At 48.7% G+C, this 72,089-nt stretch overlaps 2 protein-coding genes across 3 annotated transcripts in view; one reads left to right on the top strand and one right to left on the bottom strand.

Moving 5' to 3' along the window:
* The window catches only part of LOC147115380 (uncharacterized), a 13,346-nt gene extending 4,342 nt beyond the window's left edge, over nt 1-9,004 (top strand). For both annotated transcript variants that reach the window (XM_085989645.1, XM_085989646.1), the window contains exon 2: nt 6,471-9,004. In XM_085989645.1, coding sequence (XP_085845771.1) covers nt 6,501-7,625 — 1,125 coding nt within the window. In that variant the 5' untranslated portion in view covers nt 6,471-6,500 and the 3' untranslated portion in view covers nt 7,626-9,004. The remainder of the gene's footprint in view (nt 1-6,470) is intronic.
* Nucleotides 9,005-30,418: 21,414 nt separating this feature from the next.
* Nucleotides 30,419-67,261, bottom strand: LOC147115379 (PHD finger protein 13-like; the record flags this gene model as incomplete). The annotated part of the gene is made up of 4 exons (XM_085989561.1): nt 30,419-34,659; nt 39,584-39,628; nt 53,604-54,375; nt 67,163-67,261. Coding segments are annotated over 4 exons (1,143 nt in total), but the record flags the coding sequence as incomplete, so codon positions are not given.
* Nucleotides 67,262-72,089: the final 4,828 nt, after the last annotated feature.

Here is a 72,089-nt window from a genome sequence, read left to right as displayed (position 1 = left end):
ACTTCTGACTGATTATAAGACCTCCTACTTCCACCTCCATAACATCGTCCATCTCCGCCCTTGCCTCAGCTCATTGGCTGCCGAAACCCTCATCCATACCTCAAAATGGCTGCTGTAAGGATGACTGCTCCATAGGTGAGCTCCTCATTGTTCATCTCTATCCATGGGAATCTCTGCCATCCTTTGCCCTTTATCTACCAAATCTCCTCGCTTCCACTGTTCAAGTTCCCCAGGCTCCATCAGTTGGTGCATTTTTAGCTCTAACTACAAGTTAAGTACAAATAAACTTTTAAACCACCATTACCCACCCCCCACCCCTGCTCTGCTTCTCACTCAGCTGCTGAATTCTTTTCTCAACTTGGTTTCTGAACTCCTGGACATCGAGACTACATTTCCGCTTTGGACTACACTGGGTTACACTATCAGACTCATCTGCTGTGTTTCTGATTCTGCTGCTAAAATTTAAAAAAAATAACTTTTATACTGCGTCCGTCTCTCTGCTGAACTGGTTCTACTGCTTTTTCAGCTTTGTTGGTTTCTGGCTAACAGCTGCTGCTTCGCTGCTGTCTGGTGACTCAATTTACTGGTTTTTCAGCTTTGTTGGTCACTGGCTTGTGGTTTTATTTTTTCTCCGCCGCTTTTGATCTACGGTGACCTCCAACTTGCGTCAATTTCGCCATCATCTTCTGCACCGCTCCCGACTCTCATTCCAACAGCAACAACCTCCATCCTCGAACTCGCTACCCTTCACATAGCTTCTGGACTTCACTTGCCTGCTACACCTGTCTCCGAACTTGGACAACGGTTCGTCGATGCTCCGTGCTGACTCCATCCTGCCTACATTAACTTTATCCCTCCACGGGGTCTCTGACTTTAACTCTGGTCTCCATATTGTCTCCAACCTAATCCCTGCTACTCCCAGGAAATATGTATCCCATTAATTAATTAATTACCGTATAGCCAGCCCTATGTAACCTGAGTTTTTCCCTGTTTCCATTCACGTGTGCACTGTGTCGCTCTGGACCCAAGCCATTCACTTCTATTTCCACTTTTTTCTCCCACCGTTTCCTTTTCTCTCTATCCCTCCCGGACCGCTCTCTCCTGTCGTCGTGCCTCCTTTCATCTCTCCTCTCTCGGACACTCTGCCCTCAAATCCCTACCCCGATCCTTCATTACTCTTCCACCTTCCTGCTCTCCTGCCGCTGTCCCAGGCTTGACTCCCTCTTCGATAAGCCCACAGCTTCCCTCTCTGCCTCCCTTGGCATCCTCTGAAGGGCCCATCGAGGCACTCGTCGCTGCCTCCTTACGAGCAGCAACCCCAACTGTCCCATCCTACTCTCTCGACGACCTGCGTGATGGTGGGGGCTAATCTGGCCAATCTCCTCCAAATCCAGCTCATCCCTCCCAGTGCTGACCCAGTGGATGCTGGCAGTGGATCAGCTATCACCGATCCTCTCGGCATCTCCCTCCAGAATGTCCATTTGGTTGAGGGGTGATGACACCTTACCCTTAAATGAAGCCTCCCCGCCTGGCGAGACCTTCCACCACTTGCCCCACTCAGACCGCCGTGGTGACGGTGTGGCTCTCAATCACCAAATCACACCTTGGTCTGTCCCCCGACTCCGGCACTTTCTCCTGCTTTGAACATCTCACATTGTTCCACCCCTCTCGCCTCTCATTTAAAGTTTTCGTTCTCTATCGCCCGACCAAGTACCATAAAATTATATATCAGAGCTATCTTCACTGCTCTCCTCCCTCAGCCTCTGCGCTGAGTGATTTATAAGTATATTAAGGGCAAGAGGATAACCAGGGAAAGAGTAGGGCCCATTAGGGACCAAAGTGGCAATCTGTATGTAGAACCAGAAGATGTGGGTGAGGTTTTAAATGAATATTTTGCATCTGTGTTCACTATGGAGAAGGACGATGTAGGCATAGAAATCAGGCAGGGGGATTGTGATATACTTGAACAAATTAGTATTGAGAGGGAGGAGGTACTAGCGGTTTTAGCGGGCTTAAAAGTGGATAAATCCCCAGGCCCAGACGAGATGTATCCCAGGCTGCTGTGTGAGGCAAGGGAGGAGATTGCAGGGGCTCTGACACAAATTTTCAGAACCTCTCTGGCCACAGGGGAGGTGCCAGAGGACTGGAGGACAGCTAACGTAGTACCATTATTCAAGAAGGGTAGTAGGGATAAACCAGGGAATAACAGGCCAGTGAGCCTAACATCAGAGGTAGGGAAATTATTGGAAAAAATTCTGAGGGACAGAATTAGTCTCCACTTGGAGAGGCAAGGATTAATCAGGGATAGTCAGCATGGCTTTGTCAGGGGGAGATCATGTCTGACCAATTTGATTGAATTTTTCGAGGGGGTGACTAGGTGTGTGGATGAGGGCAGTGCAGTTGATGTAGTCTACATGGACTTCAGTAAGGATTTTGACAAAGTCCCGCATGGGAGACTGGTCAAGAAGGTAAGAGCCCATGGGATCCAGGGCAATTTGGCACATTGAATCCAAAATTGGCTTAGTGGCAGGAGGCAGAGGGTGATGGTCGAAGGTTGTTTTTGTGACTGGAAGCCTGTGTCCAGTAGTGTACTGCAGGGATCGGCGCTGGGTCCCTAGCTGTTTGTAGTGTACATTAATGATTTAGATATAAATGTAGGAGGTATGATCAGTAAGTTCACAAATGACACGAAAATTGGTGGAGTGGTAAATAGCGAGCAGGGAAGCCTCAGGCTACAGGACGATATAGCTGGGTTGGTCAGATGGGCAGAACAGTGGCAAATGTAATTTAACCCTGAAAAGTGCGAGGTGCTGCATTTTGGGAGGACTAACAAGGCAAGGGAATACACAATGAATGGTAGGACCCTAGGAAGGACAGAGGATCAGAGGGACCTTGGTGTGCATGTACATAGATCCCTGAAGGCAGCAGGACAGGTAGATAAGGTGGTTAAAAAGGCATATGGGATACCTGCTTTCATTAGCCGAGGCATAGAATATAAGAGCAGGGAGGTTATGATGGAGCTGTACAAAACCCTGGTTAGGCTACAGCTGGAATACTGTGTGCAGTTCTGGTCGCCACACTATAGGAAGGATGTGATTGCATTGGAGAGGGTGCAGAGGAGATTCACCAGGATGTTACCTGGGCTGGAGCGCTTCAGCTATGAAGAGAGACTGGACAGGCTGGGGTTGTTTTCCTTGGAGCAGAGAAGGCTATGGGGGGATCTGATTGAGGTGTACAAAATTATGAGGGGCATGGATAGGATAGATAGAAAGGAACTTTTCCCCTTAGTAGAGGGGTCAATAACAAGGGGGCATAGATTAAAGGTAAGGGGCAGGACGTTTAGAGGGGATTTGAGGTAAAACTTTTTCACCCAGAGGGTGGTTGGAATCTGGAACTCACTGCCTGAAAGGGTGGTAGAGGCAGGAACCCTCACAACATTCAAGAAGCATTTAGATGAGCACTTGAAACACCATAGCATACAAGGCTACGGACCAAGTGCTGGAAAATGGGATTAGAATAGGCAGGGTTTGATGGCCGGCGTGGACACGATGGGCCGAAGGGCCTCTTTCTGTGCGGTATAACTCTGACTCGATGACGGAGTGACTTCTCATCCTCGGTGATTTCAACATCCATCTCAATTCATCACGCTGTCTCTCCTCTGAGTTTACTAGCCTCCTATCCTCCCTTAATCTCTCCCTCCGTGTAAATTCCCCAACCCATATCCACGGCCACCCCCTCGACCTTGCCCCCCCTCGTGGCCTCACTACTCCCGTCGTGCCAATCGTAGATACGGCCATTTGTGACCACTTGTATCGCTCTCCACCCTCACCACCACCTTCGATGCCCTAGTCCCTATTAAAACAATTACCCTCTCTCACCCTGGCCGTTGCCCCGGGTACGGCCGTCATCTTCGCTCCCTTAAGTCTAAGGGACAGAGGTTTAAATGGATATGGCGGACAACTGGTTTATTCATTCACCACCAGATCAGGCTGGCCAACATAAAGCATTATCGGGCCCTGCTCTCGTCTGCCAAAACTGCTCACTATTCCAGAATCATTCTGCAATGCAAAGATAAACCCCGGCTTCTATTCTCTACTGCTAACAGTCTTCTTAAACCCCTCTCCCCTGTCTCCTCCACCCTCACCTCCAGCAACAAGTGTGAGGAGCTCATGGACATCTTTGTCTCTAAGATTGAGACAATCCGTTCAGCTGCCTCTGCCACTTCCCTTCCTTCCCCTAGCCCACCGGCCCAAACTTCCTCTAAGGTTCCCCCCTGCCCTCGCCCTGAACCCATCTTTCTCCAGTTTCTCTCCGATCTCCCCTCATGACCTCTCCGCGCTCATCTTGTCCACGAGACCCGCTTCCTGCTCCCTTGACCCTATTCCCACCAAACTGCTGACCACCCAACTTCCTTTTCTGGCTCCCATGTTAACTGATATTGTTAACGGTTCTCTTTCCTTAGGTACTGTCCCCCTCTCAAATCTGCCGTCATCACCCCGCTCCTCAAAAAAACAAACCTCGATCCCTCAGTCCTTCCAAACTACCGCTCCATGCCCAACCTCCCTTTCCTCTCCAAAGTCGCCTCCCAAATCCATGCCCATCTTTCCAGCAACCCGTGTTTTAAACCCTCCAATCAGGTTTCCGCCCCTGCCACAGTACCAAAACAGCTCTCGTCAAAGTCACAAATGACATCCTTCTCCAACACCTCTCCACCGTCGTCCAGCTGGGTGGGACTGCACTCGCCTGGTTCCATTCTTATCTATCAAATCCTAGCCAGAGAATCACCTGCAACGACTTCTCTTCCCGCTCCCGCATCGTTACCTCTGGTGTTCCCCAAGGATCGATCCTTGGCCCCTCCTATTTCTCATCTACATGTTGCCCCTCGGTGACATCATCCGAAAACACAGCATCAGTTTCCACATGTACGCTGATGACACCCAGCTCTACCTCACCACTACTTCTCTCGACCCCTCCACGGTCTCTAATTGTCAGACTGCTTGTCCAACTGGATGAGCAAAAATTTTCTAAAATTAAATATTGGGAAGACTGAAGCCATTGTTTTCGGTCCCCGCCACAAACTCCGTTCCCGAGCCACTGACTCCATCCCTCTCCCTAACATCTGTCTGAGGCTGAACCACACTGTTCGCAACCTTGGGGTCATATTTGACCCTGAAATGAGCTTCCGACCACATATCCGCAGCATAACAAAGACCGCCTACTTCCACCTCCGTAACATCGCCCGTCTCCGCCCTTGCCTCAGCTCATCCGCTGCTGAAACCCTCATCCATGCCTTTGTTACCTCTAGACTTGACTATTCCAACACACTCCTGGCTGGCCTCCCACATTCCACCCTATTGAGGTCATCCAAAACTCGGCTGCCCGTGTCCTAACTTGCACCAAGTCCCGTTCACCCATCACCCCTGTGCTCATTGACCTACATTGGCTCCCGGTTAAGCAACTTCTCGATTTCAAAATTCTCATCCTTGTTTTCAAATCTCTCCATGGTCTCGCCCCTTCCTATCTCTATCGTCTCCTCCAGCCCCACAACCCCTGAGATATCTGCGCTCCTCTAATTCTGCCCTCTTGAGCATCCCTGATTATAATCGCTCAACCTTCGGTGGCCGTGCCTTCAGCTGCCGAGGCCCTAAGCTCTGGAATTCCCTGCCTAAACCTCTCCGCCTCTCTTTCCTCCTTTAAGACGCTCCTTAAAACCTACCTCTCTGACCAAGCTTTTGGTCACCTGTCCTAATATCTCCTCCTGTGGCTCGGTGTCAAATTTTGTTTGATAATCGCTCCTGTGAACCGCCTTGGGACGTGTTACTACGTTAAAGGCGCTATATAAATGGAACAGGTTGTTGTATTAGTCCAGGCCTCTGGATTACTAGTCCAGTAACATAACTAGTACACCGCCATACCACGCACCACATCCAATCTCCTCTTTACCTTCTTTGCTCTAATGAAACATGACGCTCGGACCCTCTCCAAGGTGTCACTTTTGTCTGCGCTCTTCACACTCTCTGTTTTCCATGTTTGTGAATCATTTCCAGAACCAGGGGTCACAGTCTAAGGATAAGGGGTAGGCCATTTAGGACAGAGATGAGGAGGAATTTCTTCACCCAGAGAGTGGTGAACCTGTGGAATTCTCTACCACAGAAGGCAGTGGAGGCCAATTCATTAAATATATTCAAGAAGGAGTTGGATATATTTCTTAAGGCTAAAGGGATCAAGGGATATGGGGAGAAGGCAGGGACAGGGTACTGAATTTGGATGATCAGCCATGATCTCATTGAATGGCGGAGCAGACTCGAGGGGCCGAATGGCCTACTCCTGCTCCTATCTTCTATGTTTCTATTGCTGTATCACATTCTCCTTGGTTGCTCTGATTTGCACCGTCTCACATGGTTCTTGTGACTGATACAAAATTGGTTTAATTTTTAAGTTTTTTTTTAAATTGGTGTTTTTGTTTCCAGAATCTTTAACCTGAGCCAAACATTCTCCAAATGGCAGGAAGAGCTGCGAATCGTGGGAAAAAGCAGGGAGCTAACCCGAGCCAACCTGTGCCTCAGGAGGGAGCTCGGCTTCCTGGGACTGAAGCAGCCGGTCCGCGGGCCTCGGGGTCTAAAAGCCAGGGAGCGAGGGCAAAAGGTGGTGGTCTCAGCTCAGCCAGACCGTCAAGTGCAGGAAGACCTCCAAACCCAACCACTAGATCCAGAACCGCTGAAGCCCAGAGATCCGGCAAGACGACTACCAGAGAAGCAGAGAGTAGCAGTCCTGGTGCCACACAACCCACCCTGGCTGCTGGTAACGCCAGCCCTGGGTCCAAGGCATTGGGCAAAGCGACAGGCTCCAAAAAACAGCCTGGCCAAAAGAGTCAACCCAGCATTGCCCCACACCTGGAGAAGATCAGCCAGCAGAAGGCAGCGGAGATCGAGGAAGTGACCCGCGGACAAAAGCAAAACCCGGTCTGGTTCGAACAGCGCAGAAACCGGATCACTGCTTCGAACGCGCACAAGGTTTCCCACTGCAAGTTTGTGAATGGGAAAAGCACCGAGGTCCCGCAGTCCTACCTGAAGTCCATCGTGGGCCAGGGCTCAAATGTTTCGACGCCCGCGATGAAATGGGGGGTCGATCAGGAGCCCGTTGCCATTGAAAAATATGAGTTAGCGAATTCCGGGGACTCCGGGCGAAAAATATCCGTCAAACCATGTGGATTGATCGTAGACCCGGCGAAGAGCTGGTTGGCCGCCAGTCCTGATGGGCTAGTGGTCGACAAGGCAACAGGAGATACCATCGGCCTGGTGGAGGTCAAATGCCCCTACAAGCACAGGAACCACACCATCAACAAGGCTTGTGAAGACAGGGCCTTCTGCCTGGAGCGTCACGAAGGCGATCTTCAGCTGAAGAAGGATCATGCCTACTTCACCCAGATTCAGTGCCAGCTGGCGGTCACTGGCCTCCAGAAGGCCGACCTTGTGGTCCACACCGACCGTGAGACCGTCGTGGTCCCGGTGAAATATGACGGAGAGTTCTGGGAAAAAACCGTGGATAAGCTGGAAGAGTTCCACACCAGAGCAGTCTTGCCAGCATTACAGCAACAGAACCCGGTGTTGGCAGGCGAAGAGTAGTTCCGTGAAATACTCACTGGGATACCTTGCGCCGCGTTTAATATTCCTGCTCTTCAAACGCGGGGGAACTACTCTTCAAGAAAATGCCTGAGAAAAATGTTTCAATGAAAAATTCAAAGTGGCCTTTTCGACAGATTGGTGTGAAGTGAACACATGGATTTCTCTGCTTGTTACCCAGGAACGGTTACAGATCTCCCGTGATGTAAACGGTCACATAACGTTTGGGGAATCATGTTTACACAATGTATTGTGTATGTATTATGCATGTATAACATGTTGCTTTTTTGAGAGAGGAAGCATATTGGGACAGGACGGGGAGAGGTAATTAGGGTGGGAGGAGGCTCGTGCGGAGTATAACCGCCAGCAGAGACCAGTTGGGCCGAATGGCCTGTTTCTTGGCTGTAAATTCTATAATTCTTGGTGATAAAACATGAACAGTTTTGCCTAAAGAGAAGTTGGGGGGAAATTGGTTTAAATACGGCCCCTTCCACCTCAGTTCAAATCCCACCTAGGTTTATGGGATTAAATTCTCCTGAGGACCCCCAACCTCCCTCCCCACCCCCAGCCCAAGGTTTCACGAAAGACGAATTTTCATGCCCCAAAATAAGGAAATCCCCTGCCCTGAACATGTTTATATATCTGAAAGTGTCAGTTTGGCTCAGTGGGTCGCACTCTCCCCTCTGGGTCAGAAGGTCGTGGGTTGAAGCCCCACTCCAGAAACTGAGTGCCTAATAAGAACATAGGAGCAGGAGTCGGCCATTCGGCCCCTCGAGCCTGCTCCGCCATTCAATAAGATCATGGCTGATCATCGACCTCAACTCCACTTTCCCGCCCGATCTCCATATCCCTCGATTCCCCTAGAATCCAAAAATCTATCGATCTCAGCCTTGAATATACTCAACGACTCAGCCTCCACAGCCCTCTGGGGCAGAGAATTCCAAAGATTCACAATCCTGAGTGAAGAAATTTCTCCTCATCTCTGTCTTAAATGGCCGACCCCTTATCCTGAGACTCTGCCCCCTCGTTCTGGACTCCCCAGCCAGGGGGAAACAACCTCTCAGCATCTACCCTGTCAATCCCCCTCAGAATCTTGTATGTTTCAATGAGATCACCTCTCATTCTTCTAAACTCCAGAGAGTATCGGCCCATTCTACACAATCTCTCCTCATAGGACAGCCCTCTCATCCCAGGAATCAATCTCAAATCAAAAAATCAAATCAAATCAACTTTTTATTGTCATTGTTAGTGCACAAGTGCAGTACAACGAAATGTAGGCTTGCGGCTTCCGAGAGTGTACACTTAGATTAAGACATTTAAACATTCAACATACATTTGGCTTGTAATACATTAACATAAACATAATAAAGTGCATTGGCAGATGTGCAGGCTTTAGAGTTTATTTGTGGAGTTCAGTAGGATGACAGCCCTGGGAAAGAAGCTGTTCCTAAATCTGGTCGTACGGGTGCGAATGCATCTGTAGCGTCTCCCAGATGGCAGGAGGGCAAACAGACTGTGGCTGGGGTGGGTAGGGTCTTTGATGATGGACCGTGACCTCCGTAAACAGCGTTTCTGGTATATGTGCTCTATGGTCGGTAGCCGGGTGCCGGTAATGCGTTTGGCAGTTTTGACTACCTGCTGCAGGGGCTTTCCGGTCATAGTAGCTACAGCTGCCATACCATACTGTGATACAGTTTGTCAGGATGCTCTCTATTGTGCAGCGGTAAAAGTTAGAGAGGATCAGGGGTGACAGGTTACATCCCTTCAGCCTCCTTAGGAAATATAGGCGCTGCTGGGCCTTCTTCACCAGAGAGGAGGTATTGAGGGACCAGGAGAGGTCTTCCGTGATGTGGACTCCGAGGAACTTAAAGCTGTCCACCCTTTCCACCACAGCCCCATTGATGTGGATGGGGGTGTGACTTCCGCCTTTAGACTTCCTGAAGTCCACAATGATTTCTTTGGTTTTCTTGACGTTGAGGGCCAGGTTGTTATCGGCGCACCACTTCACGAGATGCTGGACCTCCTCCCTGTAGGCTGACTCATCGTTGTTGGTGATCTGGCCTACTACCGTGGTATCATCCGCAAACTTGATGATGGTGTTGGAACCATGACCAGCCACACAGTCGTGGGTGAAGAGGGAGTAGAGGAGGGGGCTCAGCACACATCCTTGTGGGGCCCCCGTGTTCAGGGTCAGTGGGGGGGAGGTGTGGTTACCTAATTTGACAGACTAGGGTCTGTTTGTTAGGAAGTCCAGGGTCCAGTTGCAGAGGGATGTGTTCAGGCCAAGGGTTTGGAGTTTGGTGGCCAGCTTGTTGGGGACAATAGTGTTGAATGCTGAGCTGTAGTCTATGAACAGCATTCTGATGTAGGTCTCCTTACCATCTAAGTGATTCAGTGCAGAGTGTAGAGCAGTTGTGATTGCATCCTCCGTTGATCTGTTTGCACGATAGGCAAACTGGTGTTGGTCAAGAGAGGCGGGAACACTGGCTTTGATGTGAGCCAGGACCAGTCTCTCGAAACACTTCATTATGATGGGTGTGAGTGCGACAGGTCGATAGTCGTTCAGGCACGTCACAGCCGTTTGTTTTGGCACAGGAATAATGGTAGCGGTCCTGAAGCATGTAGGGACTACTGCCTGGGCCAATGACAGATTGAAGATGGCGGTGAAGACATCAGCCAGCTGATCAGCACATTCCTTGAGTACCCGTCCAGGGATGCTATCCGGTCCAGCAGCTTTACGAGTGTTCACTCCGCGTAGAACACCCCTCTAGTGAACCTTCGTTGCACCGCCTCCAAGGCAAGTATATCCTCCCTTAGATAAGGAGACCAGAACTGTGCCCAGTACTCCAGGTGTGGTCTCACCAAGGCCCTGTACAATTGGAGCAAGACTTCCTTACTCTTATACTCCAACCCCCTTGCAATAAAGGCCAACAGGCCATTTGCCTTCCTTATTGCTTGCTGTACCTGTATGCTAGCTTTCTGTGTTTCTTGCACGAGGACACCCAAATCTCTCTGAACATCAACATTTGAAAGTTTCTCACCATTTTAAAAAGATTCTGTTTTTCTCTTCTTCCTACCAAAGTGAATAACCTCACATTTCCCCACATTATACTCCATCTGCCACCTTACTGCCCACTCACTCAGTCTATCTATATCCCTTTGCAGACTGTGTTCTCCTCACAGCTTACTGTCCCACCTAGCTTTGGATCATCAGCAAACTTGGATACATTACACTCGGTCCCTTCATCTGGGTCATTAATATAGATTGTAAATAACTGAGGCCCCAACACTGATCCTTACAGCACCCACTAGTTACAGCCTGCCAACCTGAACAAGATCCGTTTATCCCTACTCTCTGTTTTCTGCCCATTAACCAATCCTCTATCCATGCTACTATATTACCCCCAACCCCATGGGCCCTAATCTTGTCCTATAACCTTTTATGTGGCACCTTATCGAATGCCTTTTGGAAATCCAAATATACTTCATCCACTGGTTCCCCTTTATCTACCCTGCTAGTTACATCCTCAAAAAACTCTAATAAATGTGTCAAACACGATTTCCCTTTCATAAACCCATGTTGACTCTGCCTAATCATGTTATGATTTTCTCAGTGCCCTGACACCACTTCCTCAACAATGGATTCCAGCATTTTCCCGACGACTGATGTCAGGCTAACTGGCCTGCAGTTCCCTATTTTTTCTCTCCCTCCTTTCTTGAATAGCGGTGTTACATTTGCGACCTTGCAATCCGTTGGGACCGTTCCAGAATCTAGGGAATTTTGGAAGCTCAAAACCAATGCATCCACTATCTCTTCAACCTCTTTCAGAACCCTAGGATGTCAGCCGTCAGGTCCAAGGGATTTGTCGACTTTTAGTCCCATTAGTTTCTCTAGCACTTTTTCTCTACTTTTATTAATTACGTTAAGTTTCTCACCCTCATTAGACCCTTGGTTCCCCACCATTTTTGGTATGCTTTTTGTGTCTTCTACTGTGAAGACAGGTACAAAATATTTGTTTAACGTTTCTGCCATTTCCTTATTCCCCATAATAATTTCACCTGTCTCAGCCTCTAAGGGACCAAAGTTTCATAATCCAGGCTCACACTCCAGCGCAGTACTGAGGGAGCGCTGCACTGTCGGAGGGGCAGTACTGAGGGAGCGCCGCACTGTCGGCGGGGCAGTACTGAGGGAGCGCTGCACTGTCGGAGGAGCAGTATTGAGGGAGCGCTGCACTGTCGGAGGGGCAGTACTGAGGGAGCGCTGCGCTGTCGGAGGGGCAGTACTGAGGGAGTGCCGCACTGTCGGAGGGGCAGTACTGAGGGAGCGCTGCACTGTCGGCGGGGCAGTACTGAGGGAGCGCTGCACTGTCGGAGGGGCAGTACTGAGGGAGTGCCGCACTGTCGGACAGTACTGAGGGAGCGCCGCGCTGTCGGAGGGGCAGTACTGAGAGAGCGCTGCACTGTTGGAGGGGCATTACTGAGGGAGTGCCGCACTGTCGGAGGGGCAGTACTGAGGGAGCGCCGCGCTGTCGGAGGGGCAGTACTGAGAGAGCGCTGCACTGTCGGAGGGGCAGTACTGAGGGAGCGCCGCACTGTCGGAGGGGCAGTACTGAGGGAGCGCCGCACTGTCGGCGGGGCAGTACTGAGGGAGCGCCGCACTGTCGGAGGGACAGTACTGAGGGAGTGCCGCACTGTCGGAGGGGCAGTACTGAGTGAGCACTGCACTGTCGGCGGGGCAGTACTGAGGGAGCGCCGCACTGTCGGAGGGGCAGTACTGAGTGAGCACTGCACTGTCGGCGGGGCAGTACTGAGGGAGCGCCGCACTGTCGGAGGGACAGTACTGAGGGAGCGCCGCACTGTCGGAGGGGCAGTACTGAGGGAGCACTGCACTGTCGGCGGGGCAGTACTGAGGGAGTGCTGCACTGTCGGAGGGGCATTACTGAGGGAGTGCCGCACTGTCGGAGGGGCAGTACTGAGGGAGCGCCGCACTGTCGGAGGGGCAGTACTGAGGGAGTGCTGCACTGTCGGAGGGGCATTACTGAGGGAGTGCCGCACTGTCAGAGGGGCAGTACTGAGGGAGCGCCGCACTGTCGGAGGGGCAGTACTGAGGGAGCGCCGCACTGTCGGAGGGACAGTACTGAGGGAGCGCCGCACTGTCGGAGGGACAGTACTGAGGGAGTGCTGCACTGTCGGAGGTGCTGTGCTTTATATGAAAGGTTTTGCCAAGATCCTGATCTGCTGATTCAGGTCAGTGTTTAAAATTCACGTGGCTCTTTATGAAGAGCATGGAGATATTGGTTATCCTACCAGAAACAGAATCCACAGTACCTCTTAAAAGGCAAATGGATAAATATTTGGAAAATAACATTTTTAAAAGGTGTGGGGAAAGAGCAGGGAAATAGGACTAATTGGACAGCACTTTCAGAGAACTGGCACAGGCAAGAGTGGCTGAATGGATTCCTTCTGTGTTGTGTCTTCCCATGATTCTCCCAATGTCATCGCCAGAAACAAATTAAATCTTCATTCATATCATTTGTTTCTGGGATCTTGCTGTTTACAAATTGGCTGCTGCTCTTGCCTGTATATCAACAACAACAACTTGTGTTTATATAGCGCCTTTAACGTGGTAAAATGTCCCAAGCGCTTCACAGGAGCTTTATAAAACAAAATTTGACACCGAGCCACATCAGGAGAAATTAGGGCAGATGACCAAACGCTTGGTCAAAGAGGTAGGTTTTAAGGAGCGACTTAGAGGAGGAGAGAGAGGCGGAGAGGTTTAGGGAGGGAATTCCGGAGCTTAGGCCTAGGCAGCTGAAGGCACGGCCACCAATAGTGGAGCGATTATAATCGAGGATCCTCAAGAGGTCAGAATTAGAGGAGCGCAGATATCTTGGGGTGGGGGGGGGGCGAATCATGGAGGGATTTGAAAACAAGGATGAGAATTTTAAAATCGAGGAGTTGCTTAACCGGGAACCAATGTATGTCAGTGTGCGGGTGAACGGGACTTGGTGCGAGTTAGGACACAGGCAGCCGAGTTTTGGAAAACCTCAAGTTTACGTAGGGTAGGATGTGGGAGGCCAGCCAGGAGTGTGTTGGAATAGTCGAGTCTAGAGGGTTTCAGTAGTGGATCAGCTGAGGAAGGGGCAGAGACGGGCAATGTGACTGCACATAGTAAATCATTGGTTGTAAAGTGCTTTGCTACATTCTAAGGACAAAGTGCTAAACGTATGTGATTGACAAAAGAACCAGAGGCGATAGGAGCAAAAAGGTTTTTACGCAGCGAGTGGTTAGAATCGGGAATGCGCTGCCTGATAGGGCGGTGGATTCAGATTCAATAGGAGCCTTCAAAAGGAAATTGGGTAAATATTTGAAGGAGAAAAAATTGTAGTGATATGGGGAAAGAGCGGGGAGTGGGACTAACTGGATTGCTCTTCGAGAGAGCCGGCGCAGACTCGATGGGCCGAATGGCCTCATAGAATGGTTACAGCACGGAAGGAGGCCATTCGGCCCGTCGAGCCCATGCCGGCTCTCTGCAAGACCACTCTCCCGCCCTTTCCCCGTAGTCCTGCAAATTTTTTTCCTTCAGGTATTTATCCAATTCCCTTTTGAAAGCCACGATTGAGTCTACCTCCACCACCCCTTCTGGCAGTGAATTCCAGATCATAACCACTCGCTGCGTAAAACAGTTTTTCCTCATGTCGCCTTCGGTTCTTCTGCCAATCACCTTAAATCTGTGTCCTCTGGTTCTCGACCCTTCCGCCAACAGGAACGGTTTCTCTCTGTCTAGACCCCTCATAATTTTGAAAAAATCCTTCTGTCTTGTACTATTCTATGATTCTATGCAAACTTTTTTTTTTATATGACTTGATAGACGGTAAGTGTGATTTCAATATTGGCTTCAGTGACAGCCAGCTTCAGCACATAAAGAATTCCTTTGTGTCAGTTTACAAAACTGTCCCATAATATCCAGTATCAAGGGTGTCTGATATCTGTTATGCCCGTATCTGATGCTGCCAACGGAATGAATTCCGGGCGGTTTCTTTAAGGGCGGTTGGTCTGAAACATCAGTTTCACACCTGTTGCAAATCTGCCCGATTACCTTTATAGACTTGCATTTATATAGCGCCTTTCACCAGCTCAGGACATCCCAAAGCGCTTTGCAGCCAATGAAGTACTTCTGAAGAGCAGACGCAATGTAGGAAACACAGCAGCCAATTTGCACACAGCAAGATCCCACAAACTGCAATGTGATAAATGACTAGATTATCTGTTTTTAGTAATGTTGTTTGAGGAATAAAAATTGGACTAGGACACCAAGGAGAACTGCCCTGCTCTTCTTAGAAATAGTGGTCGAGGGACCTCTGGCATCCACCTGAGAGAGCAGACGGGGCCTCGGTTTAGCGTTTCATCCGAAAGACAGCACCTCCGACAGTGCAGCGCTCCCTCAGTGCCGCACCTCCGACAGTGCAGCGCTCCCTCAGTACTGCACCTCCGACAGTGCAGCGCTCCCTCGGTACTGCCCCTCCGACAGTGCAGCGCTCCCTCAGTGCCGCACCTCCGACAGTGCAGCGCTCCCTCAGTGCCGCACCTCCGACAGTGCAGCGCTCCCTCAGTACTGCACCTCTGACAGTGCAGCGCTCCCTCGGTACTGCCCCTCCGACAGTGCAGCGCTCCCTCAGTGCCGCACCTCCAACAGTGCAGCGCTCCCTCAGTGCCGCACCTCCGACAGTGCAGCGCTCCCTCAGTACTGCACCTCTGACAGTGCAGCGCTCCCTCAGTACTGCACCTCCGACAGTGCAGCGCTCCCTCAGTACTGCACCTCCGACAGTGCAGCGCTCCCTCAGTACTGCACTGGGAGTGTCGGCTTAGATTATGCGCTGTGAGTATAACCGTCACTCCAGCCTCTACCTCAGAGGGAAGAGTACTAGCACCGAGCTAAGGCAGACATTGAGCAAGCTTGTTTTAAGAGGTCAGGCGTCAAAAGTGAAAGGGACAGCAGATGGTAGGAGACTGCTGCTCAGACCTTTATCTACTGAGGTATGGGGAGTGGGCTGTGTCTTCCTTGCCTGACGATTGAGACAAATTAATTAAGAATGCTTTAGCATCAAAGTACGGAGAGACTTGTAACTGAGGAACAGTGTCACTCCCAGTTGCCTGCTCTGCACTGCCTTAAGCCAGGGGAGGGAATGGACAAGGGGTTCATGTGAGGTCAGCCTAGCCGATCATTTCCTGTTAATCAGTAACTCGGAAGCTTTTGAGTATAATCAGCGGGAGGCCAGATTGAACCTTGTTTTAAAACAGATCTTGTATTGGGCAAGACATACATTGTAATTTCGTTGCTGTGGCTTTCTGCTTCTTTATAATTATTTTGCTCCAAATAAATCCTATTTTAGCCCGAATGTAACAGTCTCGCATATGTGCTGTCTATTGGAGTAGACTGAAGTTGGTGGGCTTCCCGACTGATCTCTGCAGCAAAATAATGTAGGTAAGAGGAGGCATGCCACTCATGGAGACGGCCTGAGTTCAAGTGCAAGGTCGATGGAATGAAAACCTTCTGTTCCTTCAAGCTTCCCAGTGAAACAAACATGGGGCACACTACAGAGGGTGGGACTGGGGTATGAAGGGACCGTGTAGAGGAAGCTTTACTCTGTATCTAACCTGTGCTGTACTTGCCCTGGGAGTGTTTGATGGGACAGTGTAGAGGGAGCTTTACTCTGTATCTAATCCGTTCTGTACCTGCCCTGGGAGTGTTTGATGGGACAGTGCAGAGGGAGCTTTACTCTGTATCTAACCCATGCTGTACCTGCCCTGGGAGTGTTTGATGGGACAGTGTCGAAGGAGCTTTACTCTGTATCTAACCCGTGCTGTACCTGCCCTGGGAGTGTTTGATGGGACAGTGTCGAAGTAGCTTTACTCTGTATCTAACCCGTGCTGTACCTGCCCTGGGAGTGTTTGATGGGACAGTGTCGAAGGAGCTTTACTCTGTATCTAACCCGTGCTGTACCTGCCCTGGGAGTGTTTGATGGGACAGTGTCGAAGGAGCTTTACTCTGTATCTAACCCATGCTGTACCTGCCCTGGGAGTGTTTGATAAATCTGTGTGTGCTTGAAATGCAAAGTGTTCGATTTTTTGATGAGCATTAAATAAAGTAAAAATTATTACACTGCACCTGGGCCATTTTTTTCCTGTAACATGTGCCTGGAGCTCAGAGAGAAATGGTAATGTTACACCTGGTGTCACAGCCGAGATCAGCTGATCAGGGACCGAGTGTACTGTTGCCACATTTGCTGATGATACAAAGATAGGCGGGAAAGCAAGTTGTGAGGAGGACACAAGGAGTCTGCAAAGGGATATAGATAGGTTAAGTGAGTGGGCAAAAATCTGGCAGATGGAGTATAATGTGGTAAAATGTGAGATTATCCACTTTGGTAGGAAGAATAAAAAAGCAAATTATTATTTAAATGGAGAGAGATTACAAAATGCTGCGGTACAGAGGGATCTGGTGGTCCTTGTACATGAAACACGTCAGCCGAGGTGTCGTTCGAATGGGCAAGTGAAGCCGAGTCTAACGCTGTGTAAAGCGCTTCGATCTGCTGCGTGAGTGCCGTGATATGTTCATTCAAAGTGGTGCCGGTGGTCGGAACTCAGCGGGCCAGGAACAAAGCGGCCGAAATTAAATGCAGGCGCAGCAAATAATTAGGAAGGCAAATGGAATGTTGGCCTTTATTGCAAAGGGGGATGGAGTATAAAAGTAGGGAAGTCCTGCTACAACTTTACAGGGTGCTGGTGAGACCACATCTGGAGTACTGCGTGCAGTTTTGGTCTCCTTATTTAAGGAAGGATCTACAGGAAACTTTGGTTTATCCGGAGGTTGTATGGCCGGAAACTTTGCTCTAACGGCAGAAATCAGCAGCCGTTTTAGTTATTTTTTTTTTCTTCTCCTGGCATTCTTTTAACAGGCAGGCTCTGGAAAGCGTCTTTGTAGCTTAGCAACAGTTTCAAAGACGCTTCAAGGTACGGGCCGAGTGTTTACGAGCTGTTGCTGAGCAACAGTGTTTGTTGTCAAATACAGAGATTTTCATCTCCGTATGCTTCAACGTTGACTTTGCATGTCCGGCACTTTTGATATTTCAGCAACATGCCGGTCCCGTCGGTGCCGGATATCAGAACTTTTCCTGTACTTGCATTGGAGGCAGTTCAGAGAAGGTTCACGAGGTTAATTCCAGAGATGAAGGGTTGTCTTATGAAGAAAGGTTGAGCAGGTTGGGCCTATACTCATTGGAGTTTAGAAGAATGAGAGGGGATCTTATTGAAACATATAAGATTCTGAGGGGGCTCGACAGGGTAGATGCAGAGAGGATGTTTCCCCTCGTGGGGGACTCTAGAACTCGGGGGCATAGTTTCAGGATAAGGGATCGCCCATTTAAAACTGAGATGAGGAATTTCTTCTCCGAGGGTCATGAATCTTTGGAATTCTCTACCCCAGAGAGCTGTGGAGGCTCAGTCGTTGAGTATATTCAAGGCGGAGATTGAGATATTTGAGCTACAGGGGAGTCAAGGGTTATGGGGAGCGGGCGGGAAAGTGGAGTTGAGACCAAAAACAGATCAGCCGTGATCTCATTGAATGGCGGAGCAGGCTCGAGGGGTCGAATGACCGACCCCCTGCTCCTATCTCTTATGTAAACCGGGGACGCTCCTCGTCCACCCAAGAAGTCCTTTCACAAAATCCAAATACTGTGGATTTTGGAAATCTGAAATAGAAACAGAAAATGCTGGAACCACTCAGCAGGTCGGGCAGTGTCTGTGGAGAGAGGAACAGAGTTAACTTCAGGTCGATGACCTTTCGTCAGAATTCCTTTTACCAGCCGCACCAACACAGTGCCCTCTGGTGGTGATGCCATCTCTCTCAAAAACAAGCCCCTGTAGGTATTCGTGTTGACCTCTCGGGACGAATGCCTACTAAATAATTTAGTTCGAGTTCGGATGAATAATCACTAAGTTGTTTATTAACTGGAACTGACGAAATACAACAGGTAAGCTGGCTTTACACAGGAGCAATGCGAGATAGGTCTTACCCCGAGGGGACTCCACGAGGACTGAGTCCGTAGTCCGCAGGAGAGCGTGATGACATCGTCGTGTTTTCCCGCTCTTCGGGTGTCACGTGACCGCGTCCTGATGTTAGCTCATTGGCCCGCGCTTGGGGCGGTCACGTGACCCGCGCGTGCGTTCACCCGGTGCGGAGGCTGGCCGTTGAGGCCGAAGTCGCGGCCGCGGTAGCGGGAGCTGGAGGCCGAGCGGGGGATCGCGTCGCTTATGTCTGGCGGCCGAAGTCGCGGTAGGCCGGGCTGTGCCGGCGGCCGCCCTGGAAAGCCGAGTCGGGCCGGCGGCTGCCGCACGTACGTCAGCGCGCTAGGGCGCGTCTTAAAGGGGCAACGGCCCCCACAGGTAAGTTAAAGGGGCAATGACCCAAACAGGTAAGTAATACACGTACAGTTAGGCTAAATTTGTGAGATTTACACCGAGCATCTTCAAACAAATTTTAAAAAACATTCTGGCACATACTCCTTTCAGAAAGATGATCCCTTTGGTGCTCAGGGGCTCTTGAACACAGAAGGTAACGACTCAATTTGGCCAATTGTCGCGGGCCGTCTTTCCTGTGTTTCCTATTGTTCCTCCGAAGCTTCGTATCCCCCATCTTCCACTCACCGTGTGCCGAAATCAAAACCCTTGGCGCTGTCTCCTACTGTACGCTGGAACAGGAGGAGACCGTTCAGCCCCTCCAGCCTGTTCCGCCATTCAGTCAGATCACGGCTGATCTGTAACTCAACCCCAATTACCCGCCTTTGCTCCTTATCCCTCGATACTCTTACCCAACAAAAGTCTCTCCATCTCAGTCTTGAAAGCTCCAATTGACCCCTGTCATCCACCGCCCTTTGGGGGAGAGAGTTCCAGATTTCCACCACCCTTTGTGTGAAGAAGTGATCACTGATTTCACCCCTGAACGGCCTGGCTCTAATTTTAAGGTTGTGCCCCCTTGCCTCTCTGAGTCTAGTAAAACTAGCAAAAGGAAACTTGCAGGACGGATATCAGGAGGTTCCTCACACACCGAGCGATGCCAACACTGGGAACATGTGAGCTCCGGCTGCCGTGCCAGTGTCACAACTGCCCTCATGTGGTGAGTCTAAGTAATTACATGGCAAGGTGGTTGCTTGCCTGAAAAGCAGCATTAGAGGCTTGGCCCAATAACTTTGTCCCTATTGAAAAGAAAAGAAAGACTTGCATTTATATAATAGCAAAATACTGCGGATGCTGGAAATCTGAAATAACAACAGAAAATGCTGGAAATACTCAGCAGGCCAGGCAGCATCCGTGGAGAGAGAAACAGAGTTAACGTTTCAGGTCTGGGACCCTTCATCAGAACTGGAAAAAGCTGGAGATGTAACAGATATTAAGCAGGTGCAGAGACGGTTGTGGGGGGGGGGGGGGGGGGAATTGAAAGAACATGCTGTGAAAATGTTGCAAATGGGAATGTGTGATGAAATAACTTCTGATATTTGTACTTGCACTTGTAATGTCTGGAATGTTCCACTAGGGGGAACCACTAATGCTCCTCCCTGGTCCCGCCCCTCTTCTAGTATGTTCTACCAAGGGCTCGGTCGATGATGGACTCTGTTAACTCTGCCATGATTCTTATTTAATAAAAGGCTTCAGTCTTAAGCTTTAACTTCGGATTCGGGCAGTTATTTGGCATATCAATTTTATTAAATAACAACTTTTGGAAGATGGATCGATTTTTGAAACCAGAGCGTCTGGATATCGATCCCCATTCGGCAGATGCGTCGAAGAAATTTACGCATTGGCTCCGATGTTTTGAACACTTCATCGCATCATCGACCGATCCGACGGTTAACAAGTTGGGTCTTCTAACCAACTTGGTAAGTCATCAAACTTACTCTATAATTGAAGATATTACTACATATGAAGAGGCCCTCTCAGCTCTTAAAGCCCAGTACCTTAAGTCGGTTAACGAAGTATACGCCAGGTATTTCCTGTCTACTCGCAGGCAATTACCCGAGGAATCTCTGGACGATTTCCTGCAGGACCTTAAGGCTTTGGCTAAGGGTTGCAACTACAAGGCTGTCTCTGCCATAGTGTATCAGGAAGAAGCCATCCGCGATTCTTTCATACCTGGCCTCCGATCTAATTATATTAGACAGAGACTCCTCGAGAACGACTCGTTAGTTTTAAAAACGGTTGTCGCTGCTGCTCGATCGTTAGATGTAGCCCAGAAGAATTCAGAAGTGTATGCATCAGCCCATGCATCTCTCTCAGCCTCGTGTGTTCCGAGTATGGAGGCATCCATAACACCAATGGAGCCCCCACTTAATCCTATTGTTGCGGCTGTGCCCCATGGGTCTAAGTGTTATTTTTGTGGCCAATCTAAACACCCCAGGCAAAGTTGCCCAGCCAGAGAGGCTACCTGTTTTAAATGTAAGAAACGGGGACATTTTAGTAAAGTGTGTAAGGGTAATCCTGTACCCGATGTCTTCTCTGCTGCCGCCTATCATTTTACTCTAGCCTTGGCTACGGTTGACCAGACCATACCGTGTTCCTTGTCAAAATCTATGATGGACATTAAGATTAATGGTCGTCCTACTGGGTGTTTGATAGACTGTGGCAGTACTGAAAGTTTTATACACCCCAACCTTGTTAACTCCTGTTCATTGAAGGTGTATCCTACTCGAAGTGAAATTGTGATGGCGTCCAAATCCCTTACTTCGGAGGTAACTGGATATTGTAAAGTCACATTGACCGTTAAGGATACGGAGTATAAGGATTTTAAACTCCTCATATTACCTCAGTTGTGTGTGAACTTAATATTAGGCTTGGACTTCCAGTGTCAGCATGAGAGCGTTACCCTTAAGTATGGTGGATCCCAGCCTCCGCTCAGTCTGCGGCCTTTCTACTTTAAACGTAAGCCCGCCTTCTTTGTTTGCAAACCTTGCTCCTAATTGTAGACCTATAGCGACTAAGAGTCGACGGTATAGTTCAGAAGATAAAACATTTATAAAAGAGGAAGTGGAAAGGCTTCAACGGGAGGGAATCATCGAACACAGTGGTAGCCCGTGGCGTGCCCAGGTGGTGGTGGTTAAAACTAATGAGAAGAAAAGACTTGTGGTCGATTATAGCCAGACTATAAACTTGTATACCCAATTAGACGCCTATCCTTTGCCTCGTATTTCTGAGATGGTGAACCAGATAGCTCAGTACCGCGTGTTCTCCACCATTGATTTAAAGTCTGCCTACCATCAACTCCCCATCAAAATAGAAGACCGACCTTATATGGCCTTCGAAGCTAATGGACGCCTGTTCCAATTCCTTCGGGTGCCCTTTGGAGTGACGAATGGGGTATCCGTCTTCCAACGGGAGATGGATCGTATGGTGGATGAATACGCGTTGGAAGCAACATTCCCGTACCTGGACAATGTTACCATCTGTGGGCGTGACCAACGGGAGCATGATCAAAATCTCGCGAAGTTTCTAGAGACTGCAAAGAGGTTAAACCTGACCTACAACGAAAACAAGTGTACCTTCAATACTACACGTTTGTGTATTCTTGGTTGCGTTGTGGAGAATGGGGTAATCGGGCCAGACCCTGAAAGATTACGCCCACTTAAGGCTTTTACAGTGTGAGGTAAAGGTAATTCCTTAAGAAGGTGTCTGGGATTCTTCTCGTACTATGCCCAGTGGGTGGCTAGCTACTCAGATAAAGTCCGACCTCTTATTAAGTCGACGTCTTTTCCGCTATCGGCGGAAGCTCAGGAGGCTTTCCTTAATATCAAACGGGACATTGAGAAGGCAGTGGTATGTGCCGTGGATGAGAAGATCCCATTTCAAGTGGAAAGTGATGCATCTGATTTTGCGTTGGCAGCAACTCTTAACCAAGCTGGTAGACCAGTAGCTTTCTTCTCTCGTACATTGCAAGGACCAGAAGTTCGACATTCTTCAGTGGAAAAGGAGGCACAGGCAATTATTGAAGCAGTCAGGTATTGGAGACATTATCTCGCTGGCCAACGTTTTACGCTCATTACTGACCAGCGATCCGTGGCCTTTATGTTCAACACTAAGCAGAGAGGCAAGATCAAAAATGATAAGATTTTAAGATGGCGAATAGAACTGTCAACATATGACTATGATATTCAGTACAGGCCTGGAGTATTTAATGAGCCATCGGATGCTTTGTCACGAGGAGTATGTGCTAGTCTAGGTACAGATAAGCTTCAAAGTCTCCACGACGCACTCTGCCACCCTGGGGTTACCAGAATGAACCACTTCATTAAGTCCCACAATCTACCCTACTCTATTGAGGAGGTCCGGACAATGACCAGAACCTGTCGTGTTTGTGCTGAATGCAAACCCCGCTTCTATAAGCTGTCCGAGCCAGCTCATCTTATTAAAGCAACTCGACCGTTTGAGCCTCGATTTTAAAGGTCCCCTTCCATCGAACGACCGTAATGTCTATTTTCTTAATATTATAGACGAGTACTCTCGGTTCCCTTTTGTTATCCCCTGTCCGGATGTGACTAGTGCTGTTGTAATTAAATGCCTCTGCCAACTGTTTTCCTTGTTCGGCATGCCTAACTATATACATAGTGATAGGGGTTCTTCCTTTATGAGTGAAGAATTACGACAGTTTTTGCTATCGAAGGGGATTGCAATGAGTAGAACTACCAGCTATAACCCTCGTGGTAATGGGCAGGTGGAGAAAGAAAATGCGACAGTGTGGAAGGCTATCGTACTGTCTCTGAAGTCACGAGGCCTGCCGACCTCTCGCTGGCAGGATGTCCTGCCAGACGTGCTGCATTCCATAAGGTCTCTTTTGTGTACAGCGACGAATGCCACCCCTCATGAAAGGATGTTTAGTTTTCCAAGAAAAGCTACTAATGGAGTATCGTTACCCACATGGTTGATGATCACGGGCCCTGTGTTGTTGCGCAGACATGTGAGAGGCCACAAAACTGATCCACTGGTGGAGGAAGTACAACTCCTCCAGGCTAATCCCCAGTATGCGTATATTCAATATTCGGATGGGCGAGAGGATACGGTCTCTATGAAAGATCTTGCACCTGCTGGAGCTCGAAAAGTGTTCGACTCTGAGAGTAGAGTTTTCAATCGTGGTATTGGACCTTCAGAGACACAAACCCTCAGTGTGGAAAATACTGATGATTCTGGGAATTCGAATGAACCGGAGTTAGTACTCCGGGAGGAGCCTCAGCAAGAGTTACGTCGTTCCCAGAGGATTATCAGACCTCCTGACAGACTGAATCTATAGCAGGGGGTGAATGTGATGAAATAACTGTGTTCTGATATTTGTACTTGTACTTGTAATGTCTGGAATGTTCCACCGGGGGGAACCACTAATGCTCCTCCCTGGCCCCGCCCCTCTTCTAGTATGTTCTACCAAGGGCTCGGTCGATGATGGACTCTGTTAACTCTGCCATGATTCTTATTTAATAAAAGGCTTCAGTCTTAAGCTTTAACTTCGGATTCGGGCAGTTATTTGGCACATCAGAATGGCAAAATCATACTGCATGAACAATGGGGGCAGGGATAATTATCTGAAATTGTTAAACTCAATGTTGAGTCCGGCAGGCTGTAAAGTGCCCAATCGAAAGATGAGGTGCTGTTCCTCGAGTTTACGTTGAGCTTCATTGGAACAATGCAATAGGCCGAGGACAGAGAGATCAGAGTGGGAGTGAAGCGGTGAATTAAAGTGACAGAGGGTCGCCCAATCTGTGTTTGGTCTCCCCAATGTAGAGGAGACCGCATCGTGAGCAGCGAATACAGTATACTAGATTGCGAGAAGTACAAGTAAATCGCTGTTTCACCTGGTGAGACCAAACGCAGATTGGGCGACCGTCTGTCACTTTAATTCACCGCTTCACTCCCACTCTGATCTCTCTGTCCTCGGGCTATTACATTGTTCCAATGAAGCTCAACGTAAGCTCGAGGAACAGCACCTCATTTTTCGATTGGGCACTTTACAGCCTGCCGGACTCGACATCGAGTTCAACAATTTCAGATAATTATCCCTGCCCCCATTTTTCATGCAATATGATTTTGCCATTCGCATTTGCAACATTTTCACAGTATGTTCTTTCAATTCCTTCCTCCCCTCCTAAACCCCCCCCCACTGTCTCTGCACCTGCTTAAAATCTGTTACATCTCCAGCTTTTTCCAGTTCTGACGAAGGGTCCGAGACCTGAAACGTTAACTCTGTTTCTCTCTCCACGGATGCTGCCTGGCCTGCTGAGTATTTCCAGCACTTTCTGTTGTTACTTGCATTTATATAGCGCTCCAGTATGTCCCAAAGTGCTTTACATCCAATGAAGTAATTTTTGAAGTGTAGTCACTATTGTAATGTAGGAAACGCAGCAGCCAATCTGCGCACAGCAAGATCCCACAAACAGCAATGTGATAAATGACCAGATAATCTGTTTCACTGATGTTGATTGAGGGATAAATATTGGCCCCAGGTCACCGGGGAGAACTCCCCCGCTCTTCTTCCACTAGTACCATGGGATCTGTTACATCCACCTGAGAGAGCAGACGGAGCCTCGGTTTAACAGCTCCATGAATGACTGCTCCTCCAACAGTGCGGCACTCCCTCAGTACTGTCCCTCCGACGGTGCAGCGCTCCCTCAGTACTGCCCCTCCGACAGTGCGGAGCTTCCTCAGTACTGCCCCTCCGACAGTGCGGCGCTCCCTCAGTACTGCCCCTCCGACAGTGCGGCGCTCCCTCAGTACTGCCCCTCCGACAGTGCGGCGCTCCCTCAGTACTGCCCCTCCGACAGTGCGGCGCTCCCTCAGTACTGCCCCTCCGACAGTGCGGCGCTCCCTCAGTACTGCCCCTCCGACAGTGCGGCGCTCCCTCAGTACTGCCCCTCCGACAGTGCGGCGCTCCCTCAGTACTGCCCCTCCGACAGTGCGGCGCTCCCTCAGTACTGCCCCTCCGACAGTGCGGCGCTCCCTCAGTACTGCCCCTCCGACAGTGCGGCGCTCCCTCAGTACTGCCCCTCCGACAGTGCGGCGCTCCCTCAGTACTGCCCCTCCGACAGTGCGGCGCTCCCTCAGTACTGCCCCTCCGACAGTGCGGCGCTCCCTCAGTACTGCCCCTCCGACAGTGCGGCGCTCCCTCAGTACTGCCCCTCCGACAGTGCGGCGCTCCCTCAGTACTGCCCCTCCGACAGTGCGGCGCTCCCTCAGTACTGCCCCTCCGACAGTGCGGCGCTCCCTCAGTACTGCCCCTCCGACAGTGCGGCGCTCCCTCAGTACTGCCCCTCCGACAGTGCGGCGCTCCCTCAGTACTGCCCCTCCGACAGTGCGGCGCTCCCTCAGTACTGCCCCTCCGACAGTGCGGCGCTCCCTCAGTACTGCCCCTCCGACAGTGCGGCGCTCCCTCAGTACTGCCCCTCCGACAGTGCGGCGCTCCCTCAGTACTGCCCCTCCGACAGTGCGGCGCTCCCTCAGTACTGCCCCTCAGTCAGTGCGGTGCTCCCTCAGTACTGGCGCTCCCTCAGTACTTACGCTCCGACAATGCAGCACTCCCTCAGTACTGCCCCTCCGACAGTGCAGCGCTCCCTCAGTACTGCCCATCCGACAGTGCGGCACTCCCTCAGTACTGCCCCATCTACAGTGCAGTGCTCCCTCAGTACTGCCCCTCCTACAGGGCGGCGCTCCCTCAGTACTGCCCCTCCCACAGTGCGGCGCTCCCTCAGTACTGCCCCTCCCACAGTGCGGCACTCCCTCAGTACTGCCCCTCCTACAGTGCGGCGCCCCCTCAGTACTGCCCCTCCGACAGTGCGGCGCTCCCTCAATACTGCCCCTCCAACAGTGTGGCCCCTCCCACAGTGCGGCGCTCCCTCAGTACTGCTCCTCCTACAGTGCGGCACTCCCCCAGTACTGCCCCTCCGACAGTGTGGCGCTCCTTCAGTACTGCCCCTCCTACAGTGCGGCGCTCCCGCAGTACTGCTCCTCCGACAGTGCAGCGCTCCCTCAGTACTGCCCCTCTGACAGTGCGGTGCTCCCTCAGTACTGCCCCTCCGACAGTGCGGCGCTCCCTCAGTACTGCCCCTCCTACAGTGCAGCGCTCCCTCAGTACTGCCCCTCTGACAGTGCAGCGCTCCCTCAGTACTGCCCCTCCGACAGTGCGGCGCTCCCTCAGTACTGCCCCTCCGACAGTGCGGCACTCCCTCAGTACTGCGCCTCCGACAGTGCGGCACTCCCTCAGTACTGCGCCTCCGACAGTGCGGCACTCCCTCAGTACTGCGCCTCCGACAGTGCAGCGCTCCCTCAGTACTGCCTCTCCGACAGTGCAGCGCTTCCTCAGTACTGCGCCTCCGACAGTGCGGCACTCCCTCAGTACTGCCCCTCCTACAGTGCAGCGCTCCCTCAGTGCTGTACTGGGACCAGCATCCTAGATTTTGTGCTCGAGTCTCTGGAGTGGGACTTGAACACACGACCTCCGGACTCAGGCGAGGGTGCTGCCCACTGAGCCAGGGCGGACACTATAGGGTTAACGGGATGCAATTGCTTTCTTTAAGAATTTACTTGATGAAACCTCGTCATAAGGGAGGGGAATGAGATGAGAAGCACAAACTGCTGATAATTGACTGGATTTGACTGGAGAGAAAGACCTGAACTGGTTGCTGTTCTTGTTCCTGTTACCTGGAGCTATCGGATCACCAGGGTGTGGTTCACACAAGAAAAATTGGCTGCCGTGTTTATCTACAAAACAAGTCAGTGCTGTTCAAAACTAATCCATTGGCTGTGAAACGTGTGGGATGTCCTGAGAACTGTGAAAGCTGCGATATAAATGGATATTCTTTCTTTGATGATCTTTGAACGGTTATAGATGTGATCATTCCCCCCTGTGCACTCTGCCTGTGAGCGGTGAGAGCGAGTCACCGTTCAGAACCCTGCAGTCACTGAGCCGAGTCATTGTATGGAGGGACTGAGTGAAGGCCCAGCGGATCCCCCACCCCCCACCGCAGGCCCACTGCCGCCCAGGAGCTGCAACTTTCCCCTGCTCCAGGGGGTGGAGAGAAGGCCACCCTCATGCACCCCCCTCTGCTGGGAATGGTATGTGCAATAGCAAGATCATAGAGAGGGAGAGAATACCTCAAAGGATGAACAGGTCAAATGAGATCAGTCTAAATCTACACTGTTTCAGCCTAAGTTTGAATCCAGGTCCCATTGAATCCTGCGCTCTCTGCACCCAGCGACGAACTGGCTGTGAAACTGCCCAAGTATAGGATCTGATCGGAGGGCACCGATATTTGAAAGGGGCATTGCATCGGCCTGTTTCCTGGAGTTTGGGGTACACACAGGTCCACTGATGGAGCCACAGGGTCTGAAATTCAGCAGAGGATCAAGCCGAGTTGTTGGGTAAAGGGCTTGGCCTCAATGATGGTTCCTTTGATAGTCACCTGTCCAGCCCAGCGATGAACAGAACATACTTGCCCAATGATGGTAAAATAAGGGGGTGGGAGGTCGGGTGGTGAGTTAGATACACAGAGAATCTCCAGTATCAGCTGTTCCCGGGGTGCTGGGTCCTGCTACTCCCGCCTCACCTGCCTTTGCAGCTTCACTAATCCAGGTGAGGAAGTGATGCCTCAGTTGTGGAGCCTCGGTCAGACCCCATCTTGGAGTAACCGTGTTCAGCTCTGGGCTCCACCCCTCGGGAAGGATAGATTGGCCGCGGAGGGGGAGCAGCGCAGATTCACCAGAGTGATACCGGGGCTAAAAGGGTTAAACCATGAGGAAAGTTTCCATAAAGTTGGGTGATCTAATCAAGGTGTTTAAAATGATAAATGGATTCAATAAGGCAGCTAGAGAGAAACGGTTTCCTCTGGTGGGGGGAGTCCAGAACCAGGGGCTGTAACATTAGAATTAGAGCCCGGCCGTTCAGGAGTGAAATCAGGAAACTCTTCGTCCCACAAAGGCTGGTGGAAATCTGCACCTCGTTCCCTCCCAAAAGTCTGTGGAGGCCGGGAGTCAATTGAAATGTTTAAGTCTGAGATCGACAGGTAAATTGTTGGGCAAGAGTGTCAAGGGATGTGGAGCAAAGGCGGGTAAGATGGAGTTAAGATGCAGATCAGCCATTATTTAATTGAATGTTGGAACAGACTGCTGCATCGCTCCCAAGTTGCACACAAGGCTTTGTTCACTTCCCCTCCGACAATCAGGAAAGGTCAGGTTAGCTACGGCCGTCAGACAGGATAAAGGGAGATAAAAACAGGACAATTTAATTTAGCAGAACACAATGGAGGATGGTGCAAGCCTCATTGTCTGATGGAGCACTGAGCGATACAGAACAGCAAGATCCAAAGTTTGACCTTTCTGTCCCTTCCAGGTCAGCTGATTAAGGCCAGGGTGGCATTGGGGGATCTTCCCTTTTCCTCAACCGAGAATTCCCCTCTACCGTGGTTGACACGACCCTTGACCGCGTCCGTTCTAATTCCCGCACTTCTGCTCTCACCCCTTCCCCTCCCTCCCAGACCCACGATAGGGTTCCCCTTGTCCTTACCTTACACCCCGCCAACCTCCACATTCAACGGATCATCCTCCACCATTTCCGCCACCTCCAACGTGATCCCACCACATCCTCCCCTTTCAGCATTCCGAAGGGACTGTTCCCTCCGCGACACCCTGGTCCACTCCTCTACCACCCCCAGCACCCCTTCCCCACGGCACCTTCCCGTGCAAGTGCAAGAGATGCAACACCTGCCCTTTTACCTCCCCCCTTCCCACTGTCCAGGGCCCCAAACACCCCTTCCAGGTGAAACAGCGATTTACTTGTACTTCTTGCAATCTAGTATACTGTATTCGCTGCTCACAATGCGGTCTCCTCTACATTGGGGAGACCAAACGCAGATTGGGCGACCGCTTTGCGGAACACCTCCGTTCAGTCCGTAAGGGTGACCCTGAGCTTCCGGTCGCCTGTCATTTTAATTCTCCAGTCCACTCCCACTCTGACCTCTCTGTCCTCGGCCTATTACATTGTTCCAATGAAGCTCAACGTAAACTCGAGGAACAGCACCTCATCTTTCGATTAGACACTACAGCCTTCCGGACTCAACATTAAGTTCAACAATTTCAGATTAGAACCTCGGCCCCGATATTTTTCTCCCCTTTTCTCTCACATGGCAGCGGTTGATGTTGCCGCCATTGCCATTTACACCTCATCTAGAGTCAGCTGTTGTTTCTTAACTTGTCCCATTACCTTTTTATGCCTCGCACCACCATTCCTTTTGTCAGTTAATCTCTCCTGCTTCCAGCCCATCACAGACCTTCCCTTTGTCCTTTCCTCCCCTCCTCCCTGTCCTTGCTTAAAAATCTCTCTTCTCTAACCTTTTCCAGTTCTGACGAAGGGTCCTCGACCCGAAACGTTGACTCGGTTTCTCTCTCCTCGATGCTGCCTGACCTGCTGAGTATTTCCAGCGTTTTCTGTTGTTATTTCAGATTTCCAGCATCCGCAGTATTTTGCTCTCGTGCTACGGCAGTGGGGGTGCCGGGTTCCTGCGCCCACAGGCGAGGACCCAAAGAGAAATGAGAGGGTTCCACTCATCCTACCGCCAGCTGCTCTGTGCAGACAGAACTGTGCCCGTGACGGCTGCAGCAGTTGGATAGCCTGCTGCCACCCTGCCCCGAGACGGACGATGGACTCTGTCCCAATGGCCCAATCACACCCGATAAATAACTCACTCCTGTTGTCTCAATGTTAAAACGCCAAGTTTTATATTCAATGTAGATTTTATTTTACTTCCCAAGAGTAGAAAACCAGCCGACGTGGTGATGCAGGTAGTTGCCGAACAACCGGAAGGTCACCAGGTCAAGGCCCAGGCTTCGAGCTGGGGTGAAAGTCCGACACCGAGAGGAGGCAGAGAGAGAGAGAGAGAGAGAGAGAAACATTTTTAAATGATTTACTCCTTTCCCACTCCCCCTCCTGCAGCAAAACAAATCAAGGTGACCCTTACAGAAAATACAAATTATTTCCACAGAAAAATGGCCTTAAGGAATAAACAGGTACATCTTAAACACGGCCCGCACTTTACAAACGCAGGGATTGATTATCTTACATTTGTACAAAGTAATACAAGCAGAGGGCTGACCCCCCCCTCTGGTGATTCTCGTGGTGAAAGGTTTAGTGCAATTTAAACCACATCCCAAGTAAGCTCAATGTCTATCACAATATCTTCCTTGGCTTTTCAAACAGAATTATTTACAGCTCAATTCTGGGGTATTTACAAATGAAACGTTACATGGCAACTTTTAACACTGGGCCAAATACCAAGGCCCAGGTGTAACCTTTTCTTTGTAGTTTAAAAGCCCTCTGGGCTTCTTTAAAGGGGCAGTACCTGCATCGAAAACCCACCGCCCTGCTCCCCCATCTGTGGGTTTCACCCCACAGTCCCTCTCCCCCACCCTGCGATTCCTTTCCCACCCAGTCTCCCTTCCAGCTGCCTCTCGCTCAGGCTCCAGAGTCACCGGGCTCGCTCCTGTACCTAACCCCAAGCGGCCAAGCTCCCTGCTTGGGTTTAGACACAGAGACCATCGGCTGGCTATTCGACTGCAGAGGCAACCCTCTCCCCTGATGCTCTTCGTGGCGGAGGTCAGCACGAGTGCACCGTCCGGCGGGGGTGCAAATCAGGAGCCAGACCTTCCGAGGGGGGCACCGAAGACCAAGTCCATCGTCCTTAAACCCCACGACACCGGAGAACACGATCTCAGCACAGCCCAGGAGTCCCACCAGTCAGAGCACTGAGCCACCAGGGGGGGCAGTCCTTTCACTATCGCCATCCCTCCTTTTAAAAGCCCGTGTTGCTAAAAACAGAAAACGTTATTAAAAAAAAGTGTTGTTCACTGCATTTCAAAATCTGTTCGGTCAAATTAATTCCACATCCCTGACTTTCACCAAGAAACATCGAGCTCAAACTCACATCCATCGCCCTACGGCAGCAGAGAAATCTTCAGTTCACACTCAGACCAAATCATTCCAACAAAACCACCCAATTATTGATTTTCTTGTTCAGCTATTCAGCCTTGAGTGAGTGAAGCTCCAACTTTGCCTTGTGCTACAGAGCTCCACAGATAACCTGATACTCAAGAACACAGCCATCTCAAAACAAAACATCACCAGGACACAAACTCCACCCCAAACACCTTTAAAAACACTTTAGTTTCCCTGGGTGACTCTTCCCTGCTCCCCGAAGCCTGCGGACACGGTAGAAAACCCCCCCAAAATTCAGGGCACTCAAACAAAGGACTGGCACCCGGGGCAACAGGTCGGCCCCTCAGCTGCGGTTTGCTGTTAGCCCCTCGCAGTGTTAACCCTCGGGTGCGTTTAGAGAATTGGCATTGGCTTAGAATAAAAACTCCAAACGTTATGCCAACATGCTTACAAAGGACTAGAGTGTGAGCCAGTCAGTGCATTCATGAGGGATGGAGCTGAATTAACAGTTTTAAAGACTTACCCCTTCAGTGACAGACCTGTACCCACCAGTACTGTACCCCAGGGTTATACAGTGACAGACCTGTACCCACCAGTACTGTACCCCAGTGTTAGTGACAGACCTGTACCCACCAGTACTGTACCCCAGTGTTAGTGACAGACCTGTACCCACCAGTGCTGTACCCCAGTGTTATACAGCGCCAGACCTGTACCCACCAGTACTGTACCCCAGTGTTATACAGCGCCAGACCTGTACCCACCAGTACTGTACCCCAGTGTTATACAGTGCCAGACCTGTACCCACCAGTACTGTACCCCAGGGTTATACAGTGACAGACCTGTACCCACCAGTACTGTACCCCAGTGTTAGTGACAGACCTGTACCCACCAGTACTGTACCCGTTATACAGCGCCAGACCTGTACCCACCAGTACTGTACCCCAGTGTTAGTGACAGACCTGTACCCACCAGTACTGTACCCCAGTGTTATACAGCGCCAGACCTGTACCCACCAGTACTGTACCCCAGTGTTATCGTGACAGACCTGTACCCACCAGTACTATACCCGTTATAGTGACAGACCTGTGCCCACCAGTACTGTACCCCAGTGTTATACAGTGACAGACCTGTACCCACCAGTACTGTACCCGTGTTATAGTGACAGACCTGTACCCACCAGTACTATACTCGTGTTATACAGTGACAGACCTGGACCCACCAGTACTGTACCCCAGCATTATATAGTTTAAAGTGCTTTCTCCAACAGCAACCCAAGTTTGGAAGGACGGACTCTAACTGTGGGGTTGGGTGTTATTCACAGTCTAAGTGACCACGGTATGTACATTCACTGTTACACGTTTGTGAAATGCCAGTGAGATGGACTGATTGAGAGATTGTTGTTTATACTATTGTGTGGTTGAAGGGTTGATTAAGGCAGTGTGTAACTGAAGTATACCGGCCACACAGTCGAGGGCCGGGTCCCTCGGTCTATTTACCACCATATTACCAAAGAGCTCCTCCAGTGGCTGGTGCACTGAGTCAGGCCTGGCCAGAGTTTGGTCAGTGTTACATCCTTTGATACCTCACACAAGTGATCATGGGTAATGTAAGTGCCTACACACCGAGTGCCCGCAGACTATTCCACTGTGGAGGGGACCACCACACCCAGCACTTATTAGGCATCCACACTGGTGCACTATTCAGCAAGGTGTGGCGGCCCCCCTGGCCGATTTCCCCTTCGCCCTAACCTAGCCAAGTTGGGGAATCAAAGCTGCTGGCATGGCTCAATACTGCACCATGTATTTGGTCATCAGGAGAGGGGGGGGTCGCAGGGGGGCAAACTTTAAAGATTAAAGATTCTACAATAGTTACAAACAGCTGCCTAGAAACCGGTGACATCACTAACAACTCGCGACAACCAAAGACTTAATTTCCATTATTCAACTGGAAACAAATCTCAAGTTATAATTGCACTTTTTTTTTTAATAGGATGGGAGGGAAGAGGGGCAAAATGTGTTCTGCACGCCCTTCCAAAAAGGTTAAATGTGGTGTCGTGACACATTAATGGAACCCTATCTAGATTTTTGCATAGCGACTTCTCAAACTTGCGGCCCAAGCCTGCTCGCGTGACCATTTTAATCTTTGGCGATTGGTTCACTCGCGACTCGTACGAGGTGGTTATGTAACCAGAGCTTGGGAGAGGTTTTGACCGCCATGTTTACGCTCAACAGACATGTCTGAATTGCATTGCTATGACAGAGAAGCCATTTCTCGGTCCCTCACCCCCGCTACTCCCCACCCACCGCCTCAATGGCATTCCCCTGCAAAGTACCAAAGTTCACATATTCCCCCTTGTTCCATTGACAATGGGCACAATCCACACTTACGGTAACACAATCTATGGCATTTCCTGGCATCTCTTTACATAGAAGTCCTGCTTCATAATTAGTGAAACCACAGATCTACTTTAAATAGGACAGTGCAGAACATGTCACTGTCTTGGTCCAGTCTCCTATACCAAGTCCCGGATTTTAATGAGATTACTACCAAAGAAAACAAGAGACTGCGGAGAGGTTGGGTGAGCGAGAAGAGGCCGATAGTTCCAGGTCTTGGATTATATACACATTCAATATACGGTGAATCCTGCACCATTGACTTTTGCCGAGGTGGCAAATATTCAACTTCGGACCAGAACAGGACACGAGCTGGTTCCACAAAGTTCTCAGGACACCATCTCCAGTCCCCATTGTGCATGATTGTCTCTACGACCTGCCAGAATGGCCAGGCCTCCGACTAGTCATTCGCTGAAGCGTTTCTTGGGCCCAGTCCGGGCGCGATTTGACCTCCTAATATCCTGCTTGGAGTCCTTACACTTCTGGCAAATGAAAACCTCGGGGACGTTTGATTTCCTGATTTTAGCGCACGAGAGGTGTATCCAGGTCCCGCACTCGTTGCATTCGATCATTGGCCTTCCGGCAAACGGCTTCATACAGAAACAGGTGATCAGATCCCAGGAATCGTCATCTGAAAGGAGACAAACTGTCAATCTACGAGACACACGACGCCCAATCGGAATTACATCGCTTAACTTGGAGTTACACCTTGAAGCAACTTTCAATCTTTCCCCCCTCAGTCAGAGTTTAACCTCACCTTCACACAACACACCACAAAGGTTAAGTATAGATGAGGGGTCAAACCCTTCTGCTCATCCTTTCACGGAAACCTACAGTCCCACCATCTCAGCATCCCACCGCCGCTTGAATGATCCCAGAGCTTTTGCCTCCATTTCCCTTCCTGACGAAGACAAGAAGCTGTTGGATTGTCGTAAAAACCCAACTTCCAGGAAGGAAACCTGCCGTCCTTACCCGGTCTGGGCCTATCTGTGACTCCAGTCCCCACACCCACGTGGGTTGGCTCTTCACTGCAGCGGTTTGATATATTCGAGTGCCTCATTCGGCCACCTCGGAGAGCAAAGGAGGACAAGAAGTGGACTGCAGCGGTTCAAAAATTTGACCCACCACCACCTTCTCAGGTAAGATAGCAAAATACTGAGAATGCTGGAAATCCGAAATAACAACAGAAAATGCTGGAAAAACTCAGCAGGCCAGGCAACATCCGTGGAGGGAAAATAGAGTCAACATTTCAGGTGAAAACCCTTTGTCAAGACTAAAGAGGCACAGGGAATGAAATAGATTAAGAGGCCAGGCTGGGAGAGAACAAAAGAGAAGAGACATTAAGAGGTATTCAAAACCAGACGAGATGGTGACAGGACCAGTGGGAACAAAAGACAGCTCTAGATTAGGTGTGAAATGCGCTGGCAGAATGGGAGACAGCTGCCATGTGGGAGAGAGAAAAAGGGGGGGGGGGGGTGGGGGGAAGGGCCAAAACAAAGGTGTGGATAAAAAATATATAAAAATGTAATAGGGGCCGAGGTTATGATCTGAAATTGTTGAACTCGATATTGAGTCCGGAAGGCTGTAAAGTGCCTAATCGGAAGATGTGGTGCTGTTCCTCGAGCTTACGCTGAGCTTCCGTGGAACAGTGCAAGAGGCCGGGGGATGGGCAATCAATGCCGGCCTTGCCAGCGACGCCCACATGCCAAGAACAAATAAAAAATGATCCACTGAGCATTAAAAATCCAAGAGTGCAAAAAGGCATTTCCTTCACAGACCAGTTGCAATCTCTCCCATCCCAATTCACTCATCCAGTGAATCTCCACTATATTTAACTGTGGCTTTCTTGAATCGAACAACTCTATACACGAAATCAGTCCTAGCAACACAGGTACCATAGTGTCCCACAGAACCTTAGTTATACCTAGCCCTAGAACCACCAACCCCATTCAGATATTATCCAGCTCCCTTCTGAGGAAATTCAGGAATACAGCACCATCCGAGAGTCGGACAGACAACCCCTGCACTGTGGGGAAATACAACTATCCCCTGGTCTCCTTTAAGAACGTACAAAATAGGAGCAGGAGTAGGCCACACAGCCCCTCGAGCCTGCTCCGCCATTCAATAAGATTATTTTTTAAATTAGTTCCTGGGATGCGGGCGTCGCTGGCGAGGCCGGCATTTATTGCCCATCCCTAGTTGCCCTTGAGAAGGTGGCGGTGAGCCGCCTTCTTGAACCGCTGCAGTCCGTGTGGTGATCATGGCTGATCTTCGACCTCAACTCCACTTTCCCGCCCGATCTCCATATCCCCTAGAGTCCAAAAATCTATCGATCTCAGCCTTGAATACACTCATCGACTGAGCCTCCACAGCCCTCTGGGGCAGAGAATTCCAAACATTCACCACCCTCTGAGTGAAGAAATTCCTCCTCATCTCAATCCTAAATGGCCAACCCCTTATCCTGAGACTGTGACCCCTCGTTCTTGACTCTCCAGACAGGGGGAAACAACCTCTCAGCATCTACCCTATCAAGCCCTCAAGAATCTTACACGTTTCAACGAGATCACCTCTCATTCTTCCAAACTCCAGAGAGTATCGGCCCAATCTACTCATAGGACAGCCCTCTCATCCCAAGACGACTGCCATTTCTATAGCGCGTTTCGGGACATCCCAAATCACTTTACAACCAGTGAAGAATTTGATGTGTGGTCACTGTTATAAGTAGGAAACGCAGCAGCCAATTTGCGCACAGCAAGCTCCCACAAACAGCAATGAAATAAATCACCAGATCATCCGTTTTAGTCGTTGGTTGAGCGAGAACACCGGGGAGAACTCTCCTGGTCTTCTACAAAAATAGTGCCATGGGATCTTTCACATCCACCAGAGGGGGCAGACGGGGCCTCGGTTTAATGTCTCATTCGAAAGACGGCACCTCCGACAGTGCAGCACTCCCTCAGTACTACACTGGGAGTGGCTCGAAGGCAAGCTCGCTATTGTGGAACCGAAGTCCTAATGTCTGTGCTCACAGTCCAAATTAGAAAATCTTCTCACATCTACACTCTCAGCAGTTTAAGGACCTGGGTCATGTCCTGCCCTCAATCTGTTCCTCCAACAGCAGCAAGATCAATTCTTTAAATTCTTAGTTCCACAAGGCAGTCCTGATCATTCCATCAGTTTTGCCTCCACACATTTCACGGCTTATTTACTGTTTCACAAACTTCATGTCAAACCTTTTCTCTAATTGTGTGTGAAATAGTACAACAACAACTTGCATTTATTGAGTGCCTTTAATGCAGTAAAACATCCCAATAAACTAGAAGTGTTATCAGACAAAATGTTGCACCGAGCCGCAGGAGATATTAGGGCAGGTGACCAAAAGCTCGGTCTGAAGGTTTTAAGGAGCGTCTTCAAGGAGGAGAGAGGAGTAGCGAGGCGGAACGGTTCAGGGAGGGAATTCCAGAGCTCGGAACCCCAGCAGCTGAAGGCACGGCCGCCAATGGTGGAGCGATGGAAATCGGGGGATGCGCAAGAGGGCAGAGTTGGAGGAGCGCAGAGATCGCGGAGGGTTGTAGGGCTGGAGGAGGTGAGAGAGAGAGGGAGGGAGCGAGGGCCGTGGAAGAATTCGAACACAAGGATGAGAATTTTCTAATCAAGGCGTTGCCGGACCGGGAGCACAGGGGGTGATGGGTGAACAGGACTGGGTGTGAGTTAGGACACGGGGCGGTGAGCACAGGGGGTGATGGGTGAACGGGACTGGGTGTGAGTTAGGACACGGGGCGGTGAGCACAGGGGGTGATGGGTGAACGGGACTTGGTGCGAGTTAGGACACGGGGCAGTGAGCACAGGGGGTGATGGGTGAACGGGACTGGGTGTGAGTTAGGACACGGGGCAGTGAGCACCGGGGTGATGGGTGAACGGGACTGGGTGTGAGTTAGGACACGGGGCAGTGAGCACGGGGGTGATGGGTGAACGGGACTGGGTGTGAGTTAGGACACGGGGCAGTGAGCACGGGGGTGATGGGTGAACGGGACTGGGTGCGAGTTAGGACACGGGGCAGTGAGCACAGGGGGTGATGGGTGAACGGGACTGGGTGCGAGTTAGGACACGGGGCAGTGAGCACAGGGGGTGATGGGTGAACGGGACTGGGTGCGAGTTAGGACACGGGGCAGTGAGCACAGGGGGTGATGGGTGAACGGGACTGGGTGCGAGTTAGGACACGGGGCAGTGAGCACAGGGGGTGATGGGTGAACGGGACTGGGTGCGAGTTAGGACACGGGGCAGTGAGCACAGGGGGTGATGGGTGAACGGGACTGGGTGCGAGTTAGGACACGGGGCAGTGAGCACAGGGGGTGATGGGTGAACGGGACTGGGTGCGAGTTAGGACACGGGGCAGTGAGCACAGGGGGTGATGGGTGAACGGGACTGGGTGCGAGTTAGGACACGGGGCAGTGAGCACAGGGGGTGATGGGTGAACGGGACTGGGTGCGAGTTAGGACACGGGGCAGTGAGCACAGGGGGTGATGGGTGAACGGGGCTTGGTGTTAGTTAGGACACGGGGCAGTGAGCACAGGGGGTGATGGGTGAACGGGACTGGGTGCGAGTTAGGACACGGGGCAGTGAGCACAAGGGGTGATGGGTGAACGGGACTGGGTGCGAGTTAGGACACGGTGCAGTGAGCACGGGGGGTGATGGGTGAGCGGGACTGGGTGCGAGTTAGGACACGGGGCAGTGAGCACGGGGGGGGATGGGTGAGCGGGACTGGGTGCGAGTTAGGACACGGGGCAGTGAGCACAGGGGGTGATGGGTGAACGGGACTGGGTGCGAGTTAGGACACGGGGCAGTGAGCACAGGGGGTGATGGGTGAGCGGGACTCGGTGCGAGTTAGGACACGGGGCAGTGAGCACAGGGGGTGATGGGTGAGCGGGACTCGGTGCGAGTTAGGACACAGGGCAGCAGAGTTTTGGATGAGCTGAAGTTTACGGAAGGTGGATGGTGGGGGTCCGACCAGGAGAGCATCGGAAAGTCAACTCGGAGTCCTGGCAAACGGCCCCAGTGAGACCGAGGCTGGATCTGAGCTCAGCTATTCGGGGTTCCTCTAGAAATGGAAACAGTTTGACTACGGCAGTGCAGGAAAGTTCTGTGAGAAAGTTGAGAAACTCGAAGGAAGGGTCAAGGCCCACAGTGCAAAACAACACCAAGGCTCACAAGCAGCAGGAGGGAAGAGAAGGCAAGAAGTCATCGTTAGGGGACACGTAGCTTGGGTTCTTAAAGCAACAGGTTGAAGGGAAAGCAGAGATGAGGAGTTGAACAGTTCCGAGATCCTGGAAGCAAAGAGTCAAGGAGCAGGACACGCTGTGATGAGTTTCGATTTGAACATACGAAAGGTGTATTTGAAGCTTGGAAGGAATGAGAGCAGAAAGCTCCGAGGTGCAATGAACATGGTAGTATTGGTAAAAGAGAGCCAGAGCGAGCGAGCCAGAGCCAGGGGCAGTGAGCCAGAGAGAACAAAGGTTGTCCATCCCTTCTCACAATCATAGGTCCAGCAGGAAATTTACCTTCAATCTTGAGGTTTTCTATGAGGGCGGTGTCAGGAGGAGACCCTGCAAGATAAAGTGTGACAGAGAGTTAGCCATCTCGTCCCTGAAGGCCATTCATTAAAGAAAGCATCAAAACTCTCATCGGAACAGGAGGAGGCCATTCAGCCCCGCTAGCCTGTTCCGCCATTCAATTAGATCACGGCTGATCTGTATCTTAACTCCATCTACCCGCCTTGGTTCCGTAACCCTCAATACCCTTGGCGAACAAAAATTGAGCAATCTCAGTTTTGAAACTGAGCAATCACTGTTCCACATGATAGTCAGCCCACCATCGCCCACAGTGGGACCAAGTGCCAGTAATGAGTACATGCTTATTTGAGGGTACAGCGTGTTCTCGCTCTACAAAACACATGTCCAAGAGGGCAGGCCACCAGAGCCCATCTCAGCCAATGCAGCTCTTCAGTAAATGCTCAACTCTCTCTGCTTCCCACCCCACCTCAACCCCCCCCGGACACCCCACCCCACCACACCACTCCCCCCGACCATCCCCACCCCCCCACTCCAGCCCACCATCCCCCAATTTGCACACAGAAAGCCTCCACAAACAGCAATGTGATCACCAGATAATCTGTTTTAGTGGTGATGTTGAGGGACAAATATTGGCCAGGACACTGGGGAGAACTCTCCTGGTCTTCTTCGAATAGTGCCATGGGATCGGTTACATCCACCCGAGAGCGCAGACGGGGCCTCGGGTTAACGTCTCATCCAAAAGACGGCACCTCCGACAGTGCAGCGCTCCCTCAGCACTGCACTGGGAGTGTCAGCCTGGATTATAGGCTCAAGTCCCTGGAGTGGAGCTTGAACCCACAACCTTCTGACTCAAAGGCAAGAGTGCCACCCACTGCACCGTGGCTGACACCCAATTTCTAGTCAATTACAGAGCCCCCCACCCCCACTCCCCCAATGGAGCTCAACACCTCCCTGGATAATGCACAAAGACAATTACAGATAAAGGAAAGATAATTAGCCAATCTGCATGGCTCAAGGTTGCACTAAATTGAGCATTTAGACTTCTCTCTAATTGTCAAAACATCAGAAGTCCTCCTCTATCCATCTCAAACTTTTATCTACCTAACAGGATCATAGTTGGCCACATCTTCTGCTGACCCTGTGTGCAGGGGTTGATGAAACAGCTGATTTTCAGCGAGATTGCATCCTTTAAGCCACACGCAGAAGAGATGAACCACAAAAGACCACAAGCCATTTCACTCAGCTCGGAAATCACCTGCTTTACTGGACCCTTGCAAACAAGGATCGGAAACCCCCACTGGGATTTATCCCCAAGTGCATAGCACTGACACCAATTGGCACAATGACACGGGGAGTCTCATCACTAGATTACTAATTAGGGAGGAAGATAACTCAGTGACTCAGCTGGCAAATGCATCACCTTGTGTGGTGTCCAGTTTCAATTTCTGATTGGCTGGCTGATTTTTTTTAAATTCATTTTTGGGATGTGGGCATTGCTGGCAATGCCAGCATTAATTGCCCATCCTTAGTTTCCCTGTGAAGGTGGTGGAGGGCCTCCTTGAACTGCTGGAAGCGGGTTTGATTGAAGTGACCGCCTCAATTGTGAGGACAATTGAGTGTCAACCACGTTGGTGTGGGACTGGAGTCTTCGCTAACCCTCTCCGCCTCGCTCTCCTCCTTAAAACCTGCCTCTTTGACCAAGCCTTTGGTCACCTGTCCTAATATCTCATGTGGCTCAGTGTCAAGTTTTGTTTGAGAACAGTCCTGTGAAGCGCCTAGAGATGTCGGACTACAGTAAAGATGCTATATAAATGCAACTTGCTGTTGAGTCATATATGAGCCAGGCCGGGTAAGGACGGCAGGTTTCCTTCCCTCAAGGACATCAGTGAACCAGTTGGGTTTATGCAACAATCCAACAGCTTCATGGTCACTTTTACTGAGACCAGTTTTTTTTTCTCCAAGTGAATTCAAATTCTCAAACAGCCATGGTGGGATTTGAACTTTCACTCATTAGATTGTTAGTCCAGGCGATTACTAGAGGTAACTCGTCTAGCAGCATAACCACTACACTACTGCACCATTAAGTATGCTGATCCCAGCCTGGAGTGTTACAATTGGCCGCAGATCACCAACCAAGGAAGGGGTTTAAAAAAAAACAAGGTTCTTTGCTTCTGATCATGATCCAGTGAACCCTGCTGGGAAGGTGCAAGCTTGTGGCTTCCCATGGCTGAATAGCTTGATAAAATGGGTGTACCTGGACAGTGAATGTTAAGAAATGGCCACTTGGTTGAGGTACTGGGGTCAGTGGTCCAAATAGAGGAAATAAAAGGGGTTAGCAACAGTCCAATGGTTTGAGAACTTTGCCAAAAATAATCGGGTTAATAAATAACTTTATCCTCTAGTTGGCTTTTCATTGGCATTAGGCTGTCCTAGCAACCCCAGCAAAATATTACCGTCAGTTCTTGTACAAAACACATACAAAGTGGAGATGTCAGATCAAGCAAGGAAACTGGCCAAGGACGTAGAATAAAAGCAGCCTCAAGTGTTATAGGAATGGAGAAGCGTTGCAGGGTCTTTGCTCAGGGGGTTAAGGAGCTGCAATTGGTCTCGAGCCGTACTGCAGAACAGGCGAGAGCGAATCGGCCGCCTGTTTTACAAGTCAATGGAAAAGAAAATTGGGCAGAGAGTAAAACGGAGCGGTGGCTTGTTTTGCGCTCACGCCCAAGGCCAATTTCACCCGCCAAGCACGTTGGTAAAAGGCTTCACGACCTTTTTATTCAGAAATCCAGGAGAAGGGCCAAGCCACAAAGTTAGAAAGAGCGAGAGAGAAGTAGTTAGGTGACACCAAGGTTGGACTTTACAAGTCCACAGAGTGCAGGAGGGAGAGACAACAGAAGGTGGTGAGGAGATCCACGGATTGGAGGTCTGCGCGAAGAAGTAGTTAGACGCAACAAGTCTTCATTTCAACACAGCCAGGATACAGAAAGGAGGAAGTGTGACCAGGACAGGGTATTTGAAAGTTAGGAGGAAGAAGAGGAGAAAGATCAGTGAAGCAATGAGTATTGGAGAGAGGGATAAACCCGGCAACTACAGGTCAGTCAGCCAAATGTCGGAGGTGGAGAAACTGTTAAGAGACAATAATCCAGGACAAAACTAATTGTCACTTGGAAAAATATGGGTAAATAAATGAAAGCCAACACAAATTTGTAAAGGCAAATCGTGTTTCACTAACTTGATTTGAGTTCTTTAATGCAGTAACGGAGAGGGTCGATGAGGGTAGTGTGGTGGATGACTGGGGGAGGTGGGACCAGTTCAAACCAGACGGTTTGCACCTAGGGGAGGGTGCTCTGGGGGAGGGTTTAAACTAGAATGGCAGGGGGTTGGGAACCTGAGCAAGGGGACAGAGGAAAGGGAAGCAAGGATAAATGCAAAAGATAGGAAGGAGAAAAACAAAGGTGGCAGTCAGAGAAATCAACGGTTTAAATCAAACATGGCCACAGTAAATAATAATTCTAATAGGTGTAAGAGCGTTAAAAAAACAAGCCTGAAGGCTTTGTGTCTTAATGAGAGGAGCATTCGTAATAAGGTGGATGAATTAGCTGCGCAAATAGAGGTAAACGAATATGATTTGGTTGGGATTGTGGAAACATGGCTCCAGGGTGGCCAAGGCTGGGAACTCAACATCCAGGAGTATTCAATATTCAGGAAAGATAGGCAAAAAGGAAAGGGAGGTGGGGTAGCATTGCTGGTTAAAGAAGGGATTAACACAATTGTAAGGAAGGATATTAGCTCTGATGATGTGGAATCTGTATGGGTAGAACCGAGAAATACCAAGGGGCAGAAAACGTTAGTGGGAGTGGTATATAGACCTCCAAACAGTAATGCGGAGGTTGGGGATGGCATTAAAAGGGAAATTAGAGAAGTGTGTAATAAGGGCACAGCAGTCATCATGGGTGACTTTAATCTACATATAGATTGGGCTAACCAAATTAGTAACAATACTGGGGAGGAGGAATTCTTGGAGTGTTTAAGGGATGGTTTCCTGGACCAATATGTCAAGGAATCAACCAGAGATCAGGCCATCTTAGACTGGGTATTATGTAACGAGAAAGGATTAATTAGCAATCTTGTTGTACGAGGGCCCCTGGGTCGGAGCGATCATAATATGATCGAATTCTTCATTAAGATGGAGAATGAAGTTTAGAATTCAACAAAGGAGGACAAAGGGATTAATTAAGAAAGGGAAAATAGAATATGAGAGTAAGCTTTCAGGGAACATAAAAACTGACTGTAAAAGCTTTTATAGATATGTGAAGAGAAAAAGATTGGTGAAGTCAAGCGTAGGTCCCTTGCAGTCAGAGTCAGGGGAATTTATAATGGGGAACAAACAAATGGCAGAACAATTAAATACATATTTTGGTTCTGTCTTCACAAAGGAGGACACAAATAACCTCCCAGAGATGTTGGGGAACATAGGGTCTGATGAAAGGGAGGAACTGAAAGAAATCAGTATTTGTAGGGAAATGGTGTTAGGGAAATTGATGGGATTGAAGGCCGAAAAAGCCCCAGGGCCTGATAATCTACATCCTAGGGTACTTAAGGAAGTGGCCCTAGAAATAGGTGATGCTTTGCTGATCATCTTCCAGCTTTCGATGGAATCTGGAACAGTACCCATGGATTGGAGTTAGCTAATGTTATCCCACTAGTCAAAAAAAGGTGGTAGAGAGAAAATGGGGAATTACAGACCGGTAAGCCTGACATCGGTAGTGGGGAAAATGCTACAGTCCATTATAAACGATGTAATAGCAGAGCACTTGGAAAACAGTGACAGGATCGGACAAAGTCAACATGGATTTACAAAAGGTAAATCGTGCTTGACTAATCTACTGGAATTTTTTGAGGATGTAACTGGTAAAATAGATAAGGGAGAACCAGTGGATGTGGTGTATTTGGACTTTCAGAAGGCTTTTGATAAGGTCCCGCATAAGAGATTAGCGTGTAAAGTTAAGGCACATGGGATTGGGGGCAAGGTATTGACTTGGATAGAGAACTGGTTGGCGGACAGAAAGCAAAGAGTTGGAATAAACGGGTCTTTTTCCGAGTGGCAGGCAGTGACTAGTGGGGTACCGCAGGGATCGGTCCTTGGACCCCAGCTATTCACAATATATATTCATGATCTAGACAAGGGAACTAGATGTAATATCTCCAAATTTGCAGACGACACAAAGCTGGGTGGGCGTGTGTGCTGTGAGGAGGATGCCGAGAAACTCCAGGATGATTTGGACAGGTTGGGTGATTGGGCAAAAGCATGGCAGATGCAATATAACGTGGATAAATGCGAGGTTATCCACTTTGGTGGCAAAAACAGGAAGGCAGATTATCTGAATGGCAATAGATTGGGAGAAGGGGAAGTGCAACGAGACCTGGGTGTCCTTGTGCACCAGTCGCTGAAGGTAAGCATGCAGGTGCAGCAGGCGGTTAAGGCGGCAAATGGTATGTTGGCCTTCGTAGCGAGAGGGTTTGAGTACAGGAACAAGGATGTCTTGCTGCAGTTGTACAGGGCCTTGGTGAGACCACATCTTGAGTATTGTGTGCAGTTTTGGTCGCCTTATCTGAGGAAGGATGTTCTTGCCATGGAAGGAGTTCAGCGAAGATTCACCAGGCTGATACCTGGGATGGCAGGAATGACGTACGAGGAGAGATTGGGTCGATTGGGCTTGTACTCACTGGAGTTTAGAAGAATGAGAGGGGATCTCATTGAAACTTATAAAATTCTGGCAGGACTGGACAGACTAGATGCAGGAAGAATGTTCCCGATGGTCGGAGAGTCCAGAACCAGGGGTCACAGTCTAAGGATAAAGGGGTAAGCCATTTAGGACAGAAATGAGGAGGAATTTCTTCACCCAGAGAGTGGTGAACCTGTGGAATTCTCTACCACACAAGGCAGTAGGGGCCAATTCATTAAATATATTCAAGAAGGAGTTGGATATATTTCTCAAGGCTAAAGGGATCAAGGGGTATGGGGAGAAAGCAGGGACCGGGTACTGAATTTGGATGATCAGCCATGATCGCATTGAATGGCGGAGCAGGCTCGAGGGGCCGAATGGCCTACTCCTGCTCCTATCTTCTGTGTTTCTATGTGTATATAGACTTTCAAAGGGTGTTTGATAAATACCACCTAATAGACTTGTTAGCAAAATGAAGTCCATGGGATTAAAAGGGATACAATGTTAGCTAAGGGGGTGGGGGGCGGGGGGGGGAAAAGCAGAGAGTCGTGGTGAGCGGTTGTTTTTCAGACTGGAGGAAGTGTACAGTGGTGTCCCCCAGGGGTTGGTATTAGGACCACGGCTCCTTTTGATAGATATTAATGACCTGGGATTTTATTTTTGACACACCTTTTTAGACTTGGCGAAGTATTTTAATTTTTTTTTATTTTTTAAAACATGTAAACCAGGCATAATTTCAAAGTTAGTAGATGACATAAAACTCAGAAATGTAGTAAACAGTGAGGAGGAAAGTAACAGACTTCAGCAGGGCAGCCACAGACTGGTGAAATGGGCAGACACATGGCAGATGTGTGAAGTGATTCATTTTGGTAGGAAGAATGAGGAGAGGCAATCTAAACTAAACGGTGCAATTTTAATGGGGTGCAGGGACAGAGAGGCCTGGGAGTGTACGTACACCAATCATTGAAGGTGACAGGACAAGTTGAGAAGGCTGTTAAAAAAGCACATGGGATCCTTGGCTTGATAAACAGGGGCAGAGTACAAAAGCGAGGAAGTTATGCTAAACCTTTATAAATCTCTGGTTAGGCCCCAACTGGAGTAGTGTGTTCAATTCTGGGCACCACATTTCAGGGAGGATGTCAAGGCCTTGGCGAGGTTGCAGAGGAGATTTACTTGAATGGTACCTGGGATGAGGGACTTCAGTTACGTGGAGAGATTAGAACATAAGAAATAGGAGCAGGAGTAGGCCATACGGCCCCTCGGGCCTGCTCTGCCATTCAATAGGATCATGGCTGATCCGAATCTAGACTCACGTCCACTTCCCTGCCTGCTCCCCGTAACCCCTAATTCCCTTATCTGCTAGGAAAATGTCTATCTCCATTTTAAATTTATTTAATGTTGCAGCTTCCACAGCTCTCTGGGGTAGCAAATTCCATAGATTTACTACCCTCTGAGTGAAGAAGTTTCTCCTCATCTCAGTTTTGAAAGGGCAGCCCCTTATTCTAAGATTATGCCCCCTAGTTCTAGTCTCACCCATCAGTGGAAGCATCCTCACCGCATCCACCCGATCAAGCCCCCTCACAATCTTATATGTTTCGATAAGATCGCCTCTCATTCTTCTGAACTCCAATGAGTAGAGGCCCAACCTACTCAACCTTTCCTCATACATCAACCCCCTCATCTCCGGAATCAACCGAGTGAACCTTCTCTGAACCACCTCGAGAGCAAGTATATCTTTTCTTAAATATGGAAACCAAAACTGCACGCAGTATTCCAGGTGTGGCCTCACCAATACCCTGTATAACTGCAGCAAGACTTCCCTGTTTTTATACTCCATCCGCCTTGCAATAAAAGCCAAGATTCCATTGGCTTTCCTGATCACCTGTATACTAACTTTTTGTGTTTCATGCACCAGGACCCCCAGATCCCTTTGTACTGTAGCACTTTGCAGTTTCTCTCCATTTAGATAATAACTTAGAGTAGAGAAGGTTAAGGGCAGATTTAACAGAGGTGTTCAAATTTATGAAGGGTTTTGATAGAGTAAATAAGGAGAAACAGTTGCCAGTGGCAGAAGGGTCAGTAACCAGAGGACTCAGATTTAAGGTAATGGGTAAAAGAGAGGGCACATCAGGAAACTTTTTTTTTTTTTTTTTTAATAAACGCAGTGAGTTATGAGGATCTGGATTGCGCTGCCTGAAAGGGCGGTGGAAGAAGATTCAATCATAACTTTCAAAGGGAATTGGATAAATATTGGGAGGAAAAATTTGCAGGGCTATGGGGAAAGAGCGGGACTAACGGGATTGCTCTTTGAAGTGCACCTTCCCGTGCGAGCGCAGGAGATGCAACACCAGCCCTTTTACCTCCCCCCTTCCCACCGCCCAGGGCCCCAAACACCCCTTCCAGGTGAAAAAGCGATTTACTTGTACTTCTTGCAATCTAGTATACTGTATTCGCTGCTCACGATGTGGTCTCCTCTACATTGGGGAGACCAAACGCAGATTGGGTGACCGCTTTGCGGAACACCTCCGTTCAGTCCGTAAGGACGACCCCGAGCTTCCAGTCGCCTGTCACTTTAATTCTCCGCTCCACTCCCACTCTGACCTCTGTGTCCTTGGCCTCTTACACTGTTCCAACGAAGCTCAACGTAAGCACGAGGAACAGCACCTCATCTACCGATTAGGCACTTTCCAGCCTTCCGGACTGAACATCGAGTTCAACAATTTCAGATCATAACCTCTGCCCCCATTTTTTCGGACAGCAGGTGCTGTTCCCATTTACAACTCCTCTGGACCCATCTTTTGTTTCTTTACTTGTCCCATTACCACCCTCTTTTGCCTTTCACCATCATCCCTTTCGTCATTCAATCTCTCCTGCCCTCCACACTATCAAGGTCATAGCATCATAGAAATTTACAGCACAGAAGGAGGCCATTCGGCCCATCGTGTCCATGCCGGCCGACAAAGAGCTCTCCAGCCTAATCCCACTGTCCAGCTCTTGGTCCGTAGCCCTGTAGGTTACGGCACTTCAAGTGAATATCCCAGTACTGTTTAAATGTGATGAGGGTTTCTGCCTCTACCACCCTTTCAGGCAGAGTTCCAGACCCCCACCACCCTCTGGGTGAAAAACTTCTCCTCAACTCCCCTCTAATCCTTCTACCAATTACTTTAAATCTCTGCCCCCTGGTAATTGACCTCTCTGCTAAGGGAAATAGGTCGTTCCTATCCACCCTCATAATTTTATACACCTCAATTAAATCTCCCCTCAGCCTCCTCTGTTCCAAAGTAAACAACCCCAGCCTCTCCAATCTTTCCTCATAGCTAAAATTCCACAGCCCAGGAAACATCCTCGTAAATCTCCTCTGCACCCCCTCTAGTGCAATCACATCTTTCCTGTAATGTGGTGACCAGAACTGCACGCAGTATTCTAGCTGAGGCCTAACTAGTGTTTTATACAGTTCAAGCATAACCCCCCTGCTCTTATATTCTGTGCCTCGGCTAATAAAGGCAAGTATCCCGTATGCCTTCTTAACCACCTTATCTACCTGTCCTGCTACCTTCAGGGATCTGTGGACATGCACTCCAAGGTCCCTCTGATCCTCTGCATTTCTCAGTATCTGACCATTTAATGTGTATTCCCTTTCCTTGTTAGCCCTCCCCAAATGCATTACCTCACACTTCTCCGGACTGAATTCCATTTGCCACTGTTCTGCCCTCCTGACCAATTTATTGATATCTTCCTGCAGTCCACAGCTTTCTTCTTCATTATCAACCACACGGCCAATTTTTGTGTCATCTGCAAACTTCTTAATCATACTTCCTACATTCAAGTCCAAATCATTGATATATACCACAAAAAGCAAAGGACCCAGTATTGAGCCCTGCGGAACCCCACTGGAAACAGCCTTCCAGTCACAAAAACACCCTTCGACCATTACCCTTTGTTTCCTGCCTCTGAGTCAATTTTGGATCCAACTTGCCACTTTGCCCTGGATCCCGTGGGCTTTTACTTTCATGACCAGTCTGCCATGTGGGACCTTATCAAAAGCCTTGCTAAAATCCATATAGACTACATCAAATGCACTACCCTCATCGACCCTCCTTGCTACCTCCTCAAAAAATTCAATCAAGTTAGTCAGACACGACCTTCCCGTAACAAATCCATGCTGACTGTCCCTGATTAATCCGTGTCTTTCTAAATGAAGATTTATCTTGCCCCTCAGAATTTTTTCCAATAATTTTCCCACCACCGAGGTTAGGCTGACTGTCCTGTAATTACTCAGTCTATCCCTTTCTCCCTTTTTAAACAATGGTACCATGTTAGCAGTCCTCCAGTCCTCCGGCACCACACCTGTAGCCAGAGAGGATTGGAAAATGATGGTCAGAGCCTCTGCTATTTCCTCTCTTACTTCTCTGAACAGTCTGGGATACATTTCATCCGGGCCTGGGGATTTATCCACTTTCAAAGATGCTAAACCCCTTAATACTTCCTCTTTCACTATGTTTATTTCATCTAATATTTCACACTCCTCCTCCTCCCCGATTGCAATGTCTGCATCGTCCCTCTCTTGTGAAAACAGACGCAAAGTATTCATTAAGAACCATACCCATGTCTTCCGCTTCCACACACAGGTGACCTTTATGGTCCCTAATAGGCCCCACTCTTACTTTAATTACCCTCTTGCTCTTAATGTATTTATAAAACATCTTTGGGTGTTCCTTGCGAATATTGTTTCATGCCCTCTTTGTTTCCTAATTTCCTTTTTGATTTCACCCCTGCACTTTCTATACTCCGCTCGGGTTTCTGCAGTATTGAGCCCTTGGTATCTGTCATACGTCTCCCTTTTTTTCTTTATCCTACCCTGTATGCCCCTCGACATCCAGGGAGCTCTAGATTAGTCCCACCCTTTTTCTTTAAGTGAACATACTTGCTCTGAACCCTCACTATCTCCTCCTTGAATGCCTCCCACTGCTCAGACACTGATTGACCTTCAAGTTTCTGTCTCTAGTCCACTTTGGCTAAATCACCTCTCAGCTTAGTAAGATTAGCTTTTCCCCAATTGAGAACTTTTATTCCTGGTCCAGCCTTGTCCTTTTCCATAACTACCCTAAATTTAACTGAATTATGATCGCTACTACCAATATGCTCTCCCACTGATGCCCTTTCCATCTGCCCAGCTTCATTCCCTAAAACGATGTCCAGAACTGCCCCCTCTCTTGTTGGGACCTTCCTTTTTGTTCTTTCCTCCCCTCCCCCCTTTCCCTCTTCCTGTAGTTGCTTAAAACCTGTTACATCTCTAACTTTTTCCAGTTTTGACGAAAGGTCATCGACCTGAAACGTTAACTCTGTTTCTCTCTCCACAGATGCTGCCCGACCTGCTGGGTAGTTCCAGCATTTTCTCTTTTTATTTCTGATTTCCAGCATCCGCAGTATTTTGCTTTTGTATTCATGTTTTGATGGAGTAAATAAGGAGAAACCGTTTCCAGTGCAGGAGGGTCGGTAACCAGAGGACACAGATTTACGGTAATTGGCAAAAGAACCAGAGGGGAGAGGAGAAGAACTTTTTTTTTTTTTTTTTTTTATAAACGCAGCGAGTGGTTATGATCTGGAATGCGCTGCCTGAGAGGGTGGTGGAGGCAGACTCAATCGTGGCTTTCAAAGGGGAATTGGATAAATTCTTGAAGGGGGGATATTTGCAGGGCTACGGGGAAAGAGCAGGGTACGGGACTAATTGGAGAGCTCTTTCAAAGAGCCGGCACAGGCACGATGGGCTGAATGGCCTCCTTCTGTGCTGCATCAGTCTATGATTCTATGAGAGACAGAGACCCACTATGTGTAGTGGATGGATGATGAGAAATTGTCTTTTATTTTAAATTCATTCTCGGGATGTGGGTGTTCCTGGCAAGGCCGGCATTTATTGCGCAGCCCTAGTTGCCCTCGAGGTGGTGGTGGTGAGCCAACCTAGAAAGGCTGGGTATGCTTAGAGTGGATAAGTCGCCTGGTCCAGATGGCTTGCATCCCAGATTGCTAAGGGAATTGGGGGAGGAGATAGCGGAAGGGCTTGCCATCATTTTCTAATCTTCACTAGATGCGGGGGAGGTGCCCGAGGATTGGAAAGTGGCAAATGTGACACCAATGTACAAGAAAGGGTGCAAGGACAATCCTAGTAACTACAGGCCGGTCAGTTTAACATCAGTGGTGGGTAAAGTTTTAGAAACAATAATCAAGGAAAAAATTGAGAGCCAACACGGATTTGTAAAAAGCAGATAGTGTTTGACTAATCTAATTGAATTTTTTGATGAAGTATTTGATAAGGAATTGCTTAAGGACAGAAAACAGCGAGTTGTGGTAAATGGCTGTTTTTCAGACTGGAGGATGGTAGACAGTGATGTTCCCCAAAGGTCAGTGCTGGGGACACTGCTTTTTTTGATATATATAAATGATCTGAATATTGGAATACAAAGTAGAATTTCTAAATTTGTCGATGACACCAAACTTGGGGGTGTGGCAAACAGTGATGATGATACCAATTGACTGCAACAGGACATAGAAAGGCTAGCAGAATGGGCAGACAAGTGGCAGATGGAATTTAATAGAGAAGTGTGAGGTGATGCATTTTGGCAGAAGGAACAGGGAGAGGCAATATACACTTAATGGCACAGTTTTAAAGAGTGTGCAGGGACAGAGGGGCCTGGGAGTTAATGTGCATAGGTCCCTGAGGGTGGCGGGACATATTAAGAGAGTGGTTAGCAAAGCATATGGGATCTTGGGCTTCATAAATAGAAGTATTGAGTACAAAAGTAGAGAAGTTATGCTGAACCTTTATAAAGCGCTGGTTAGGCCACAACTGGAGTATTGCGTCCAGTTCTGGTCACCACACTTTAGGAAGGATGTGAAGGCCCTTGAGAGGGTGCAGAGGAGATTTACCAGAATGGTTCCGGGGATGGGGGATCTTAGCTACAAGGACAGGTTGGAGAAGCTGGATTTGTTTTAATTAGAGCAAAGGAGGTTGAGGGGTGATTTGATAGAGGTGTACAAGATTATGACAGGGTTGGATAGGCTAGATGGGGAAAGGCTGTTCCCACTAGTTGATGGTAGAAGGACTGGGGACACAGATTTAAGGTTTTGGGCAAGAGATACGGGGGGGGATGTGAGGAAAAACTTTTTTACGCAGCGAGTGGTGAGGACCTGGAACTCGCTGCCGACGGAAGGGGTGGAAGCGGAGACACTCAATGTTTTCAAGGGGAGACTGGATAGGCACTTGAGGGAAATAAACTTGCAGGGCTACAGGGATAGAGTGGGGGAATGGGACTGACTGGACTGCTCTACAGAGAGCCGGCATGGACTCGATGGGCCGAATGGCCTCCCTCTGTGCCGTCGACTCTGTGGTTGATTCTTTACACCCTCTGGCAAGCCACTCAATTGTAAACAATCACTACTTAAAGCAGCCCAGCACCAACACAGTCTCAGGACAACTAGGGGTGGGCAATAAATGCTGCCCTTGCCAGTGACACCCACATCCCCAGAATAAATTAGGAGCCAGCACAGGAAACTAAACTAAAGCAATCGCTTCCAATATGTCCTGCCATTCTGGAGGAAAACAAACGTGTACTTTCATAGCATCGCACAGCACAGGAGGTCATTCGGCCCATCGTGCCTGTGCCGGCTCTTTGAAGGAGTTCTCCAATTAGTCCCACTCCCCCCCGCTCTTTCCCCACAGCCCTGTGAATTTTTCCCCTTCAAGTATCTATCCAATTTTGAAAGTTACTATTGAATCTGCTTCCACCGCCCTTTCAAGCAGCGCATTCCAGATCACAACACCTGGCTACATTAAAACAATTCTCCTCCTCGCCCCCTCTGGTTCTTTTGCCAATCACTTTAAATTAGTGCCCTCTGGTTACCGACCCTCCTGCCACTGGAAACAGTTTCTCCTTATTTACTCCATCAAAACCCTTCATGATTTGGAACCCCTCTATTAAGTCTCCCCTTAACCCTCTCTGCTCTAAGGAGAACAATCCCAGCTTCTCGAATCTCTCCATGTAACTGGAGTCCCTCATCCCTGGAACCATTTCTGTGCCAAACACTCAGATTTTCAATTGTTTAAAAATGGCATGGAAACATTGTATCGACACTTTAGATGTCTAAACTCGATTGACAAAACCCGGCCGAACATTTCCCCTTTGATGATTCTTCTGATGTTCGATTCCACTATTTTATGCTAAAGCTACCTTGCGTTTCACTGCATTCCAAGAATCTTTACATTGCAACTCTGATGGCCTCCTTACCCGAGCCCACGGTGATCTCATCTGCTGTGCTCGTCTCCAGTTCTTCACTGCATTTCTCCTCCTCTACTTCCTGCTTTTCTTCCTCTTCCCTCTCTTTTTCCGCTTCTTTCTGTTCTCCCGCTTCGTTCTGTTCTTTTGCTTCCCCGTTTTCTGCCGCTTCTTCCGGTTCTGCCGCTTCCCTCTTTTCTTCCTGATCCTCCTGCAGCTCTTTAACCAGCTTGCTCACCAAAGTTCTTTCTGCATCGGCTGCCTCTTTCTCAAACTCTTCCAGCAGCGAGATGGGCTTGCAGATCTCTTCTGCCTCAAGCGAGATTTTGTGCGTCTCCTCCTCAGACTCCGTCTCGCTCTGCGGCGCCTTGTCAACGGTCTGACGGACCTCTAATGGTTTGGTGATCTCGGCTGGTGGCTGGGACACTTCCACCGCCTTCCTACCCTTTTCCAAGTTGATTCTCTTCCCGCTTTCGGGACTCTTCCTCTTCCTCACCCCATCCAGGCTCAGCTTCTTCAAGGACATCATCTTCTTCTTCTTGAATTTCTCGGACTTGGGTTTCTCCGGGCTGTCGAACAGGGAGCTGGTGAAACTCGGCCGCTCCAGCAACGAGCTGTCCGACTTCCCCCGCTTCATCCCTTCTTTGTCCGCCGTGCATTTTATCTTTTTGCCGCAGTGTAGAATGTGGGAGTCGGAGGAGCGGGAGGACTCCCAGCTATCGCTGTCCAATGTGCTCCCAGTGCTGTTTCGAGGACTCAAACTTGCGTGGGTCCAGGGGTCATGCTGAGAAGGGAGAAGGAAATAAAGAATTTTAGAAAACACAGCGAAAAAAGGCAAGATGGGGGAAAAAAAACAGGAAATTTTAAAATCAAATGCCTTCTTTGTCAGAGTGAGATTAGAGTACATGATGATATAGTAAGTTAGAGACGAATGCTAACTACATGCTACACATCACACATCCTAATACTGATCACAGCCCTACCTCCAATAGGAAGTCACTTCCCAAATCTTGTGTGATGTGTCTCTCTTTCGCTATTCCAAACATCAAATCTTGAGTCCAGACTTAAAGGACTTACATGCACGCCTGCACACATATATAGACACATTGCAGTCTACCATTACATGAAACTGTTATAATCTCAAACAACCAGTTCACCGTTTGGTCAGAAAGCCTCAATCCCAAAGGTCAATCGTCAGAAAACCTTGCAGAGACGTGGTCCTTCTTTGATGGGCTATGACGTTCCACACTGTGCAACATCTTAGGCTGGTACAAGGGGTTTGGAAAATGCAATCATCCATTGGATAGTCATCCAATAAGATAGTTAAAACTAAAAGCCAGCTGCCACACTTTAAAGGTTTTTCTTCTCCAGTCTAAACTGTCGAATTCCACGATTGGTTGTTGCACTCCTGGATCGATGGCAGATTGACGTGCCCCTGAACAGTCTCGACCTGCTTCTTTATAAGTGCAGGACCACAGCAAGAGAGACAGCCTAATTCGGCATATCAGCAATTGGGGAGGCTGTGAAGAGGATGACCTTGCTTGCGCATTGGGGATAGTGCCCTGGCTGATCTTTCACCTCCCTGGTCCAGAAACGTGAAAGTCAACTGGAGCACTCTAGCCTACATCAACCAAGGACTGAATCTGTCGCTGGTTTGTCAGTGGCTCAGACCCACGCCAAGAGGTGTTCAAACCATAGCCAGTGGACCCAGCCCACAACTCATTCCGGAGAAGGTGCAAAAAAATACCCGACTGAGGGGTTATAACCATCAGGAAAGACTGAACAGGCTAGGGCGCTTTTCTCTAGAAAAGAGAAGGCTGAGGAGTGACCTGATAGAGGTCATTAAGATTACAAAAGGGTTCGAGAGGGTAGATATAGAGAATCTATTTCCACTTGTGGGGGAGGCCAGAACTTGGAGCTATAAATATAAGATAGTCACTAATAAATGCAATAGCGAATTCAGAAGAAACTTATTTACCCAGAGAGTGGGGAGAATGTGGAACTCGCTACCACAGGGAGTGGCTGTGGCGAATAGCGGAGATGTATTTAAGGGGAAGCTAGATAAACACGAGGGAGATAGGGTGGAAAGAGGGGTGGGAGGAGGCTCGAGTGAAGCACAATCGCTGGCATGGACCAGTTGGGCTGAATGGGTTGTTTCTGTGCTGTACGTTCGATATAGTTCTATGTAGTTTTTAAATATTTGTACTAAGATTTCTTCCTCTGCTGCTTTCTTCCGTTTGAAATTTGTGAACTCATTGTTTGGAAAGATCGGTCCTGACTGCTAATGTAACCCCACTATTTAAAAAAGGTGGTAGAGAAAAAACGGGGAATTATAGACCGGTAAGCCTGACATCGGTAGTGGGGAAAATGCTAGAATCTATTATAAAAGATGTAATAGCAGAGCACTTGGAAAACAGTGACAGGATCGGACAAAGTCAACATGCTTGACTAATCTACTGGAATTTTTTGAGGATGTAACTGGTAGAATAGATAAGGGAGAACCAGTGGATGTGGTGTATTTGGACTTTCAGAAGGCTTTCGATAAGGTCCCATGTAAGAGACTAGCATGCAAAGTTAAGGCACATGGGATTGGGGACAAGGTGCTGACTTGGATAGAGAACTGGTTGGCAGACAGGAAGCAAAGAGTTGGAATAAACGGGTCTTTTTCCGAGTGGAAGGCAGTGACTAGTGGGGATCGGTGCTAGGACCCCAGTTATTCACAATATATATTAATGATCCAGGCGAGGGAACTAGATGTAATATCTCCAAGTTTGCAGACGACATAAAGCTGGGTGGGCGTGTGTGCTGTGAGGAGGATGCAGAGAAACTCCAGTACGATTTGGACAAGTTGGGTAATTGGGCAGATGCAGTATAATGTGGATAAATGCGAGGTTATCCACTTTGGTGGCAAAAATAGGAAGGCAGATTATCTGAACGGCAATAGATTGGGAAAAGGGGAAGGGCAAAAAAAAAATAGGACCTCAAAGGTAGTAATCTCAGGATTGCTACCAGTGCCACGTGCTAGTCAGAGTAGAAATAGAAGGATACTTCAGATGAATACGTGGCTAGACGAATGGTGCAACAGGGAGGGATTCAAGTTCCTGGGACATTGGAACCGGTTCTGGGGGAGGTGGGACCAGTTCAAACTGGACAGTTTGCACCTGGGCAGGTCTGGAACCGATGTCCAAGGGGGAGTGTTTGCTAGTGCTCTGGGGGAGGGTTTAAACTAAAATGGCAGGGGGTTGGGAACCTGAGCAGGGAGACAGAGGAAAGGGAAACAAGGATAAAAGCAAAAGATAGGAAGGAGAAAAACAAAAGTGGCAGTCAGAGAAATCAACGGTTTAAATCAAACGTGGCCACAGTAAATAATAATTCTAATAGGTGTAAGAGCGTTAAAAAAACAAGCCTGAAGGCTTTGTGTCTTAATGCGAGGAGCATTCGTAATAAGGTGGATGAATTGGCTGCGCAAATAGAGGTAAACGAATATGATTTGGTTGGGATTACGGAAACGTGGCTCAAGGATGGCCAAGGCTGGGAACTCAACATCCAGGGGTATTCGATATTCAGGAAAGACAGGCAAAAAGGGAGGTGGGGTAGCATTACTGGTTAAAGAAGGGATTAACACAATTGTTAGGAAGGATATTAGCTCTGATGATGTGGAATCTGTATGGGTAGAATTGAGAAATACTAAGGGGCAGAAAACGTTAGTGGGAGTGGTATATAGACCTCCAATCAGCAAAGCGGAGGTTGGGGATGGCATTAAAAAGGAAATTAAAGAAGTGTGCAATAAGGGCACAGCAGTCATCATGGGTGACTTTAATCTACATATAGATTGGGCTAACCAAATTAGTAACAATACTGTGGAGGAGGAATTCCTGGAGTGTTTACGGGATGGTTTCCTGGACCAATATGTTGAGGAACCAACCAGAGATCAGGCCATCTTAGACTGGGTATTATGTAACGAGAAAGGATTAATTAGCAATCTTGTTGTACGAGGCCCTTTGGGTCGGAGCGATCATAATATGATCGAATTCTTCATTAAGATGGAGAATGAAGTAGTTGACTCAGAGACTAGGGTCCTAAATTTAAATAAAGGAAACTACGATGGTCTGAGGCACGAGTTGGGTAGGATTGATTGGGGAATGTCATTCAAAGGGTTGACAGTGGATAGGCAATGGCAAACATTCAAAGACCGAATGGATGAACTACAGAATTTGTTCATCCCAGTTTGGCATAAAAATAAAACAAAAAAGGTGACTCAACCGTGGCTAACAAGGGAAATTAGGGATAGCATAAGATCCAAGGAGAGGACATATAAATTGGCCAGAAAAAGCAATAATCCTGAGGATTGGGAGCAGTTTAGGATTCAACAAAGGAGGACAAAGGGATTAATTAAGAAGGGAAAAATAGAATATGAGAGTAAGCTTTCAGGGAACATAAAAACTGACTGTAAAAGCTTTTATAGATATGTGAAGAGAAAAAGATTGGTGAAGTCAAGCGTAGGTCCCTTGCAGTCAGAATCAGGGGAATTTATAATGGGGAACAAAGAAATGGCAGACCAACTAAATACATATTTTGGTTCTGTCTTCACAAAGGAGGACACAAATAACCTCCCAGAGATGCCGGGGAACATAGGGTCTGATGAAAGGGTGGAACTGAAAGAAATCAGTATTTGTAGGGAAATGGTGTTAGGAAAATTGATGGGATTGAAGGCCGATAAATCCCCAGGGACTGATAATCTACATCCCAGGGTACTTAAGGAAGTGGCCCTAGAAATAGTAGATGCATTGCTGGTCATCTTCCAGAACTCGATAGACTCTGGAACAGTACCCAGGGATTGGAGGGTAGCTAATGTTGCCCCACTATTCAAAAAAGGTGGTAGAGAAAAAGCGGAGAATTATAGACCGATAAGCCTGACATCGGTAGTGCGGAAAATGCTAGAGTCCATTATAAAAGATGTAATAGCAGAGCACTTGGAAAGCAGTGACAGGATCGGACAAAGTCAACATGGATTTACTAAAGGTAAATCGTGCTCGACTAATCTACTGGAATTTTTTGAGGATGTAACTGGTAAAATAGATAAGGGAAAACCAGTGGATGTGGTGTATTTGGACTTTCAGAAGGCTTTCGATAAGGTCCCGCATAAGACATTAGCGTGCAAAATTAAGGCACATGGGATTGGGGGCAAGGTATTGACTTGGATAGAGAACCAGTTGGCGGATAGAAAGCAAAGAGTTGGAATAAACGGGTCGTTTTCCGAGTGGCAGGCAGTGACTAGTGGGGTACCACAAGGATCGGTCCTAGGACCCCAGCTGTTCACAATATATATTAATGATCTAGACGAGGGAATTGGATGTAATACAGTATCTCCAAATTTGCAGACGACACAAAGCTAGGTGGGAGGGTATGATGTGAGGAGGATGTCGTGAAACTCCAGTACGATTTGGACAGGTTGGGTGATTGGGCAGAAACATGGCAAATGCACTATAATGTGGATAAATGTGAGGTTATCCACTTTGGTGGCAAAAACAGGAAGGCAGATTATTATTTGAATGGCAATAGATTGGGAGAAGGGGAAGTGCAGAGAGACCTGGGTGTTCTTGTGCACCAGTCGCTGAAGGTAAGCATGCAGGTGCAGCAGGCGGTTAAGAAGGCAAATGGTATGTTGGCCTTCGTAGCAAGAGGGTTCGAGTACAGGAACAAGGATGTCTTGCTGCAATTGTACAGGGCCTTGGTGAGACCACATCTTGAGTATTGTGTGCAGTTTTGGTCGCTTTATCGGAGGAAGGACGTTCTTGCCATGGAAGGAGTGCAGCGAACATTCACGAGGCTGATACCTGGGATGGCAGGAATGACGTATGAGGAGAGATTGTGTCGATTGGGCTTATACTCACTGGAGTTTAGAAGATTGAGGGGGGATCTCATCGAAACCTATAAAATTCTGTCAGGCCTGGACAGACTAGATGCAGGAAGGATGTTTCAGATGGCCGGGGAGTCCAGAGCCAGGGGTCATAGTTTAAGGATAAGGGGTAAGCCATTTAGGACTGAGGTGAGGAGGAATTTCTTCACCTAGAGAGTGGTGAACCTGTGGAATTCTCTGCCACAGAGGGCGGTGGAGGCCAGTTCATTAAATATATTCAAGAAGGAGTTGGATATATTTCTTAAGGCTAAAGGGATCAAGGGATATGGGAGAAGGCAGGGACAGGGTACTGAATTGGGATGATCAGCCATGATCTCATTGAATGGCGGAGCAGGCTCGAGGGGCCGAATGGCCTACTCCTGCTCCTATCTTCTATGTTGCTATGAGACCTGGGTGTCCTTGTGCACCAGTCGCTGAAGGTAAGCATGCAGGTGCAGCAGGCAGTTAAGAAGGGAAATGGTATGTTGGCTTTCATAGCGAAAGGGTTCGAGTACAGGAGCAAGGATGCCTTGCTGCTGTTGTACAGGGCCCTTGGTGAGACCGCACCTTGTGTGCAGTTTTGGTCGCCTTATCCGAGGAAGGATGTTCTTGCCATGGAGGGAGTGCAGTGAAGATTCACCAGACTGATACCCGAGATGGCAGGAATGATATATGAAGAGAGATTGGGTAGATTAGGCTTATATTCGCTAGAGTTTAGAAGAATGAGAGGGGATCTCATTGAAACTTATAAAATTCTAACAGGACTAGACAGACTAGATGCAGGAAGGCTGTTCCCGATGGCGGGGGAGTCCAGAACCAGGGGTCACAGTCTAAGGATAAAGGGTAGGCCATTTAGGACAGAGATGAGGAGAATTTCTTCACCCAGAGAGTGGTGAACCTGTGGAATTCTCTACCACAGAAGACAGTTGAGGCCAATTCATTAAATATATTCAAGAAGGAGTTGGATATATTTCTTAAGGCTAAAGGGATCAAGGGATATGGGGAGATAGCAGGGACAGGGTATTGAATTTGGATGATCAGCCATGATCGCATTGAATGGCGGAGCAGGCTCGAGGGGCCGAATGGCCTACTCCTGCTCCTATCTTCTATGTTTCTATGACTGCAGGTTCCCCCATTGGTGATTAAATCCTAAATCAGAACACCAAGATCTGTTGGTTTTCACAGCTCGGGATCTGTTAATTAACGGGGACCATCATTTAAACATAACCGTTTGAGGTGCCGCTACATGCAGCCAAGTGACCCACAAAGAGAGACCATTCCGACACTTCCATTATTGCATCTCTGTCCCTCACTTTAATTCATTATTTGAATCTTCAGTATTTGAAAAATGTCCTTCCCTCTCCTCGGCCCTACACCCACAGATGTGCACAAACACACCCGTCTTCTCGCCTTCAAAAACCTTCCAAACTCTTGTGTTGGCTCAATGCAGACCAATATCAGGTCCTGGGTCCAAGTTGAGGCCACAGACTTCCGACACCTCCCCACACCCCAAACTTCACAAAGGTTTCAATGAAGTTTTAACCTCACCTTCATTCTTTCATACAGCTTCAGCCACAAGGATTAGTTGTGCGTTAGTCCTCCAAGCACAGCACTGTACAACGGAACTTGCTCATTATAGAGTTATACAGCACAGAAAGAGGCCCTTCGGCCCATCGTGTCCGCGCCGGCCATCAAGCCCTGTCTATTCTAATCCCATTTTCCAGCACTTGGTCCGTAGCCTTGTATGCTATGGTGTTTCAAGTGCTCATCTAAATGCTTCTTGAATGTTGTGAGGGTTCCTGCCTCTACCACCCTTTAAGGCAGTGAGTTCCAGATTCCAACCACCCTCTGGGTGAAAAAGTTTTTCCTCAAATCCCCTCTAAACCTCCTGCCCCTTACCCTGAAACTATGGCCCCTGGTTATTGACCCCTCTACTAAGGGGGAAAGTTCCTTTCTATCTACCCTATCCATGCCCCTCATAATTTTGTACACCTCAATCAGGTCCCCCCTCAGCCTTCTCTGCTCTAAGGAAAACAACACCAGCCTGTCCAGTTTCTCTTCATAGCTGAAGCGCTCCAGCCCAGGTAACATCCTGGTGAATCTCCTCTGCACCCTCTCCAATGCAATCACATCCTTCCTGTGGTGTGGCGACCAGAACTGCACACAGTATTCCAGCTGTGGCCTAACTAGCGTTTTGTACAGCTCCATCATAACCTCCCTGCTCTTATATTCTATGCCTCGGCTAATGAAGGCAAGTATCCCATATGCCTTCTTAACCGCCTTATCTACCTGTCCTACTGCCTTCAGGGATCTATGTACATGCACACCAAGGTCCCTCTGATCCACTGTCCTTCCTAGGTTCCTACCATTCATTGTGTATTCCCTTGCCTTGTTAGTTCTCCCAAAATGCATCACCTCACACTTTTCAGGGTTAAATTCCATTTGCCACTGTTCTGCCCATCTGACTAACCCATCTATATCGTCCTGTATCCTGAGGCTTCCCTCCTCACTATTTACCACTCCACCAATTTTTGTGTCATCTGCAAACTTACTGATCATACCTCATACATTCGTATCTAAATCATTAATGTACACTATAAACAGCAAAGGACCCAGCACTGATCCCTGCGGTACACCACTGGACACGGGCTTCCAGTCACAAAAACAACCTTCGACCATCACCCTCTGCCTCTTGCCACTAAGCCAATTTTGGATCCAAGGTGCCAAATTGCCCTGGATCCCATGGGCTCTTACCTTCTTGACCAGTCTCCCATGTGGGACTTTGTCAAAAGCCTTACTGAAGTCCATGTAGACTACATCCACTGCACTGCCCTCATCCACACACCTAGTCACCCCCTTGAAAAATTCAATCAAATTGGTCAGACATGATCTCCCCCTGACAAAGCCATGCTGACCACCGTTGGTCATTATGTTGGCAGATGGATTCCAATAAGTGCGGCATGTCTGGACACTACTTTGTGAATGTAAATATGCCACAAATGTTCTGCCTAAATGATAAGATAAGCTTTCTTCAGAAACCTTTTCCCAAGAGATGTCGGAGTGGAGAATTGGCGCCAATTATCGTTTTGTTACACAGCGCCCTGAACCAATGAGTACCCCCAGTTTGGCTGGAACACCAACCCCAGCAGAAACCTGATGCAAGGCACAGCATGATCCCAGAATTGAGGTCTTTTGATCTGTAAACAAGCCTACACATTTATTTTAGTCCGATCCCAATCTGGAGTACTGGCGTTCGGTTCTGGGCACTCGCCTCAGGAAGGATACACTGGCCTCGGAGAGGATGCAGCACAGATTCACCAGAGTTATACCAGGGCTTAAAGGGTTAAACTACGAGGAGAAGTTGCATAAACTTGGCTTGTAGTTCCTTGAGTGTAGAAGACGGGAGGTGTGGGGGGAAATCTGATTGAGGTGTTGAAAATGTTAAAAGGATTTGTATGGGGAGGTAGAGAGAAACTATTTCCTCTGGTAGGTGGGAAAGTCCAGAACAAGGGGAGCATAACCTTAAAATTAGAGCTAGATCATTCAGGGGTGAAATCAGGAAGCACTTTTTCCACACATAGGGGATTACCTAGAAAATACAGCACAGAAACAGGCCATTCGGCCCAACCAGTCCATGCCGGTGTTTATGCTCCACTCGAGCCTCCTCCCGTCTTTCCTCATCTCACTCTATCAGTGTAACCCTCTATTCCCTTCTCCCTCATGTGCTTGTCCAGCCTCCCCTTAATTACATCGATACTATTCGCTTCACCCACTCCCTGTGGTAGCGACTTCCACATTCTCACCACTCTCTGGGTAAAGAAGTTTTTTCTGAATTCCCTATTGGATTTCTTGGTGATTATCTTATATTGATGGCCTCTAGTTTTGCTCTTCTCCACAAGTGGAAACATTCTCTCTGTATCCACTCTATCAAAACCTTTCATAATTTTAAAGACCTCTATTAGGTCACCCCTCAGCCTTCTTTCTTCAAGAGAAGAGACCCAGCCTGTTCATCCTTTCCTGATATGTATACCCTCGCATTTCTGGTATCGTCCTTGTAAATCTTCTCTGCACCCTCTCCAGTGCCTCTATATCCTTTTTATAATATGGTGACCAGAACTGTACGCAGTACTCCAGGTGTGGTCTAACCAAGGTTCGATACAGGTTTAGCCTAACTTCCCTACTTTTCAATTCTATCCCTCTAGAAATAAACCCGAGTGCTTGGTTTGCTTTTTTTATGGCCTTGTTAACCTGTGTCGCAACTTTTAGTGATTTGTGTATTTGTACTCCGAGATCCCTTTGTTCCTCTACCCCACCCAGACTCTCACCCTCCAAGTGATGTGAACTCCCTATTTTTCTTACCAAAATGCAATACCTCACATTTATCTGTGTTGAACTTCATTTGACAATTATTTGCCCATTCTGCAAGTTTATTAATGTCCTCCTGTAATTTGTTGCAGTCCTCCTCAGTATTGACTATTCCCCGCCTAATTTGGTGTCGTCCGCAAATTTAGAAATTGTGTTTTTGATTCCAAAGTCTAAATCATTAATATAAATTGTGAACAACAGTGGTCCCAGCACTGATCCTTGTGGAACACCACTACCCACCTTCTGCCACTGTGAACAGCTACCCTTTACCCCTACTCTCTGCTTTCTGTCCTGAAGCCAGCCAGCAATCCATTCTGCTACTTGTCCCCTGACTCCGCATTCTCTGACCAGCATTTGTTGCCCAACCCAGTTGGAGTTGAATGCACACAGGATCCAACCCTCACTTGTTATACTGTAAATAAAATCTCCAATCGAAAAGCCATTAAAAGAATCCCAAATTTCCAAATGTTGTAGGTGTCAGGTGTGACTTGCTTCTGTTACAGCAACAAGAAAGTGCAAACAGTTGGCCAAAGCTAAAGGACGGGGAATGACACACACCGCCATCCCACCCCGGCCCCTGCATTGCCCGCCGGCCCCACCCCCTGCACAGCAAGCGCACGTGCAGTGTTAATCTGCTGCATCAATGTTCTCCACCCCACTCCCAAAAATGTTCACTCACTCACATTGGGCATCATCCAGAACCAATCACAACCCAGCTCTCAGCCAACGTCTGTGCACACACACTTTTCCGCAGGGGTCAGTAAGTAGTGAGCAGAACCCCTAAATGATTCCTCTTCCCCTGGTTCAGGCAAGTCTGGGCCAACTGTAGGTTTCAACACGGAGCAGTCCATGTCTGCACTGAAGAGTCAGTCTTGCTCCGTGGCTCAAGCAGCTTGGAGTACGACTTGAACCCACAAGCCTCGGACTCGGGTGCGAGGGTGCCTGTTGTTTTGTAGGTAGGCGTTGCAGTCAATTCGTGCACAGTAAGATCCCACAAACAGCAATGAGAGGAACGACCAGTTAATCTGTCTTTGCTGGAGTTGACTGAGAGGAAGTATGTTGACCAGGACACGGAGAGCTTGGCGCTCTTCTCCGAATAGTGCCATGGGATCTTTTAACTAATTCAAGAGGGAAAATGGAGCCTTGGTACAACATCTCATCCGAAAGACGGCACCTCCGACAGTACAACACTCCCTTCGCACTGCAGTAGAGTCCAGGTGTAGTCCATGCGGGCAAGTTCTGAACTGGAAGGGAAACTTGAACCCATGGCCTTCTGACTGAGAGACATTGGCCAAACAAACCTACAGTCCCCTCATCGCAGCGTCCGTTTCCTTTAAATGGTTCCAATGTTTTTTTGCCGCCTTCACCCTGTCAGGAGCCCATTCCGTGTGTTGGTTACTCTTTACGTAGAATCATAGAATCACAGCACAGGAGGAGGCCACTCAACCCATCGTGCCTGTGCCTGCTCTTTGGTAGAACTCTCCAAATACTCCCACTCTCCTGCTCTTTCCCCACAACCCTGCCAATTTTTCCACTTCAAGTATTTATCCAATTCACTTTGAAAGATATTAAATCTGCTTTCAAGGAACGCATTCCAGATCACAACAACTCGCTGCGTAAAACAATTCTCCTAATTTCACCTCTGGCTCTTTTGCCAATTACCTTAAATCTGTGACCTCTGATTATTGACCCTTCTGCCAGTGGAAACAGTTTCTCCTTATTTATTCTATCAAAACCGTTAATGATTTTGAGCACCTCTATCAAATCTCCCCTTAACCTTCTCTACTCTAAGGAGAAGCATCCCTGCTTCTCTAATCTGTCTGTGTAACTGAAGTCCTCGACATCCTTCCTAAAGTGCGGTGCCCAGAATTGAACACAATACTCCAGCCGAGGCCAAACCAGTGATTTATAAAGTTTCAGCATAGGAGGTTCCTGATGTCAGTCACAAATTTACCGTGAGCTCAAGTTAATCGTGTGTCCTTGGCCCTACTGTCCTAGTTTGGTTTTAAATGTTCAAGATTCTTCTATTCCTCCCTTCTGGGACCAAGGATCTACCCAAGAGTAGACTGGAAAAAATTAGAGAACCTACACATAAGCTGCATCAGTAGTTGGGAAAATGCTGGAATCTATTATAAAGGATGCAATAACTTAGAAACTAATAGTGAGATTGGGCAGAGTCAACATAGGTTTATGAAAGGGAAATCCTGTTTGGCAAACCTATTGGAGTTCTTTGAGGATGTAACTAGTGGAGTAGACAAAGGGGAACCGGTAGATGTGGTGTATTTGGATTTTCAGAAGGCCTTTGATAAGGTCCCACACAAGAGGTTGGTGAACAAAATTAGGGCACATGGAATTGGGGGTAATATACTAGCATGGATTGAGAATTGGTTAACAGACAGAAAACAAAGAGTAGGGATAAACGGATCTTTTTCAGGATGGCAGGCTGTGACTAGTGGGGTACCGCAAGGATCGGTGCTTGGGCCCCAGCTATTCACAATCTATATCAATGATTTGGATGAGGGGACTAAATGTAACATTTTCAAATTTGCTGATGATACAAAGCTAGGTGGCAGTGTCAGTTGTGAAAAGGACGTGAAGAGGCTTCAAGGGGATCTCAACAGGCTCAGTGAGTGGGCGAGAACATGGCAGATGGAATATAATGTGGATAAATGTGAAGTTATCCACTTTGGTAGAAAAAACAGAAATGGTAAAAGATTGGGGAATGCAGGTGCTCAAAGGGAACTGGGTGTACAATTTTAGTCTCCTTACCCAAGGAAGGATATACTTGCCATAGAGGGAGTGCGACGAAGGTTCACAAGATTGATTCCTGGGATGGCGGGACTGTCGTATGAGAAGAGATTGAGTAAACTAGGCCTGTATTCTCTTGAATTCAGAACAATGAGAGGGGATCTCATTGAAGCATACAAAATTATTGCAGGGCTTGATAGGATGGATGCTGGGAGAATGTTTCCCTTGGCTGGGGAGTCTAGAACCAGGGGCCACAGCCTCAGGATAAAGGGTAGGCCATTCAGGACTGAGATGAGAAGAAATTTCTTCACAGAGGGTGGTGAATCTTTGGAATTCTCTACCCCAGAGGGGTGTGGAGGCTCAGTCACTGGGTATATTCAAAACAGAAGTCGATAGATTTCTGACTAGTAAGGGCATCAAGGGATATGGCGTTAGGGCCGGTGAATGGAGTTGAGGCAGAAAATCAGCCATGATCTCATTGAATGGCGGAGCAGGCTCGAAGAGCTGAATGACCTACTCCTGCTCCTATTTCTTATGTTCTTAGGCAGAGTAACCTTACCTCCTTCGGGTATGGGATGTAGCCCGCGTACGCCAACACGAACGTGCAGAACTGGTTGAAGTCCTCCACTGTTCTCTGCCTCTTCTTTGGCGGCTGAAAATCAAACAGAGTGAAGTTTCAGTGAGTTGTCACAAAGCCATTCGGGCAATGCAGCATTAAATTAGTTAGGATTGAGCGTAGATCCTCGAGATTATACGGTGCTGCTACGAAACAATACGCACCAGGGAGGACCCAAGTTCAGTTCCCTGTCCACTTCAATCTTAGGACTCATCCTCGTGTTCGAATCTACCCCCCTCCCCCCACCCCCCTCCTTATCTCCGTATCCTTCGTCGGCCCTACAACCCTCCGAGATCTCTGCGCTCCTCCAATTCGGACTTCTTGCGCACCCCGATTATAATCGCTCCATCATTGGCGGCCGTGCCTTCAGCCGCCTGGGCCCTAAGCTCTGGAATTCCCTCCGCCTCTCTCTCCTCCTTTAAAACCTTCCTCAGAACTGTGACCAAGCTTTTACTCGCCTGTTCTCCTTCAGTTCGGTGTCAGGTTTTGCCTGAAGACGCTCCTTGTGAAGCGCCTTGGGACATTTTACTATGATAAATGCAAGTTGCTGCTTTTATGCTCATATCAGCGGATTGGGTTTAATATTGATTTCAGTGCCCCTCGCAAAGGAAAGGGGGAAATTAGCCAGGGTTCCTGATCCGGCTCGTTGGACAAGACGCGAGGACAGAATTGGTCTTGATTGTGATCACCGTTCCCTCTAAGCTGCGCGGCCGTCCGCCGGTCCCGGGGTTTTCCAACGCGAAATTCCGTGCATGCGTGAAACTTTGAATGGTCCTCGCAGCCCGTTAAAGGGACCGCGCACCCAAATTTTAAATGGGGGGGGGGGGGGGGGGCGCGGCAGGGGGACGGACATTGGTTGTGATGCCACCTTACTCACTGAAACTTCTAAAGTTCTTACAAGGAATGACAGGGTAGATGCTGAGAGGTTGTTTCCCCTGGCTGGAGAGTCTAGGGCTCGGGGTCAGAGTCTCAGGATAAGGGGTCGACCATTCAGGACTAAGATGAGGAGAAAGGATTATGAATCTTTGGAATTCTCTACCCCAGAGGGCTGTGGATGCTCAGTCATCGAGTATATTCAAGGCCGAGATCGATTGATTTTTGGGCACTCAGGGAATCGAGGGATATGGAGATCGGGCGGGAAAGTGGAGTTGAGGTCGATGGTCAGCCATGATCTTATTGAATGGCGGAGCAGGCTCGAGGGGCCGTGTGGCCGACTCCTGATCTTATTTCTTATGGCCTCAGGACATCCTAAAGTACTTTACAGCCACTGAAGTACTTTTGAAGTGTAGTCACTGTTGTAATGTAGGAAACGCGGCAGCCAATTTGCACACAGCAAGATCCCACAAACAGCAATGAAATAAATAAATAGTGATGTTGGTTGAGGGATAAATATTAGCCAGGGCACTGGGAAAATGCCCCTGTTCTTCTTCGAATAACGCCATGGGATCTTTTACATCCACCCGAGAGGGCAGACCTCAGTTGGGCCTCAGTTTAACATCTCATCCGAAAGACGGCACCTCTGACAGGACAGCACTCCCTCAGCACCGCCCTGGAGTGTCGGCCGAAATTATGTGCTCAAGTCTCTGGAGTGGGGCTCGAACCCACAACCTTCTGACTCAGAGGTGAGAGTGCTACCCACTGAGCCACGGCTCACTGCGGTAACACCATCAGTCCCCTGCAGCACCCAGCAGTCAAGGAAAGGCATGAAGCCATTGGGTGGATATCACGCGTACCTGCTCAACGGCCAATTGGGCTGCACCAGAGTTCTGAACAAGGACAAACAGGTAGCGTCACCATTCCCGCCAATCCCACCATCCTGGACCTGTACATGGAGTCTCTCGCCAGCCCTGGTGAAGATCCAACCAGGAGGTCCTCCGACCTGTGCAGTCAAGCCAATCATGTCCAGAGATTGTCAGTTGGTAATGGCAATTCTGGCTGATTGTTGTTTTCCCCGACTCCCGCTAACGCAGACCCACGGATGAGTTTTTCCCCTCCCCCAACCCCACCGCTCCCCTCCCTGTCGACATAATCTCCTTCAGCACTAACCCCTCCCCACAAGGCTCTCCGTTCCTCTGACGCGAACATCTTGTGCATCATCCCCTTCCTTCACTCTACCATAGGCAGCCATGCCTCCAGCTGCCTAGGCACCATGCTCTGGAATTCCCTCCCTTAACCCCTCTGTCTTTCCACTTCCCTCTCCTCCTCAATCAAGCTTCTGGTCACACCTCCTAATATCTCCTGCTTTGCCTTGGCATCCATTTTTCTTTTCTCATATCTCTGAAACACTTGGGATATTTCATAAGAACACAAGAAACAGAAACAGGAGTAGGCCATTCGGCCCCTTGAGCCTGCTCCACCATTCAATAAGATCATGGCTGTTCTTCTACCTCAACTCCACTTTCCTTTCGGAAAGGAAACAGAGAGAGTACAACGCCAACATGTTCCCGTAAAGTTCAAGGGTGGGACCAACAAACCCAGGATGTCAAGGGATATACAAGAATGGATTAGGAAAAAAAGGGAGGCTTTTGGCAGATACAAAGGACTAAAAACAGTGGAAGCCCGAGAGGAGTATAGAAAGTGCAGGGGGGTACTTAAAGAAATTAGGAGAGCGAAGAGGGAGCATGAAAAAACACTGGCGGGCAAAATAAAGGAAAATCCGAAGGTGTTTTATAAGTATATTAAGGGCAAGAGGATAACCAGGGAAAGAGTAGGGCCCATTAGGGACCAAAGTGGCAATCTGTGTGTAGAGCCAGGAGATGTAGGTGAGGTTTTAAATGAATATTTTGCATCTGTGTTCACTATGGAGAAGGACGATGTAGGCATAGAAATCAGGCAGAGGGATTCTGATATTCTTGAACAAATTAGTATTGAGAGGGAGGAGGTACTAGCGGTTTTACAAGGCTTAAAAGTGGATAAATCCCCAGGCCCTGACGGGATGTATCCCAGGCTGCTGAGAGAGGCAAGGGAGGAGATTGCAGGGGCTCCGACACAAATTTTCAGAACCTCTCTGGCCACAGGAGAGGTGCCAGAGGACTGGAGAACAGCTGACGTAGTACCATTATTCAAGAAGGGTAGCATGGATAAACCAGGGAATTACAGGCCAGTGAGCCTAACATCAGTGGTAGGGTAATTATTAGAAAAAATTCTGAGGGACAGAATTAGTCTCCACTTGGAGAGGCAAGGATTAATCAAGGATAGTCAGCATGGCTTTGTCAGGGGGAGATCATGTCTAACCAATTTGATTGAATTTTTTGAGGGGGTGACTAGGTGTGTGGAGGGTAGTGCAGTTGATGTAGTCTACATGGACTTCAGTAAGACTTTTGACAAAGTCCCACATGGTAGACTGGTCAAGAAAGTAAGAGCCCGTGGGATCCAGGGCAATTTGTCACATTGGATCCAAAATTGGCTTAGTGGCAGGAGGCAGAGGGTGATGGTGGAAGGTTGTTTTTGTGACTGGAAGCCTGTGTCCAGTGGTGTACCGCAGGGATCAGTGCTGGGTCCTTTGCTGTTTGTAGTGTACATTAATGATTTAGATATGAATGTAGGAGGTATGATCAGTAAGTTCGCAGACGACACGAAAATTGGTGGAGTGGTAAATAGCGAGGAGGGAAGCCTCAGGCTACAGAACGATAGACGGGTTGGTTAGATGGGCAGAACAGTGGCAAATGGAATTTAACCCTGAAAAGTGTGAGGTGATGCATTTTGGGAGGACTAACAAGGCAAGGGAATACACGATAAATCGTAGGACCCTAGGAAGGACAGAGGATCAGAGGGACCTTGGTGTGCATGTACATAGATCCCTGAAGGCAGCAGGACAGGTAGATAAGGTGGTTAAAAAGGCATATGGGATACTTATATTCTATGCCTCGGCTAATGAAGGCAAGAGCAGGGAGGTGATGATGGAGCTGTACAAAACACTGGTAAGGCCACAGCTGGAGTACTGTGTGCAGTTCTGGCCACCACACTATAGGAGGGATGTGATTGCATTGGAGAGGGTGCAGAGGAGATTCACCAGGATGTTACCTGGGCTGGAGCGCTTCAGCTATGAAGAAAGACTGGACATGCTGGGGTTGTTTTCCTTAGAGCAGAGAAGGCTGAGGGGGGACCTGATTGAGGTGTACAAAATTATGAGGGGCATAGATAGGGTAGATAGAAAGGAACTTTTCCCCTTAGTAGAGGGGTCAATAACAAGGGGGCATAGATTCAAGGTAAGGGGCAGGAGGTTTAGAGGGGATTTGAGGAAAAACTTTTTCACCCAGAGGGTGGTTGGAATCTGGAACTCACTGCCTGAAAGGGTGGTAGAGGCAGGAACCCTCACAACATTCAGGAAACACCATAGCATACAAGGCTACGGACCAAGTGCTGGTAAATGGGATTAGAATAGACGGGGCTTGATGGCCGGCACGGACACGATGGGCCAAAGGGCCTCTTCCTGTGCTGTATAACTCTATGACTATGACTCTATTCCTGCACGATCTCCATATCCCTTGATTCCCTTAATATTCAAAAATCTATCAATCTCTGTCTTGAATATACTCAACGACTGAGCCTCCACAGCCCTCTGGGGTAGAGAATTCCAAAGATTCACCACCCTGTGAGGGAAGAAATTTCTCCTCATCTCAGTCCTAAATGACCGACCCCTTATCCTGAGACTGTGACCCCTGGTTCTAGACTCCCCAGCCAGGGGAAAATCCTCTCTGCATCTACCCTGTAAAGTCATAGAGTCATAGAGTTTTACAGCACAGAAAGAGGCCCTTCGGCCCATCGTGTCTGCGCCGCCCATCCATCCCTGTCCAGTCTAATCCCATTTTCCAGCATTTGGTCCATAGCCTTGTATGCAATGGCATTTCAAGTGCTCATCCAAATGCTT

This window comes from Somniosus microcephalus, chromosome 6 (genome assembly GCF_052327205.1).
Source record: "Somniosus microcephalus isolate GS21.2 chromosome 6, FLI_Smic_1.0, whole genome shotgun sequence".
Taxonomy (NCBI): Eukaryota; Metazoa; Chordata; class Chondrichthyes; order Squaliformes; family Somniosidae; genus Somniosus; species Somniosus microcephalus.
Note: the sequence above shows the minus strand (reverse complement) of the source record. Positions and strands in the feature narration are given on the sequence as shown.